Source organism: Delphinapterus leucas, chromosome X (assembly GCF_059928025.1).
Source record: "Delphinapterus leucas isolate spDelLeu-1000000601 "Yukka" chromosome X, BTC_Dleu_Yukka2, whole genome shotgun sequence".
Classification (NCBI taxonomy): Eukaryota; Metazoa; Chordata; class Mammalia; order Artiodactyla; family Monodontidae; genus Delphinapterus; species Delphinapterus leucas.
Window position 1 is genome coordinate 42904405 of NC_143150.1, and position 72089 is coordinate 42976493.

General features: G+C 38.3%; 2 protein-coding genes across 2 annotated transcripts in view; one reads left to right on the forward strand and one right to left on the reverse strand.

Moving 5' to 3' along the window:
• Nucleotides 1-21237: 21237 nt before the first annotated feature.
• Nucleotides 21238-49707, reverse strand: FAM199X (family with sequence similarity 199, X-linked). Its single transcript, XM_022563873.3, has 6 exons — nt 49180-49707; nt 41177-41396; nt 31113-31262; nt 30568-30729; nt 29212-29478; nt 21238-27932 (listed from the first exon to the last, which is right to left on the reverse strand). The coding sequence occupies exons 1-6, from the start codon at nt 49374-49376 to the stop codon at nt 27762-27764; spliced, it is 1167 nt and encodes a 388-aa protein (XP_022419581.1). The 5' UTR covers nt 49377-49707; the 3' UTR covers nt 21238-27761.
• Nucleotides 49708-62808: 13101 nt separating this feature from the next.
• Nucleotides 62809-72089, forward strand: part of LOC111169545 (uncharacterized) — a 20423-nt gene continuing 11142 nt past the window's right edge. Inside the window, exon 1 of the mRNA XM_022563860.2 lies at nt 62809-63017. Coding sequence (XP_022419568.2) covers nt 62875-63017 — 143 coding nt within the window. The 5' untranslated portion in view covers nt 62809-62874. The remainder of the gene's footprint in view (nt 63018-72089) is intronic.

The window sequence follows — 72089 nt, forward strand, 5'->3', positions numbered from 1 at the left end:
TATTTCACAAGCTCTCTTTTCTTTCCCATCCCTGTCATCAAATTTAGCATCTAGAAATTTTTTGCAATAGAAAACTTTCTTTGGAGAGAGTTGATCACAAGTTCTGGGGGGTGGGAGTGGGTGGGAGAAGCAGCTAATAGAAATAGATCTTGAGAACAAAATAGTAACTTTATTATGCCCTATTGACATCCTCTACTGTCAGCACAAGTCTTAGAATGAATATTGGCCTTGGAAGGACACTTAACAGATCATCTGGTTCAATCTCCTTTTTTCAGACAGGAAAACTGAGATCCCAGTGATTCGAGGCTTGCCTTTCTTCTTCCCTCCTGTCCTCCCTCCTGCTAGCCTTCACTTGCCTCTGAGCCAGCCTAGACTCTAAGGTTAGTCATTTAAGTCATTTTATGTCTAGAACGCAGGAACCCCTGACCCTTTTGACCTGCTTTGTCAGTCTCCAAAACTGGGGAACCCCATTGGTTGCATTTACTGAATCCTTGACTCACTCTCTGGGACTTGCATCAACCTACTGCCAAATCTAATGATTCTACTTCAGCATTATTTTCCATGTCAACCCATGCCTTCCTAATTCTTAATGCCAACAATCAAGTTCAGGGGCTTTGTGCTTTCCCCTGAATTATTGGTACAGCCTCCTAACTGTTTCCTATCACCAGTTTCTTCGTCTCCAACCTCTCCACGGCCACCCTCAATATAGCTGGAAGGCTAACATTCCTAAAACCAAGTCATCTTATGACAACTTTGCTTGAAACCTGTCTGTGGCTCCCTGTAATGGACAACACAAAGTCCCAACTTCATGGCCTGATATTTGAGTCCTGCTAAGAATTGATCCTCATTTATCCAGCCTCATCTTCTATTCTCCTTGCTGTACCATGTGTCCCAAACTAGACTACTAGCCTTTTCCCAAATGTACCCATGTTTCCTCTTATCCTCACCTTCACTATTAATCTTTCTAAGGACCAATTTAAATGTTCCCCCTGCCGCATGACATGCTAGAAAGTCTCTCTTCTTTCTCTTTCATAGCACTTAATTATAATACAATTTTAAGAAAAATTTTGATTCTTTTATCCTTCCTACTCAAATTATAAGCTTCTTGACAGTGTGAACCATCTGCTTAATCTCTAATTCAAGCAAAAGTTGTGGTTTTAGCATGCAGCCACTGGAGCAGATCTGTGCAATGAAAATATAATGTGAGCCACATGTGATTTAAAATTCTCTAGTAGCCATATTAAAAAAGTTAAAAGACATAGATAAATTTAATTGTGCTCATATATTTAAATTCATATCAAAATATTAACATTGCAATATGTAATAATATAAAAATATCATTGAGATATTTTATATTCTTTCATACTACATCTTTGAAACCTGGTGTGTATTTTTAAAGTTTATTTTTATTGAGGTAATATTGGTGTATAACATTATGTAAGTTTCATGTGTACAACATTATATTTCTACTTCTGTATACACTACAGCATGCTTATGGCCCCCCAAAATTTAGTTTCCATCTGTCACCATACCCATTTCACCCTCCCCACCACCACCCCTTCCCCTCTGGTAACCACTACTCTGTTCTCTGTATCTACATATTTGTTTCTGCTTTTTCATTTATTTTGTTTTTGTTTGTTTGCTTTTATATTACACATATGAGTAAAATCATACAGTATTTGTATTTCTCTGTCTGACTTTTTTCACTTAAGATAATACCTCAAGGTTGATCCATGTTGTCACAAAAGGTAAGATTTCATCTTTTTTATGGCTGAGTAGTATCCATTGTGTATATATATATATATATATATATATATATATACCACATATATATATACCACATCTTTATCCATTCATCCATCAATGGTCACTTAGTTTGTTTCCCTATCTTGGCTATTGTAAAGAATGCTGCAATGAACATAGGGGTGCATATATCTTTTTGAATTAGGGTTTTTGTATTCTTTAGATAAATACCCAGAAATGGAATAGCTGGATCACATGGTAGTTCTATTCTTAATTTTTTGAGGAATTCTCCTACTATTTTCTATAGTGGCTGCACCAATTTGCATTCCCACCAACAGTGTATGAGGCTTCCCTTTTCTCCACATCCTCACCAACACTTGTTATGTCTTGCCTTTTTGATAATAGTCACTCTGATAGGCGTGAGGTGATATCTCACTGTGGTTTTGACTTGCATTTCCCTGAAAATTAATGTTAAACATTTTTTATGTGTCTATTGGTCATCCATATATCTTCTTTGGAAAAATGTCTATTCAGGTCCTCTGCCCATTTTTTAATTGGGTTGTTTGTTTTTGTTGTTGTTGAGTTATATGGGTTCTTTATATATTATGGATATTAACCCCTTATCAGGTATATGATTTGCAAATATCTTCTCCCATTCAGTAGATTGTCTTTTTGGTTTGTTGATGGTTTCCTTTGTTGTGCATAAGCTTTTTAGTTTGATGTAGTCCTATTTGTTGATTTTTGCTTTGCTTTTCTTGTCTGAGGAGGTATATCCAGAAAGATTGCTAAGACCAATATCAAAGAGTATGCTGCCTATGTTTTCTTCTAGAAGTTTTATGGTTTCAAGTTTTACATTCAAGTTTTTAATCCATTTGGGTTGATTTTTGTGTATGGTGTAACACAGCTGTCTAGTTTCATTTTTTTGCACGTGGCTGTTCAGTTTTCCCAACACCTTTAATTGAAGAGACTGTCTTTTCTCCATTGTATGCTCTTTGCTTTTTTGTCATAAATTAGTTGTCCATATATGTAAGGGTTTATTTCTTTTTTTTAAATAAATGTAAATATTCTCTCTTATTTAAAAAAAATATTCATTTATTTACTTGGTTGCACAAGGTCTTAGTTGCAGCATGCAGGATCTTTGTTGCCACATGTGGGATCTTCGTTGAGGCATGCGGGATCTGTAGTTGCAGCATGCAAGATCTTTCAGTTGTGGAATGTGGGATTTAGTTCCCTGACCAGGGATCAAACCTGGGCCCCCTGCATTAGGAGCATGGAGTCTTAACCACTGGACCACCAGGGAAGTCCCTTAAGGGTCTATTTCTGATCTCTCAACCTATGTAACTGTTTTTCTGCCAGTACCATGCTGTTTAGATTAGTACAGCTTTGTAATATAGTTTCAAATCAAGGTATGAGATACCTCCAGCTTTGTTCTTTCTTCCCAGGATTGCTTTTGCTACTCAGGGTCTTTTGTGATTCTACATAAATTTTAGAATTTTTGGTTCTATTTCTGTGAAAAAAATGTCCTTGGAAATTTGAAATGGATTGCATTGAATCTGTAGGTTGCTTTTAGGTAATGTGGACATTTTAACAATGTTAATTCTTCCAATTCAGGAGCATGGAATATCTTCCCATTTATTTATGTCTTCTTCAGTTTCTTTCAACAATGTCTTATAGTTTTCAGTGTACAGGTCTTTCACCTCCTTGGTTAAATTACCAGGTGTATATTTTAAATTTACAGCATGTCTCAATTTGAACTAGTTATATTTCAAGTGCTCAATAGTCCCTTGTGGCTAGTGGCTATCAAATTGGACAGTGAAGCTCAGGAGTCTTGCTGCCACAGTTCAAATCCTGGCTCTGTAACTTATAGCTGTGTGATCTGGACTAATTGCTTAACGCCTATGTGCCTCAATGTGAGTATCTATAAAATGGGAACAATAATAGTACCTACCTCTGCAGTGAAGATAAATGACAAAATGTGAGTAGAGTGCTTTAGTATCATCATCTTTGTAGTTACTGCAGGGTCCAGAGAACATCCATGATTGCCAACAATGAAGGCTTATTGAGTTGAACTGAATTCTGCTGAGTTCCTCAAATAGTGGAAGGATTAAAAAGTAATGCTTTGGAGTGAGAGGGTCATAGGTTCAAACTCTAGTCCTGCCCCTTCTTAGCTCCATCTCTGACTCCACTTCTCTCACCCCAGCACCCCTCTTGTCTTTTCTGCTCTGTAACACCACTTTAATAGCTATACCTACTCAGGTAGGTGCCTATGCTCCTTTATATCTGGACAGGAAAAGCCCCTCTGAGATCGATAACCATCTCCACTCTCCACATCTCCCCCTTACTGCGCATGTGCAGTTGGTCAGTGGCAGCCGTTTTGTCTCACTTTCCTCCCCGTCCCCCGCCCTGACATGACTTTCTGAACTCTTCCTCAAACATGGTTGCTAAGTTGTTAGAAATCATTGCTCTGACCAGCAAGCACCTAGGTAGTGTATTTTGTTATAAATGATTTATCCTTATTCCAGGCTTTGTAGCAACATCAGCCCAAATGCACAAACTCAGGGGTAAAACCTCAGTCGCAACTGCCCTCCAGTCATCTCTATGACCTTAAATCAGTAATTCTCAGTGTGGTATGGGGAAGACAAGAATCAGAGTCACTTGGAAGAAAGTGTTAAAATATAGATTCCCAGGTCCCACCTAGATCTGCTGGATCAGAATCCCTAGGCATAGAGCCTGGGGATCTGACTTATTTTTTTTTCTTTTTCTAAGCAACTCTCAATTGCAAATCCACATGAGGATGGAAGGAAGGGTAATGAGAGCATGGAGGATTGTATAGAAAAAGAGGGTGGTAGTGTCAAAGAAAAACTTTGCTCATCTCACGCTTTTTCATTTTTTACTCTTCTGTTCCCCCTCACCCACGAAGGGCAGAGCGTAGGCAGTGGCAGAACTATTGCTGGTTGTTCTGACTCTGCATCCAGAACTTACTGGGAAGCCTGCTCCTGTGTCCAGGTTGTATATACACTTAGGACAATTTGCCTAATCAGGTTATAGAAGTATGTTAAAAGGAAGTAATGGTATGGCATGTTCCCCTTCCTAGGGCTGTAAACTTTTTAACAGGATTCTAGGAAATAAATCTTAAATGACCTATGATAGAATTTCAACCCTGCAGCAGATCGGTGGAAAAGAGAGGGAGCTACTGAGAGGTGGAGACCCAGAGAGAGGAGATTAAGGAGAATTGCAGCAATTCTTTTTTTTTAAATATGTATTTATTTATTTGGCTGCATCAGGTCTTAGTTGCTGCACGCGGGATCTTTCATTGCGGCTTGTGGACCCTGTTCTGAGGCTTGTGGGCTTCTCTCTAGTTGTGGCATGCGGGCTCCAGAGCACTCAGGCTCAGTTGCTGTGGAGCACACGGGCTTAGTTGTCTCGCAGCATGTGGGATCTTAGTTCCCTGACCACGGATGGATCCCGCATCCCCTGCATTGGAAGGCGGATTCTTAACCACTGGGCCACCAGGGAAGTCCCCGAGAATTGTAGCAATTCTGCTGATATATTGTGCTGGCAATTAACCCATAAAGGGACTCATTTTCTATGTTGCTCCCTGGAAACAACCCTCTTAGGGAATCACTGGGTGCTGCCAGGTAGCATTCTTGTTTAGCCTGAACCCTGGCCTAAAAAGCATCTCGTTCCTAGGAAGTGTATGCCCCTGTAAAGTGCACTGTGCATATGATGGTGGCTCCAGGAGTCCAGCTGGACCTTGGCAAGACCACAAGGCTTGGTTAGCAAATCCAATGGAAGTGGATGGTGGCTGGCCAGATCTATTTGGTGACCTTAGTTGTTCTCCCTTCTCTCGTCTGTGTGGGTATTGAGTTAGGTCTAGTGTTATCAATTACAGTGTTTGTATGGGAATGAATTTTTTAAAAATCATGAACCATTTTGCCTAAAGAAAGAGTCATCACATTTTAATTAGAAAAGCCATGGTAATAGGCAGCCATCCTTATGTGTTCAACAGGAATCTGCAAATCGCCTATTTGGTATGCAGTACTGTGCTCTGTGCTGTCTCTTTGTCCTAGTGGGTCCCTTTGCCAAGAATGCATGACTGCTTCCTAATCTTGTCTTTTAAGACAAAGCTTAAATTTATCCTCCTCAGTCTTCCCAAGTCTTAAGTGACTCACTTGCCAGTCACTCTCCATCACATCACCTGATTTTATCTTCTTCATAGTGCTTTTGTGTACCTGAATTTATCATTTCCTTTTCCCCTCTCTCTCTCCTTCACTTTCTCCCTCTCTCCCTTTCTCTCTCCTTCCCTCACTTCCTCCTTTTCTCTCTCTTCCCCTCTCTTCCCCCCCAACCTCTAGAATGTAAGCTCCAGGAAAGAAAGCACGTCTTGTCTCTCAGTTCAATATTCCCAGTGAGTAGCCACTCAAAAAATATTTGTTGAGTACATGAGTGAGACACTTGGAAGATAGGAGTCTTCAGCCAGGTCTTAAAGGGCTTGTCCATGGATCAGAAGGGAAACTAGCTTTCCAGGTGAAGAGACTAGAATAGAAGGATCAATGACCTGAGTATGTTGGGGGTTGGAGGGGGATCAGAGGGGAGCAGCCAGCTCATGGCCCAGGGGCCAGGCTAGGAAGCACTGAATGCTGTCATTGGAGGAATGGGAAGGTATGGAGGGAACAGGAAGAGCACGTAGGATGCAAAACCACAGATGCTAGGGTGAGGATGTACATGATTTAAAGAGCAGTGAGGGAAAAAATCATTTGGTTATTGAATAGGAAGAAATAATGAAAACAGGGTTTAACAGAGTTTATCCTAAAAGAACAAACTAGAGCAAAATCCAGTCAGGTTCTACAAGTGCACTTGTTCCTTAAGTAAATCCTTGTGGGTGAACACAGCCTAGAACAGATAACTGCCTCACCTCTCTCATGCTTCTTTTGTCCTTTCCATAAAACAGGAACTTAAGCAATGTCATCAACAATAATGATACAATAGCAATTCTATTGTCAGGCGCTAATCCATACAACAGTCTTATTAAATAAGTGCTATCATTAGCCCCATTTTAGAGATCAAGAGATTTGGCGAGATTACATAATTAGCCCAAATTCAAACCCAGATCTGGTCCAGAGTTCTATTGACCACTATCTGTAACTTGGAGGCTTCAAAGATAAAAATCCCATTTGGAAACTTACTGCAAAAAGATACCACCTTGAAAGAAGCAAAATAAAGTTAGAATAGGAACTTTCTGACCACCAAACCCTGAAATGAAAATGTTGTATTTGTATGCTGCTTTGACAGGAAGCAAATCTAAATGTATTATGAAGTACTATGTACTCTAAATGTATTATGAGGTACACCATAAATGTATTGTGATGGTGTTAAGAGCAAGGGCTTTAAGAATTTGGGAAACCTGAATTTGAATCACAGATCAACTACTTCCTGGGGGTGTGATCTAGGTTAGTGAACAACTCTGAGCCTCAGCTGCCTCATCTATAAAATGAGGATGATACTAGTACTGAGGTCATAAAGATGTAGTGAAGATTAAGTAGACTAACACAGGTAACTTGTCACTGTAGAGGACAGAAGCACCAGCTTTAGAATCAGGGTTCAGACCTAGTTCAACAATCTAGTAGCTGTGTGACCTTAGGCTGGATACTTTACCTTTGTGAGTACTGGTTTTCATATGTGTAAAATGGGAAAGATAATATTTGCAACTCATTCTACCGACAAATATGTATTAAATGCCTGTGGTGCCAGGCATTCCACTCAGTTTGAGGGTAAAAAGATGAATAATCTTTATCTGCAAGGAATTTACAATTTTGTAGTAGGAGACACAACCAACACATAAGACTATTACAAGGATTATGATACAGTAAGGGACCAAAGAAAGGAGTCTACAACTCTATGTGGAGGAGTTAGGAAGGGCTTCACAGAGGAGGTGAGGAAGTTGTGAGAGCCAAATTGGATATATTCTAGAGTGTCAAATGAACAGTGAGTGAAAGTAGCTTGGAATTGGAGAATGAGATAGAGAGATTTAATTTTTTAATAAATTTATTTATTTTATTTATTTATTTTTGGCTGCATTGGGTCTTTGCTGCTGCACATGGGCTTTCTCTAGTTGTGGTGAGCGGGGGCTGCTCTTCATTGCAGTGCACGGGCTTCTCATTGCCGTGTCTTCTCTTGTTGCAGAGCACGGGCTCTAGGTGCACAGGCTTCAGTAACTGTGGCACACAGGCTCAGTAGTTGTGGCATGCAGGCTCAGTAGTTGTGGCGCACAGGCTTAGTTGCTCCGTGGCATGTGGGATCTTCCCGGACCAGGGCTCGAACCTGTGTCCCCTGCATTGGCAGGCGGATTCTTAACCACTGAGCCACCAGGGAAGCCCAATATTTAATTTTTTATTGTAAAGTATAACACATACAGGAAAGTGCATAGGAAATAAATGTACAACTCCGTATATTGTCACAAAGTCACTACAAATTTGTAACCAGCACCCAGATGCTCCCCCCATTGCCCTCTCCCTATTACTACTTATTTCTTCTTCTCCAAAGGCAACCATCACTCTCACTTATAACAGCAGAGACTAGCTTTTCCTGTTTTTGACCTTCATATAATTGGAACCATACAATAGGTTCTCTTTTTGTGTCTGGATTGTTATTTTCCACATTGTAACTGTGATATTCATCCATACAGTTTTGTGTACACTATATTATATAGTATGCTATTGTCTGAAGACAGCACATTTAAAATTTTTCCGTTCTTTTGTTAATGGAGATTTAGACTGCTTTCAATTGGGGTTGTTGCAAGTAATGTGGCTATGAATATTCTTGGTGTACATATGCATGCATATCTGTTGTATATATACCCAGGGATAAAGCTGCTTTGTCAAAGGGCATGTATATGTTCAAGCTTAGTAGATAATGCCAAGTTCTTTTCTAAAGTGGTTGCACCAAAATACACTTTCACAAGCAGTGAAGTCTGGGAGTTCCTATTGCTCCATATCCTTCACCAACACTTGGTATTGTCAGCCTTTTTAATTTCAGTTATTTGGAGGAGTATGTAGTGGTATCTCATTGGTTTAACTTGTATTTTCCTAATTACAAAAGAGGTTGAGCACCATTTCATATGTTCATTGGCCATTTGGAGATGTTTTGTGAAGTACCTAAGAAGTCTCTTGCCCAGTTTTTAGTCTTTTTCCTGAATTGTCAATCTTGCCTTTTATCTTCTTTACCATATTAAGGATAGTTATTTTAAAGTCTGTGTCTGATAACTCCATTATATGGAGTACTTGTGAGCTTGTTTCTATTATCTGTTGTTTTTCTTGGGTTTTGTTCACAACATTTTGTTCACTTTTATACATAGTTATTTTTGAATGAGTGATGAACACTGCATATGAACAATTGCAAAAGATAATTTGAAGCCTAGAATGAAATTGCCTTACCCAGAGAGCTTTCTTGCAAGTGACTAGAATCCCAAGCAATCTGGTATTATCTTAATCCAATTTCAAGGATTGAGATTATTGGAAGCTGGGCTTTTGTTCCTGCAAGGATTGGTCTATTTCTATTTTCCCATTATTCCTAGGATGTAGCCTTTTGAAGTCCAACTAAAAGCTTTGGGCAGAGTTGTCAGGCCCTTCTCTCCTTGGTGAGCTCTGGACTGCAGCTTTTTTATCTCCTTGCCCCTTGAAGCTGTCAAGGTACTGCTTGGCTTCTCAGTCATAGAACAGTGTCTTCTGGAATCAACAGAGGCCTTATAGGAAAAGTTGCTGCAAATGTCAGACTCACCTCTCTGAGTTTCTGCCTTTTCTTGGCCCTCTAGATCTTGGCCTCCAAATTTCTTTATTGCTTTGAAGTAATGTATGTGTATGTGTGTGTGTGTGCATGTGTGTGAATGCATGCACGTACACATACACATACACTTTTCATGGTATCCCTCAATGGGAGCTTTGTGCAAATTCCTAGTCCACCATTACCAGAGTGGAAATCCTGCTTGAAACATTTATTTTAAAATATTACCTCACATAAGCCTCACAATAATCCAAATTATTCTCTCAGCATCACATAGCTAAAAAGTGGGAGACACAGCAATGGTAAGCTAGTCTCTCTGATTCCAAAGTATAAGTAATAAAACAAAGGGCAATGTAGCAGCTTGCGTGGTATATGATTAGAGCTGGCTAATTAGTTTCATTAGTTTCATTCCATCTCTAACATTTAATGCTAATTCAAGTATTATAGGAAAAGGAAAAATCTAAGTGAGTTATACATTCAAGAAAGAAATATATCAAGATAAGAATGGCTAATATATATATTTATGTGTGTATGTATATATATATATATATATATAAATATCAGAATAAAATAAGTTGAGGCAAGTGGCTTCTACAAAATGAGGAATGCATTTGTCCCCCCTTTCCATCCTCATTACCATTGCCTTAGTTGAGACTCTAATCGTCTCTCACCTGGCTTTCTCTCTGTAAGTTCTATTCTGCAAAAGAAGATAAGGATGATCAGACTTCCTAAGGCACTAATAGGGTCACCACCCTGCTTAAAAGCCTTCAAACTAGCTCTAGTATTTCCCTTGATGCCACATCTCCCTCCAACTACCCCTCATTTCCCTTTTCCCTTTCATAGTAAAGTGCTTCAAAACAGTTGTCTCTACACTGGCTATCTTCATTTCCTTACTTCCCTTTTTTTTCTTATACCCACTTCATTCTAGCTTCTGCTCCTGAACATTAAAAAAAAAAAACAAACCTGCTTACTTTTTAGGTCACCAATGACCCCCATGTTGCCAAATGCAATGGACCATTTTCGTACCTCATCTTAGTCTCAGTAGCATTCCACACAGTTGTTCACTGCCTCTTTCCAGAAACACTACACGAGCTCCTCTTCTGACTTTTCTTCTCCCTAACAGCTTAATGTTGTTGTCTCAAGTCTTGGTCGTAAGAAACACCTCTCTATCTATATTCTCTTGATACATGATTCCATCTAGGCCTAAGTTGAAATACTACCTATCTGCTGTCTCCCAAATTTACATCATCATTCAGACCACTTTTGAACTTTAGCCTCGTTTATCTAACTTTTTATTTGGTATTTCTACTTGGATACCTCAAATTCAACATGTCAAAACAAAACGTTGATTCTCACACTACTCAATCCCTCTCCCAGTTTTCCTCATCTCAGAAAATGTCGTCTTTCCCTTTCTGCCACTATCATCCTAGTCCAAACTCCCATCATTTCTTGCCTAGACTATACCAATTGCTTCCTGACAGATATTCCTGCTTTCATCTTTGTCTTCCTATAATACAGTCTCCACAGAGCAGCCAGAATAAACCTTTAAAAGCCTAAATCAGAATATAGAACTGCCCTTCTCAAATCCCTGCTTCTTCCAAAGTGGTTACATGTAGTATGAAGAATAGAATTTGTAAGATAGCCCTAGAATCATATGTATTTGTGCGTATGTCTAACTCTTCCTAAAAGAAAGCTAACATATAACTTCATAGACTCCACAGTGCCTTGCATATTTCTAAATATATACTAAGTCAGGGGTCTGCAAACTTTTTCTGTAAAGGGTGAGTTTTTAGACTTCATAAGCAATATAGCCTCTATATTTTGACTACTTATCTCAGCCACTGTAACATGAAAGCAGCCATGGACAAGAAATAAAGGAATAGGTGTGGCTATGTTCCAATAAAATTTTATTTACAAACCAGGTAGCAGGCTGGATTTGGCCCACAGGCCATACTTTGCTGAGCCCTGTACTGTGTCCTGAGTCTCATCTTGACAACATCAAAGAAAAATGAATACTGTGGTAGCCATGAAGGTGCCCCAGTCAGAGACAATCAGCCTCCAAGAATGCAATCATCCAACAGCTTCTATATGCAGGTTCCTTTCGGGCCTGCTGTTTTTAAGTTGAGACCATGTGCTTCTCAGGCAGCTCTCAGCCTATGACTGAGCATGGTAGTGGTACAAAGCCTTGCCATTTCTGGCCAGCACAGGATGATCTTTGCACATGAGTAATCGTTGCAGAGCGCCCCATTCAGCTGGCAGAGATTTTTTAGAGCTGTGCTGCAATCTGAGGCTTTTCTTCCCCAATTCTCCTTTCTTCTCTCTCTGTTTTCACATGTGTCAGACTTGCATCACAGTCTAAAGGCAAGTAGTGTGACGACAGCTTAGACCTCAGTGGTAGCACTGCTAGTGGTGAGAAGTGTTCAAATTCTGGACAAATTTTGCAGATAGAGCCAACAGGCTTTGCTGATAGATTGAGTGTAGATTGTGAGTTAAAGAAAGGATTCAAGGATGATGTCAAAGATGATTCTGTAGAGTGCAGCTTTGTTTTCTAGTTCATTTCTGCTATTTTTATTATTACTTGCCTTCTGTTCTCTGTAGTTTTACTTGGTTGTCCTGTCTCTGAATTCTTAACTTGTACACTTAATGAATTAATTTTAAGCCTTTCTTCTTTTTTTAATATAAACATTTAAGGCTATAAATTTCCCACGAATAATATTTAGCTGCATACCATGAGTTTTGATGCATAATATTCTTCTCCATTCAGTTGTATTTTTTAATTTCAGAATTTCTTCATGGACACGAGCTGCTTAGAAGTGCATTTTCATACTTCCAAAAATATGGGTTTTTCCTAGTCATCTTTTAAAAATTTCTAATTTATCTGCATTGTGGTCAGAGGAAGTGGTCTGAAGAAGATTTTTTAAAACTTTGCTCAGATGCTGTGTCAGCTTGCTGAAAATTCTGTAATAATTTGGCATAGTCTTCTATATATTCCATTAGGTTAAGCCTGGTAATTGTGTTGTTCAAATCTATATCTTTATTGAATTTTTATCTGCCTGGTCTAAAAAATACAGAGAGAAAATTGTTCAAAACTCCCACTATGATATGGATTTGTCAATATCTCCTGTAGTTCTGTAAATTTTGCCTTGTATATTTTGAATCCCTAGGTTGTTAGGCACATTCAAGTTTAGAATTTTTGTATTCTTATGGTAACTTGAAACATCATTACTTGTGATCACCTTCTCTGTAGTAATGATATTTGCCCTCAGGTCTATTTTGTTTGATATTAATACAGCTAAACCACCTTTCTTTTGATTAATATTTGCCTGATATATGTCTCCCCACTGTTATGGGTCTTCATGTCATAGACATGTCTCTTTTTTAGTATAATTGACGCACAGTGAAATGCACAGATCTTAAGTGTAATCATCCTTCCTTCTTGAATATCAGACCTCCTTCTCGGATTATTTTTTTCTTTTTCCTGAATCACATATTTAGAAACATATTTAGAGAGTCTGTTGGCGATAATCTCTGCTTTTGATTTTTAAAATGACTTTATATTGCCCTCATACTTTTGAACTTTTAATTATTAAAATATTCAAACATATTTAAAAAATGATATAATTAACCTCCATGTACCTCCTGCCCAGCTTCAACAATTATCCAATCATACCAACGTTCTTTCGTCTTTACCCCACATACTTTACCCACACCTGAATTATTTTGAAGGAAATTCCAGACATCATACGAATTCATCCATAAATATGCCAGTATAGATCCCTAAAATAAAAACTGTTAAAAATTAAAGATAACTACAAAATCATTATCACACTAGGAAAAATTAATGATTATTCTTTAATATTTGAGCTTATTGAATATCCAGTCAGTGTTTTTGGCTGCGTTGGGTCTTTGTTGCTGCACGCAGGCTTTCTCTAGTTGCAGCAAGCAGGGGCTACTCTACGTTGCGCTGTAAGGGATTCTCATTGGGGTGGCTTCTCTTGTTGTGAATCACGGGCTCTAGGCACGCAGGCTTCAGTAGTTGCGGCTCGTGGGCTCTAGAGCGCAGGCTCAGTAGTTGTGGTGCACGGGCTTAGTTGCTCGGCAGCATGTGGGATCTTCCCGGACCAGGGCTCGAACCCATGTCCCCTGCATTGGCAGGCGGATTCTTAACCACTGCACCACCATGAAAGTCCCTCTCATATCTCTTTTAATTGCTAGGATTCCCCCTCCATCTTCTTGTTTTCCCTGCAAGTTTTTGTTCAGGAAATTCGGTTGTTTGCTCTGTTGTGTTTCCTAGAGTATGGATTTTGCAAATTGTATCCTTTTGGTTTCATTTTGGTTCATTCGAACTCAAACCAACTAGCTATGCACAATCCTGAATCAAAGAACACACATATAAACCAGGCCATCAAAATTTACACTTAATTTCTTCCAGAGGTATGCAAACAAGGATGGCATCATTTCCATCCAATGTGAAGTGCTAGGTAATCAGGCATCCTCCATGTTTACTTCCTATTCCTTTATAGTGTTTTACATGTATACCAAATGGTGACTTAAAACAACTAACAAAATTTAACAAAAAGATCAGATATCAGATAGAACTGGTCGACAATTTAATTTAAAAAGTGAGGAAAACATCAACTACTTGAAGAAATGTATGTGGTAACGTGGGGAAAGGTAGATGGAGAATTTGAAATTTTTAACTTAAAAACATATTTCTTTCAAAAATCAAGGAAAATGAGAACCTACTGTATAGCACAGGGAACTCTACTTGGTGCTCTGTGGTGACCTAAATGGGAAGGAAATCCAAAGAAGAGGGGATATATGTATACATATGGCTGATTTACTTTGCTGTACAGCAGAAACTGACACAGCAGTGTAAAGCAACTATTCTCCAATAAAAGAAGTAAATAAAAATATACAGTTAAGACAAAAAAAATCAAGGAAAAGCTAGGTGTCAAACTCCTCTGCTACAAATGATGGTGTTTTAAATTATATAGTAAAGTATTTACTTAATCTGAATTCTTTGGGGAGGTTTTAAATGGTCACACTCTCAATGGAAATAAATCTTTTAATAACTGTCTTATTTAGATATAGTCCTCTGGTGACAAGGCAATTTTCTGACTGCACATGAGATAAATGGAGTTAATACCATTAAGCAAACATGAAACTTTTGTTGTACTGTGATCATAGATGAGTCACTAAGTAAAATGATTAATCACAAATCAGTGTTGCTAGGCTCACTGAGTGACTATCCTTCCCTTGCAAGGCAGTGAGAAACTCTAAATTTATAAGCTAATGAGTTAATTCTAGCTATAAACAGACACAAGCATCAGAGTATTCAGGAAATTTGTACACAATTAACCTAAAATGATGACTATCTTAAAATATATTTTGGCATATTTCTATCATACATGGTATTATACAAATATATAAAATGAAATCAAATACCTACAGATAAATTTTGAATAATAGAATACTAAGGGAACTATTTTAATGGAAGAAAATTTTAAAATAAGAGAATTTCAATACATGTCACTACAACATTAAAGAATCATAAATTATCTTCATTTCATCAGCCTATAAATGGCTGTACTTCATGTTGCAATGACTAGAACTTGTAACCTTAATAAGTAGCATTATCATGACCTAAATCATGTTGAAAGGAACAGGGCTTTACAAAGAGACAAACAGTATTCGTGCTTTCAATAAATATCCTCTTTCAAAAACAGGAGAAAATGAAGAACATCATTGTTTGGATTTTGTAAAGAACTCTATTTGATTTTAAATCTTCATTAATCTCAGATTAACAAAGCTATTATTAAATTAGCAAAGTTATTTGCACATGTGCAAGGAAGGAACCATGGGGATGTAAAAATGAAAATGAGGGCTAGTGGGGAAGACAAATAAATCCTGCTAATTGTAAGAAAGAATGGCATACAGGCTAAAGCTCCTTTAGATTACTTCCTTCCTACTTTCTCGGCATTAAAAAATAGCTTTCCTTTAATGAAATGCATCTTGGTTCCATCTTTTGTGAAACTCTGAAAACCAAAGCAAAATAATGTAAGCTGTGTGAGGGCAGAGACTGTGTCTGCTTATTTACCACTTATCTCCTAGTGTTTACCACAGTGCCTACTACATAATAAGCATCCTATTGCTGAATACATAGATGAGGAAGCAGCAGCTGAGTTTTCCTTTGCAGGATAACAAGGATGCAACAGGAAGTCATTTCATTGTATATTTAGTAAATAATGTATTAGTTATCTATTGCTGCATAACCAATTACCCCAAAATTTAACAGCTTAAAACAACACACATTTATTATCTCACAGTTTCTGTGGGTCAGGAATCTGGACATGACTTAGATGGGTGCTTGAGCTTAGGATCTCTCACAAGGCTGCAGTCATTCCAAGGCTCCACTGGGAAGGATCTGCTTCCTAGCTCACTCACGATTGTTGGCAGGATTCAGTTCCTCATGGGCTGAACAGGCCTTGGTAGAACTACCAAGGCCTCAGTCCCTTGGTTTCTTGTCATGAGGGCCTCTTCACTGAGCATGTCACAGCATGGCAGGTTGCTTCATCAGAGTGAGCAACCAAGGAGACAAGAGAGAGTACAAGCAAAACAGAAGTCACAGTCTTTTGTAACCTAATCACAGAAGTGACATCCCATCCATTTTGCTGTATTCTGTCGGTTAGAAGCAAGTCACTAGGTCCAGCCCACACCTAAGGGAAGGGGATTACACAAAGGAGTGAATTATATGAACTTTGGGGGCCACATCAGAAGGTGAATACTATAAATGCTGAGTAGACTGATTGATTTGAGTGTAGGGTAAATGAAGAAATGCATAGATGATGAAGCTGGAAAGTAGACTGGAGTCAGGCCGACTGTGGAGGCTCTTGAGATGTCCTAAGCTGTCTGAACGTTGTTCTGATGCTTGCTACTCAAAATGCAGTTCATGGATCAGCAGCACTCATATCACCTAAATACTTGCTAGAAAGACAGAATCTTGGGCTCCTACCACAGACCCATTTAATCAGTCTGCCATTTTAACAAGATCCTATGAACATTAAAGTCTCTAAAATGCCACTCCTGTTGCTGAGAAGGAGAAAACAGCTTCTGTGAAAAGATTGAACATGGAAGGAAAAGGAGGAGAAATGAATCAAAGATGACTATGTTTTTTGAAAATACAACATCAGATTTGGTCTGATCATGGCATTAGGAGATTTACAGAAGAATATGGTTGACTCTCAATATCATTGGTTCCCATACTTAATTCTGCACTAGAATCATCTGAGGAGCTTTTCAAAAGCTCCTTGGAGAAATTCTGATTCTAGGGCTGGAGCATCATGTAGTGCCAAAAAAAAAGCACTAAAAATACAAAAGAATAGGGGTAGGTCAAAGGGACACTGGAGCCAACCTTTAAGATGGGGGGGGAGGGAGGTCCAAATGGGAGGGGATATAGGTATACATATAGCTGATTCACTTCACTGTACAGCAGAAACTAACACAACATTGTAAAGCAATTATACTCCAATAAAAGAGTTCCCGACATCCAAAGTTGGAAAAATTAAGCAACAAAATAAATAACATAGTATTAGGTTATAACCCAAAGTATAAAATAAATATCCATGAATCCATACTGATATAAATGACTGAATAAATAAATAAATGGAGAGGCAAATCTCCAGGAGGTAGAATGTATTTCCTCTCACCACTGAGTATGGACTTGCTTCTGAAGAACAGACTATGAAAAGGAAAACATAGCTTTGCAATGGCCAGGTGACCAAAGTTAGCATGACTAGTGTCAAAGTCACGTTGATAGGATGCACCCTTCAGGATGATGTGATGAGAATGGTACTTCACCTCCCCAAATCTCAAAACCCCAGTTTAACCATGAGAAAAACTTCAGACAAACCCAAACTGAGGATGACACTCCACAAATTACCTGACCAATTCACCTTATATTTGTCAAGATCATGAAAAACAAGTGAAGACAGAAACTGTCACGGACTGGGGGAAGCTAAGGAGATGTGATGATTAAATGCAATGAGGGATCCTGGATTGGATTCTGGAATAGAAAAAGGATATTAGTGGGAAAACTAGTGAAATCAAATCATGAATGAAGAAATAACTCTGAATAAATCTGTAGTTTAGTTAATAGTAATGTACCAATGTTGATTTCTTAGTTTTGACAAATGTACCATAGTTATAAGATGTTAACATTAGGGCACTGGGTAACAGATATACAGGAATTCTCTGTGCTATCTTTATAACTTTTCAGTAAACCTAAAATTATTCCAAAATAAAATGCTCATTACAAAACAATAGATGTCCAGGCCTCACTTCCTGAGATTCCGGTTTAATTTGCCTGGGTGAGTGAGGGGGTTGGGTGGTTAAGCACGATTATTTTTTAAAAATTCCCCAGAGGATTCTGGTGTTCAGCCAGAGTAGAGAATTATTACTCTATATTAGTGGTTCTCAAACTCAGGTATGCGTCAGAATTCTCAGCAGGGTGGGGGTGGAGCGTGTTAAAACACAGATTGATAGGCCCTCATCCCCTGAGTTTGTGATTTGATAGGTCTGGGGTGGAGCCTGAGAATTTGCACCTCTTAAAAGTTCTCAGGTAATGCTGATTGTGCTGGTGTGGGGTCCACACTTTAACTACTGCTCTATACCAAAATCTTATAGTGATTTCTCTCAAAACAGTGTGAAAAGTAACAGCATGATACAAAGCAGTGTTATACAGTGCAAAGAGCACTAGTCTATAGCTCAAGAGACTTGGATTCTAGTCCTTAATTTGTCATCATTCAGCTATAGGACGTGGATGAAGCACTTCATCTCTCTTAGCCTCAAGCTCCTCATCTACAAAACAGAGAGACTGGTTTAATGACCATTAAATCAAAAAATCTATACCTCTTTCAACTTTTCAGATTACCATCTAGTTCTGTTATCTCAGACTTGATAAACAATTCCATGAAATCTAACCCAATATTTCTAAAACATTAGTGGAAGATTTTTCTCTAGAATACATGCTATGATTATGAAGTAATGAAGGCTACTTTAATCAATAAGCCAGAGCTAATATATTCAAATTAATAAGATCCATATTTCATGTCATCACCAAACACCTAGTCCAATGACGTTGTCATTGCCCAAAATACGTTTTGGAACTCTTTTTAAAGTATACATCAAAGCCAGTTTTTAGGCCATACAAGAAAGACAGTCTTTTAAAATCACACCTCATTGACCAAACGTAGCCAGCTTTCTCATCGGCACGTAACCACCAGACAGCCCTCCAAATGACCCTTAGTTATTTCTAAAAGCCAAAATTGCCCTAAAAGAACAGAGTCTTAGCCATTAGGGGAAAGAAAACTCGTTTGAGAACTTGATGAAAGATACACAGCCCTCCCCAGAAAAGTACATCAGCATGCAAAACATTTTTGCTGACAATTTTAATCCCTAGACTCTAACTCAGAAACTCCCAGTCTGGGGAAATAAAGATGTACTACTACTAAGAAAATCTAAATGTTCTGAAAAGACTCAGAAGGAATCCTTTGGAGGCACCTTCTCTGAAGGAAACAAATGCACAATACGAAAAGCATTGGGCTTGGGGTGTGAACAAGGCACCTCAGGATTTGGATGATTTGGCTGTGTCATTAACCAGTTTGGAGCGAAGAAGTCACTTTCCTCTGAGTGTCAATTTCCTCATTTGCAAAGTGGAAGAGGAAAAGGGATTGAACTACATCAGTGGTCCTCCATGTGTTCATTGGACCAGCATGAGCTATACCAATGGTTCTCCATGTGTTCATTGGACCAGCATCAGCATCACCTAGGAACTCATTAAAAATGCCTACTGAATCAAAACTCTGGGAGTGGGGCCTGCCCATCTGTGTTTTAACAAGCCCTCCACGGGACTCTGATGTACACTCAAGTTTGAGAACCACCAAGCTAAATGATCTCTAAAGTCTCTTCAAGCTCTCAAATTCTACAATTTATTTGGAAAGTATAAACTTCATTAAGTTAAAATAGAAAACCAGAACCAATAGTCCCGGTCACATCTGTTGAAAAAGATTTTCTAAAATTAATTTCTGAGGGATAAAAGCATAAGAATCTCTATTTTTACCTTATGTCCCCTATAGTACCCATGCATAACTCTTTACAAATACTAGACATTCATATCTTTACCATGTGGTCCAATTTGGCTGAAAAAGGAAATTTTTCAACCCAGAGGTAGGTGAGACAGAAAATACCCGGTTCAGCTTATCTTGAACAGTTATTTCCCTCCCTATTGCCTGCTATCCAAATTATTCCATGGCTTTATTAACAAAGAAGTATGGAAAAAAACTGGACTTTGTTTTTATCTAAAAGCAACACGTATCTCGTTTTCACTGAAAATGTGCTCAAGACACACCATCAGGACTTATCAAGCAATAATAAAAATTACTATTCAACCTTAGTGCTAACAAAAGCAGAATGATTTTGAAATTAAGACTAATGGTTATGGTTTTGATTTCAAACAAGTAAACCAGATATTTGATATTAATTATTTTTAATGAGATATGATGATATATGAAGTATGCTACCTGTGAGCTTTAGTATCATCAGTGTTAAGGTGAGTGGGTAGAGAGGAAAAAGAAAACTAGATTGGCCATGAGAGAAGAGCTCAAATATGGGTATGTGGGGATTCATTTTACTGTCCTACTTCAAGATTTCTATAAGACAAAGCAGAAAATGTACCAATTCAATTATCTGCTGTTCTTAAGAAAAAAAAAAAAAGCATATAATGGTATCCTGGCAACCAAATGAATAAACTGGAATGTTAAAAATATTAATGTTATTCACCCATTACAAAGGGAAGTAACATTTTACCTAAATCTAGTATCTATCAAGCTATTACTAACAAACACAGATAATGTAATATAAACATCCCACTTATCATGAGATTCAAACTGATAGTGAGGGAGAAGGTAGAGATTGTCAGACCTAAGTAACAGTGATTCTATTAAGGTTCTCACATCACAAGAATAAAGAAACACTCTGAGGGATGATTCTGAAATTTATACTTCTACGTATCTGTAAGCACAGTTTTAAAAAAATGGATTATTTAAAAATTTATGTCCCGGTATTGTCACTTAAAATTGATTTTGCATCAGAGAAGGATAAACTCATAAAAAGCTCCATGGTATCACTCTTTGCAACAATCAAAACAGAAACTGGCACCCAATTTCCACATTATTCAAACATTAAATTGTATTCATAGTCAAATGAAATAGTCAATATTTGATAAATTTCTCCATTAAACCACCAAGTTCCCAACATAGATAGTGGCTTTAATGAAGTAGAAAATGAAATACAGCTCACTCTTCCTCTCACACCAATCACTAATAAATGATTAGTGGGCAGCAGTTCTGAGTCACTGATTACTGTTTATTGGTAAAATGACGACAGTGGTCGCTGCATAAAACATCAAATATCTAGATCAGTACTATCCAACAGAACTTTCTGTGATGATGGAAATGTTCTGTATTTTTTCCAATATAGTAGCCTCTCACCGTCTGTGGCTACTGCGCACTTGAAGTGGTGCTAATGGGACGAAGGAACTAAATTTTAACTTTAATTTTAATTCATTTAAATAGCTACACGTGGCTGGGGCTACCATAATGAACAGCATATACAGCTCTAGACTACCTAAGAAACACACAGACACAGACACTTCACTTAATATCTAACTCATTTATTAAAAATTGAAGATTACAGAAAAGCATGAATAATATTGGCTTTATTAAAGAAGCTCAATTAACTTACCTTTGACTAACAAATCAAAGCATTTAATATCACAAAAGAAATTTTGAGCATGAGGCCGATTCCAACCTCTGAAATTAAAAACAAAAGAAAAGCAGCTAAGACATTTTCCGAAGGAGAGAGCAACCACAGACCTCCCTCTAGTGGCAGGAGATAAAGTTGCTGCTGAAAAGCTGAACTGCTTCTGTACCTATACATAAAACTGCTCACAGACATTTATATAATTATAACTTAAAAAGACTCTAGAACAATATATAAGGAAAATAGATCTGGTTTTTTGTAAACAATGTTAGACCTAATTTTCACTTACTATGAATGCTAATCTCTCTAGAAATCTGATCTTTCCAGGAAAAAAAATGATTTGCCAATGACATTTGAGAAATTGGAGCTTTCACAAAACACAAGTTTATGGAGCCTTAACCAAACCATGAGCAAAAGAAAAGAGAGAAATTCTTCTCTGTTGATAAATGTTCTGGGATGAGACAAGAAAAGGAGTAGAATCAGAAGTATAAAGTAGTAAGCAGCAGTGGGTTTGTAAGAATTCATGGTACATCAAAAGAGACAGTTTAAAATATTACAAGAGTTCTTAATAACCAAAACACTTTTCATTCTGATAATCAGTTTCAAAAGACAGCTCTGCCACATTGCCATTTTAATTACAACCATATATACTCATTTAGATTTAACTACTGAACAACTACTTTCAAGTACAAGAAGAAACTCAAAATAGAAATGACTTGTATTACAGCTATTGCTTTTCCCTCACAGCTTCAGGAAAAACAGCTTTTATATACATTGTAGTAAGTACAGAATGTACAGAAGACAGTTATATATACAAAAGTGCATTAATATAGTAATACATTTAGCAGAAATACAGGAAAAAAATCCTGGTTAACAACCTGATACATTACAGTATTTAAGACTACTTGAAGATTCTCCAAACCAGCCAACTTCCTACTTGCTTTGGTTATGATATTGATGCTACATAACTAACCTTTGAAACTAAAACAAAAAATTGAAAATTTTAACCGTCTGTGATATGTTTTACATACACTTGTGTTTATCCTTAATAGCTTTTGAAAACAGTTCTATAAAACTCCCAACACAAAGATTTAGAATGGATAATACCTATATCTAAATTAGAGTACTCAAAGGAGAAATGAAATTGATCCACTATAGGAACAGACATGGTCTGCTCCATTCCTAAAAGCCTCAGCTTGATAACCTAACCCCAAAGTCTCAACTTAAATCCAATTGGTCAGCTACTATTAAAGAGCAAGCAGCTCCACAAAACAAGCCATGGCTTCAGGCCACTGTTCCTTAGAACAATTCAGAATAAGTAAGTGTTAACTTGTCATTTATACATATTAATTCTACATCTACCTTTATATAGTCAAAATGCATATGTATAATTAGAACAACTCTCCTCTTTTCTACCCCCATCCCTCACCACAAAAAAAATAACACATATTTCCACAGGTTCCATTGACCACAAAGATGTAACAAAGAAATTTAACAATAAAAAGTATTACATATTGAAATCAGAGAAGACCAAATCAGTTCCTCCAAGTTCAGTATGAATATTTAATTAAAAATTAATTTACCATTATGTGATCTAGGTTACAACATTAATAACCTTAATTTAAAATATAATTGTGAAGGTGGGCTGAAAACAAATAATTTTAATATTAGAAAAAATATGAAAATAAAATTTTAGTGAGTCAACTCAGCTATACCATGCAACCTCCTTACTCTTTTTTATCCTTAAAAAAAAATTTTATCTAAGTATAGTTGACTTCTTACTCTTAATAGCCAGTTAACCTAGACGAATTTTCATAGTTCCTTCTAAGCCTTTTGGAATAAGTAAATAAGTAAGTTATTTTCCAAAGAAATAAGAATTAAGCATTTCTAAGGAGCTACGTTCCAGATACTGACAGGGATGCCTAGGTCTAAATATCTCTCAGATACTTCCTGCCACTTAGCATAATTTCATTGTAAAGATAAAACTTATCTTACTTTGTCAGACTTAAAATGAATCCAAAATTACCACAGTACATGTGTATACAAATACTTATTTTCTACCTAATAGTCCTTTTAAGGATTAAATTTACCTCTAAGTTTAGACATGTTGAATGTCAGTGTAATCAACATCACTACTATTATTTGAATGTAACTGGAAATTTTCCTATCAACCATCTCATACTATATACTGACTTTAAGTAACCCCCTCCCAATTTGAAGCAAACGTTTTTTCTTCTAGATAGAAGTGCTAAAAGGTAATTTGTTAAAGGGAAAAGGAATGTTCAGCTATTACATGAATGAATACAAAGAATCCCTAAAGTTAACAAGAGAATCAACTTGCCATATAATCTCTGTTCTTGAAAGTATTTTTGCCTTGAAAATTATCTTTCCAGAGTTATCTGGTTTTAAAAAGTATTCTCGGGAATTCCCTGGCAGTCCGGCGGTTAGGACTCTGTGCTTACACTGCCGAGGGCCCGGGTTCAATCCCTGGTCGGGAAACTAAGATCCCGCAAGCCACACAGCGTAGCCAAAAAAAAAAAAAAGTATTCTGGTTTATGACTTTTTTCAGGGGAAAAAATAAAAGAATACATTAAGCTATACTTTAGTTGACTTCAATGTTCTACCATGATCTAGCTGGGCCAAAAATCAAGTTATGCAAATGAAACTTCAGATCTGAAGGTTTTTGTTTTGTTATACACTCTTATCATTGATTATGTAGCTCGACTTAATGCCTTTGCTTACTGATATCCAACAGCATGGGCATTTTATAAAACGAATTAAAACATTTAGATTACTTTTGAGTTTGGAAAAGCCTGATATTGACGAAAAGTACAGAGTTCACCTTTAAGGCACATGAGGCTATATAGAGTAAGCCACAAACAAAAAATTCTGCTAGAGAATCCTGGGAACAAGACTTCTATATTTGTCATGTACTAACATTTTTGGCTTAAATATGAAGACATTTGATCAATTTCACAATTTTTAAAGCTCATCAGAATCTGGATACCTTTATAACTATAGTTTCTTGAAATTTTTCCTTCATGAGGGGTTTTAGCACTTTTAAGAGCTAGATAAAATGAAATGTCCACCCAATTCATGGAGTCATCAAATTACAAGTCAGTTTCTGGGATTAATTCAGCAATATCTAGTTAACCCAAAGGACTGACGAAATGGACAAAACTGCCAACACACCTAACTAAAAATGAGACAAGTCTCAAGAAAAAAAAAAGTTATTTTACTCTAAGTTCTTCTTGGGATAGAATGAATTAGCCCTTTATACTCCACTACATATTATACTACATTGTCTTACTTTAACTCCATTGCAAAACTGTGGAAAAAGACATGCCATTTTGTTTAAACTCAAGGTTCACACTTTTAAAAGCTCTGGTAGGGACTGACAGACTTCTACGAAATCTTTTTCTTTTCCAGTTTTGTTGAGATATAATTGACATACATACAAGATCTCTAATAAAATGTTTCTGGATAAATCTGATGTGACTTTATCATGCCCTTAGTTAACAAGGCTTATTTTTTATCATGCCCTCAGTTAAGAAGGCTTATTTTTAAAAGGAAAGACTTATTTGCTCCAACATCAACTCTCTACAGATGAGAACTGACACTGGAGCAAATAAATCTCACATTTTTATTAATTGGTTAGTTGCGGTTTATATTTAAAAAGAAATAAATATTGAGTTGGATTTGTTTTAAATTGAACTCAGAAAGACACCAGACTGAATTTATTACTTATTCCAAGAAAGAAATAATTCAAACTTGAATTACCTACAAGAGGCAATAAAACCGAAAAAAAAGGAAAGCGCATTAACAAAGACGAGAATTTTTTGTCTTTTTCTGCTGTTTATTTGAGGGCGGGTTAGGTAGAGAAAAACTTTGTAATCTCCCTCTTCGATCATAAGCAAATCCAAGTTGCTTAATTTCTTTTCTTTTCATTCTTTCAATCTCTTCCAAGCCAACTTAATGAGCTATCTCTAATTTATGGTACCGTAAAAACAGCACATCCAGTTTACACAAAATTTCATGGCGCACTTTACTATAAACACTCAAACCTTTATAAACTTTAAAAATTGGCTCTGTGGTGCTTTGGTAAACTTGTTTAATAGTGACGTAAGTTAAATCTAGGGTAATAAGACTATGTGACTGTTGGGAGAGTAGAGGAATTGGTCTTATTAGGATTTCCTTTTACTGGTCACTGTCAAGTAAACTGTTTCCAAGTATTTAATAGATAAATGCTGCTCTATGATTTCCAAAAGTAGCCTGTTTTCCTTGAAGAGTAGGTAAAGAAAACAGGCAATCCTTCCCTGGAATTTTGCTTTTGCTAAAAGCAGGTAGAGAATTCACCTGTATTTGCTCTTCTCTCCATTTACTCTTCATATATTTGGAAGGGAAAACAACGAGGTGGACCCTTTCTGTCTTCCTCAGAATATTCTGGGATCTATCCCCAAGCTCTCTTTGGGCCCTTTAAGCTAGTTAGAAGCACAAAGAGGGGGTAGGAGGAAAGTCAGAAGGACTACTCGAACTGATAACCATATATACGTATATACTTTTATTTTAGTAAAAATTTAAAGTATGAATTTAGTAGTCTTCGAAATGTTACAACCATACCACAGTCCTCTCAGCAAAGCTGCAATATATCAATTTTTTTCCTCAGTTTCAATTCTTTAACCTTTGAGGAACCAAAATAAAATCAAAATTTCAAAACACATGACTGTAAGAAAAGGTTAAGCCTTTCTATCAACTGAGAATTAAGAATCTAAGTTGTTAATCTTTTTAACAGGTTACTTGATATGATACAATGTAAAAAAAAAAAGTAGGAATCTATCAACTGCTGACTCTAGAGTTTAAAAAAGTATTGATTAGGGATTCCCTGGTGGCGCAGTGGTTGAGAGTCTGCCTGCTGATGCAGGGGATGCGGGTTCGTGCCCCAGTCTGGGAAGATCCCACATGCCGCGGAGCGGCTGGGCCCGTGGGCCACGGCCGCTGGGCCTGCGCGTCCAGAGCCTGTGCTCCGCGACGGGAGAGGCCACAACAGTGAGAGGCCCGCGTACCGCAAAAAAAAAAAAAAAAAAAAAAAAAAAAAAAGTATTGATTACAACTCCTCCTACAAAATTATGATTACCTCCCAAGTTTCCACAACAAAAAGAAAATTATGAAAGTCAGAAAGCAGCTTGATTGTCAGTAGTATCAGTTTCCTTTTTTTTTAACCCATGTGAATGTTTAAATATGTGTGGAAAAATAAAAGGAATCACACTATTTCTAATGTTCATAACAAACTCTCCATGAAAACATTTAAAGGGACTCCATGATTTCACATTTAAAATTAGAGTTCTATTAGTAGCCAAGAAGCTAAGTTTTTTTTATATCTCACTGCTCAGTGTATTTCTAGCGATTTATAGAGTTTAGCAGAACTGTAAGGGTTTTCTTTAGTTAATTTTGAACATTAACCTGTTCACATGCCAGAAGCTGTTACACCAAATATTTAAAAATTAGAGCTGTGCTGAAAATAAAAAGACCTACAAAAGAACTTGATAGAGATATTTTCTGCCTTTAAGGCAGTTTCACAGCCTAAAATTTCAAAAAGCAGTGGAAAAGTAGAATTGGTTGTTTTGCTTAATTGATTTCTCCTTTTGAATATTAATCAACATAGCATCATGTCTAAAATTCGCCACTAGTAATATTATTTTCTCAGTAGTCATCGCTTGCAGAAAGGATTCTGAATTTACATAAAGTGAAAAACAAAAACAAACCTAACGAAAGATATCAGGGCCTGTTTTTACACCTTTGAGTTAATAATTAATGAAAACAGATAGAACTAAACCTAATGAAGGCACTATTGTAAACAGCAATCCACACCCTGCCCCAACCTGGAAAAAAGATGTCCACTAGGAATTGAGAATTATGCTATGGCCCTTTAGAAAAACTAAACTAAGAAATCATAACATTAAGAAGGAAACTGAATTATGATCTCTACATATGTATACTGACATAATAAACTATTTGTCAGCAGTACCTTAAAGTCTTCTAAACTGTAAAAGTACTAGTCTATGAAAAAGCCCACTTAACCACCCTGAAGTTTAAATAGTCAAAACATTTACTAAATCAGTGGTTCTTAAAACTAGAGGGTGTGGCAGAATAACCTGGTGCCTGTTAAAACACAATGCTAGGCCCCTCCCACAGCATTTCTGATTCACTAGGTCTGGGGTGGGGCCCAAGAGTATGCATTTCTAATAACTTCTCAGCTGATGCTGAAGCTGCTGGTCTGAGGACCACCTGCTGAGAAGCACAGACCTAAATTATGAATAGTACATCAGCACAGCCCTAACCAACAAAAGTTTGGTCAAGATGCATGTAAACAAATAAGGATAGAATAATGCTTAGAAAGAATGCTGATAAATTCACCCTTATTACATCAAAACATCTACATCTGCTTCGTGGTCTTCCTCAGTCACTTTCAAGGACAGCACTTCTTCATTAAGGAATAGCCCACTGAGCCTCTCCTTCCGAGCCTGCCTCTGCTCTTTCAGCTGCCTCTTGCGTAAGGCCTTCTGCTGTAACTTCCGCTGCTTGGATCGCTTCTGTCAAAATAAAAATTTCTAAATCAGTAAGGTTCAGTTCTGGCCTATCTACCCCAGAGTATTTTATGGATCAAATTCTATATTTTCTGATTAGAGATGTTCAAATTCCTCTGCAGTACAATCCTGGTTCCAGTAAGTGAGCCATTAGCTTAGACATGAAAACGATTCTTCAGGATTCTATTTCAATGGTATTTGACTAGTGAATCTTCTTATAAGGAAGGGTTGAAACATCATTTGACTAGTTATGGACAACCAATCATTTCTAAGACTTTTTTATATCAAATTAAGGCACACTGGTGTCAGTGCAGAGGAAACATGTAGTGAAAAATACTGAATACAAATATAGAGAACATTGTCAAAATCTCTAATGCTTATGCTTTTAAGGTGCCTTTCATCCAAAAGCACTAGCAATTTTACAATGGCTGGGAAAGAACCATGTCTTTTTCATATTAAGCAAATACCATCTTAAAAGTCCATTAGAAACGAGGTGGGTGCTCTATTCCTTGTCACTGGTAAACTGATGCCAAAAAGGAATGACCACATATCCAAAGGAAACACATGGCAACCAACAAAGCTGGCTATGTTTCTGCTACTTTGGTAAGAATCAGGGAAGAAATCACTGTGTATCCTTGTCACCACTGGGTTCCCAAAGAGTTATAGAGAAACCCTTATCATCCATAAGTTGGCTCCACACTGTCGCCACTGCAAGGAACCGAACTCCCCTGCTAAGCATCACAGAACCATTCTGTACACATTTAAACTTCTTATTTATGTGCCCAATAATATTATACAGAATTTTTTCAACTGTCAGAAGAGTAGACAGAAATTAGAGAAAGCATTATTACATTTTAAAAAGAGCTAAGAAGAAACATTCAAGATTAAAACATTAAGAAAACATTTAACACACACAAAAAACATACAGAACATTTTTAGGAGCTAATAGACAGCAACATCAGCAACATAGTAAGATCCGCTTAGTAGTAAGCTGCAGTCAGTATTGCAATCTTGAGACTCACTCATTTCCATCAATTTATCTTACTTAAAACAGACATAAAATCAGATAAAATTGAAGGTAATATGGCTGTGGGTCAAAACAGCATTTCAAAGCACTCAGCCTAGAGGGCTTTGATCAATAGGAGAGAATCCTGCTTGTTCAATTAAAACCAAAACCCACAGGCATCTATACAGCAGGATAATTATAACTCTTCAAGAAATTCATATGAAGGAATACTAATGTTAATATTGAAAGGTAAAGTTTTGTATTGATTAGACGTTTTACTTTTGAATCCCGAATCCGCTCTGCTGCACTTGCAGACAAGTTGCTGTCACTGTGTGCTCGACTCATGTTGGCACTGGAGTTTGAAGCAGAGTTTCCAACACTGGACCCACTGCTGCTTGCAGAACTGACCATGCTGGCACTGCTGCTGCTGGCACTGGCACTGGCACCGCTCACTCCACTGGTGCTTGCGCAACTAAAGTTGCTTCTCTTCCAGGCCTCTCTTGCAGGCCGTAGGCGAGGGCTATGCTCCTTGATATAGTTTCTGACCTTGGAACAGACAGACAAAAATTGGTTACTGCTGTTCCTTGACATTCTGCCTTCAGAATAATGGAGAAAAGAAGAATATTGTACTTAAAATTGTCAAATGTGCTACAGATGCACATAGGTAGAATATAAAGACAAAAAAAATCTCTAAATGTAGAAACAAGTACCAGAAAAATTGACAATGTTCAAAATTCTAGAATACATATTATGAAGTTAGATTTTTAAAAGCATATAAAATATAATCAGTAAATGGAAGGCTACTAGCCTATAGAATTTAGGATTATAAGAAAACAACACTCAGAAATAGAAACTAACAATAAGATAAAATGCATAAGAGTAGGCATTTTTTAAAGGTTGCACCTTAAGATGATTTAAGTAAGCTGCTGATTATATCTAAGATTAGAGTGTTTCCTAGATCTTAGCTAGGGGCCCACAGTACCTGTCTTCAAATGCAAGGCATCAATTTACCATACTAATGAAAAATGGGCTGGAATGTAGAAAATTATAGTATGTCTGTTGAGAGAAATACTGAGAGAAATTTTTCATAAATCATGATAAATGCAAAAAAATAAAAAGTAGAACATAAGTACTCATTCAGCTATGTATCAGAGAAAGAGAAGTAAAGCCTATATTTAGAAGATACCAGAAATGTGTACCTCAGAATAGCAGAAGGAAAATTCATTGTTTTACCCTAGCCAGGCTCAATTACTGCATAAGACTATTCAAATCCCCCAGCTCAGATGTTCACTCAAGTACAGCTCTCAATAATCAATATTTTGATTCTGTCAATTGGTCTTCTGTAAACTGAGTTAGAATAAATCTATAATTTAGCCTAACCACCCCTTAAATTGTGAAATTAGGTTTCAAAACCTGCATAACTAAAAAGCAGGTTCTAGATCCACATGGTCCCAGAAAGGTACAGCCAGGTAAGATGTACATAAAACCTCTTAAAACCACATGTTCTAATATTACATTTCACAGCAGTGATTTTGACCTTAATTATTTATGTATTTACATATGACTATTCAAGTATACATATTATAAAACAATGGTATTTTCAATAGCTGTACAATCTGTATTTTCTTTACATACCTGCTTCAGTTTTTCATCTGTGAGACAGTTAAGTTCAATAATAAACTCACTGTCTGTAGGGGATATTTGAGCGGAAGGATCAATTATCTTAATAATATCAAGTTGCTCCCGAAGACCCATCTCAGTACTGACTTTACGACTCAGATACTCAATATATTCCACCTATATGATGAAAAATTACAATAAACAAGATCAATGCCAAAACCTCTGATCTTTTAGTGTGTAATTTTTAATGTTTTAAATCAGAAGCACTTAATATTATATTTGTTCCCTGCAAAGCAATTAGTTAGAGCTCAAATTCATATTTACTAAGCAATCCACATTTATCCAGTAGCTTTAAATAGGCAATAAATCAAGCTTCACATATATGTGTTTTGTTTGTTTTTTTTTTTTTGGCCATACCAGGCAGCATGTGGGATCTCTTAGTTCCCCGGCCAGGGATCAAACCCACATACCCTGCATTGGAAGCACGGAGTCTTAACCACTGGACCACCAGGGAAGTCCCCCACATATATGCTTTTAATTAAGAATGTTGAGATCGCTACCTGTTCATCATTTGTCATTGCACTCCAAGGAAGTTCATCTAAATTCAGATGCTTGTTTTTCTTTTTAGGAAGCAGGCAAGGTGAACTTGGAATACTGGGTATGACATCAGAAAGTACATCACTCCCACTGGCAATGTCACTGCCTGGTAACTTTATAAAAATAAGGAGAAGGGGGCAGGGAAAGAAAAATTTTTTTAAATTTAAATGCCACATGTTTTGTATTGATCAAAAATGACTTTAATAAAAGACTAATGACAAATACAGAATCAGAAGACATTAACTCTGATCCACTCCTATTTTAGACAAAGCAGCAACATCAACATACTCTTTGTATGTACAGTCACTTATTCAATGAGAGATATTTTCCAAAAGCTTAAAGTCACAATCAAGGCTTGTTAAAATGCTAACTTGAGAGTCAATCATCATTAAGGTTTTAAATTCATAATGTGAATGTAGGCTAGGACCCACACAGCATAATGAATAAGGAGCAGTAGCCTCCATCTCAAGAGACCTGAGTGATCTGCCACCACCTGGCTCTTTGCCAGACACTGTGCTAGACATACTGCCAATATAAAGACAAATCATGGCCCTTGTCCTCATGTCTGTATTCATAACCTCGAGACAATTAAACTAATTTAAAATATGTTGTTAATATAAAGAAAAATACTTTAAAGACCAGAAGTATTATAAAAGAAAAATTGGAAAAAAATGGCAAGAGACAACATGTAGACAAAGGAGAAAGCAAGAAGCCTAACACACAGAAAATCAAATCAGCAAAAATATGTGCTATAATTTTATACTGCCTATTAAAAATCAGTTTAATTTTTTAAGATTTAATCTTTTAACAGCTTTGTTGAGCTATAACTGATATACAAAGAACTGTACATATTTCATATATACAATTTGATGACTTTGGACATATGCATACACCCATGAAAGCATCATCACAATCAAGGTAATAAACATATCCATCACCTCCAAAAGTCAGAATGGATTTAATTTTAAATAAATGTGTTTAAGTCATTTTTCAGAAAGATAAAATATTTTCTTCTACAATGAGTACATAACAATCTTCAAAAATAATGTTTTCAGGCTTCCCTGGTGGTGCAGTGGTTGAGAGTCCGCCTGCCGATGCAGGCGACACGGGTTCGTGCCCCGGTCTGGGAAGATCCCACATGCCGCAGAGCCGCTAGGCCCGTGAGCCGTGGCTGCTGAGCCTGCGTGTCCGGAGCCTGTGCTCCGCAACGGGAGAGGCCACAACAGTGAGAGGCCCGCGTACCACAAAAAAATAAAAATTAAAAAAAAAAGTTTTCATTTTTACAATGTACAAAACAGCACCTTTTTGTTGTTTTGGTTCTACAGACTTTGCAATTATATCTGAACTCTAGGTGATTACTAGGCTTTTGAAGTTACCAAAAAGAAAAGCCACTTTATCCATGCAGATTACTGCAATCACATGTGTTTGGCCTCCTATTGTACCCACAGCACTGTAACAGGCACAGGGAATCCAAAAGAGCCTAAGTCATGGTCCTTACATAAGAACTTTATATTCTAATTGAAAAGATAATACAATAGGACAAACATATAATTTTGTGCTATAATATAAATATAGCAAATAACAAACACATGTCTGAGATGACAAGTCATCAATGGAAATACCTAGCGTGAGTTGAAGCTACAAGATTAAAGCTTAGAGAACTACAAGGGGGCAGGCACTGGGGAGTCAATTGCATAGAAGAGATGAGTGAAGCCACAAAAAGGGGGTTGATCACTACGCAAGGTGACCATGATGTTTAGAATGAAGTTATCCAAGTTAGCTATTACTCTTAAAAACCACATTTTCACTCTGACTGTCATTGATGAATCTAAGCATATAAGTGACATCCAACAATCTGTATGACTTCCTTTAAAATCTCATTAACTAACACTTCTTGTTCACCCTTAGCTCAAATGTTATCTAGTCAGTGTAATGAAAGAATGATTGCTGAATGCACACATGAAGGCCATCTCTTTTTCAGCCTTTAAGGTCAGTAAAACATTTTGCTATTTTCCCTTTGAAAAACTTCAAATCACAACATTACTATGTTAAAGGTCCCCCTGGGGTTCCTAAAACAAAATGAGATGCTCCTTGTCAGATAAAAGGCCTCCCCTACTTCAAGCTCCTTTGATAAATTAGGTAGAGAAAGGAACTCTAAAAGTATCTATACTCTCAAAACTTAAGAAAAGAATTCATCTGTAGCCTATATCTGCTAAGTGCCAGACTGTATGTTAAGCATTTTAATTTGTGCCTTTTTTTTTTTTTTTTTTTTGCGGTACACGGGCCTCTCACTGTTGCGGCCTCTTCCGTTGCGGAGCACAGGCTCCGGACGCGCAGGCTCAGCGGCCATGGCTCATGGGCCCAGCCGCTCCACGGCATGTGGGATCCTCCCGGACCGGGGCACGAACCCGTGTCCCCTGCATCAGCAGGCGGACTCTCAACCACTGCGCCACCAGGGAAGCCCCCTAATTTGTGCCTTTAATTATGTTTACATGTTTGTTGGGGGGGGGGTGGAAAAAGATAAGCAATTAATGGTTCTTTGGCCATTTTTTTCTGGGGAGAGGTTAAAAGACCCCAAACAGAGTTCAAATCAAATCCCAGCCCCACTGCTCACTAGTCATGTGATCTTGTGTAGGTTAGTTTCCTTCTTTGAGCTTCAGAGTCTTCAGTAAGTTATGGTTACTGTCATCCATCTCAAAGGACTGTTGAGAGATTTACAAAAGGTAACATGTCTGGCACATGGGTGATACTCAATAAATCGCAGTATGTCCCTTTTTCTATACCTTGCCATGGTTTTAAACCCTTTTTAAAAAGGAGCATAAACCCTCAGAGAATACCTCATGTTGCTAAAGTGGCTGGGTTAAATTTCACAAGGTAGTCTCTTGGAATGACAGCATGGGGAAAAGGAAAAGGTATTCAGGTAAGGAGAATAAGTTAATAAAACCATAGGTGGAAGAAAAAAACACAGGATGAGGTTAAGGAGACCAATATAATTAAAACAGAAAATCAGTGCTAGGGATTTGAAAGTTTAACAAACGAACTAGAGCTGTTATATGATATGAAGAAGTAGACCAATAACATTTCTAAGTAGAAGTAGTAATGATGAAATTGGTCTTGAGGGAAGATGAGTTAAAAAGCAGTATGGGGACAAAATAGAGGAAAGACTGGAATTAGGAAGCTCTTTTCTTGTGATCTGGGCCTGGACTAAGATAAGCAAAAATGGAAAGAAAAATGGGAGCAGATAGGGAAATTTTCAAATGAAATACAATTTATAAGACTATTTGATAACTGAATGGATAAGGATAATGGTCAAATGGCCATATGTGAGACCAGAAGAAAACTGGCAACATTTCACGGTCATACAACCCACCCTGGTTAACATACAACCCTTAAAGACCTCATTTTTTATGGCAAGAGACCTGAAGTAATGTTATATAGATCTTCTAGTCCTACACCTCATTGTACAAATAAGGGGAAAATGATATCCAGGGAGGGTCATACGGTTAGTGGCACCATCCAAAGAAGGACACAAGTCCAGTGCTTTCGACTGTGTCAGGTTGTCCTGCCCTGCAGGTAGTTTGGAATGAGAGAAGAATGCAATTTGGGATATGGAGAGTTTGCAGTGATAATGAGAAAAGCAAGTACAAGTGTCCTTTGAAATGACAATAATCATTTTACAATACACTGTAAGACATGTCACAAAGCAGAGTCTTTTTTTTTCCCCCATGGAAACACTGTAATTGGAAGTTGCATTACTGATCAAGGACTCAGCATCAGATAATGGGCTAGCATTAAATAATAAGGTCATTCAACTGGAAATGTCAAGTAGTCAATTGGAGATAGGGGATTAGAGCTGCAGATATACAGGAGAATTAACTGTATGTGCTCCTGTGTATATATTAGACCAGCAATTTTCCATTTTATAACTGATAATATATTTCAGGATAAAAATGCTTAATAATTCTCATCTCGTATTTTTGATGGACAACAATATTTGGTATATCTATATTAGAATCAGTAATTGTGACAAGTAAGGAGAATTAAATCAAACCTCTGCCATATTTTCTGCAGTATGCAGCAAAATTTTATGAGTAAGCTCATTTCTTTAACAGCTGATGTGCAATTTCAAATTGTACCTCTAGGTTTCAAGCATGACAGCTGAATTACTCACTCTTTAAATTTTCTATGCTTTCCTGCTCAACAATAAAATAATTTCTCAAGTTCTAAGACTAGTCAAATATATCTTTAATAGTAAAAGGACTGCAAGCAAAGAAAACTATCAACAAGGCAAGATGCTTTCATGCGACTTCAAATGCTAAAATGCTACTTCATTCTAAGGTTAAAATCCTGCCTTGCCAAGCAGTTAGCATTTCTCTTCCCAGAGAATCTATGAATCATTTATATTTACTTTAGTAGTAACTGAAACATCTGTCTAAAAGAAAGATTTAAACAGATGCAGATTTTAATCACAACAGAGGTAATACGAATTTTTAAACTACAGTCAACGATTTTTAGCCTACATTAATCCTAATACATAATTTGTAATTATCTTCTGGGGTAATTTACTGTTCATGATTATGAGATCCCACAAAGACAAGAGAGCATTTTAAACCTTTCAGCATATTTAAACAGCAAATATCCATGGTAACAGAGTACCTACACTCCAATTTCAGAAGTGGAAAACACATTACTAAGGCAGGCCTTATTTTTGTTTCAGTGTTGTCAGTCACGTGCATTAACAGTGAGTGGTCGGGGATAGTTTTCCACTCTACTCATAAAATGAGTGAAGAAGTCAGCAATTAAAATTAAAAAGTGCCTGCCATTTTGCAACATTATGGATGATAACTCTAAATTAGGTCACATGAAATAAGCAGAAAAAATATTTATCAGAATTATCAGAACTCCATTTGCTTATACTGTGTTAAGAATCCTTGTGGTCTTATTTTCAATACAAAGTGTGCACTTTAAAAAAATGAGGCACTGGGAAGTAGGGAAGGAAAGGAATGGGAGCTTGGGATTAGCAGATGCAAACTATTATATATAGGATGGATAAACAACAAGGTCCTACTGTATAGCACAGGGAACTATATTCAATATCCTGTAATAAACCATAATGGAAAAGAATATGGAAAAGAATATGAAAAAGAATATATATATATATATGTATGTATAACCAAGTCACTTTGCTGTACATAAGACATTAATACAACATTGTAAATCAACTATACTTCAATAAATTTTTTTAAAAATGAGGCACTGAAAAATAAAAAAGTACCCACACAAAGATGCTCACTGCTGTGTTATCTATAATAGAAAAAAAAACTGAAACAGATGTAAATAGTGGAATGGTTTCATAAGTTCTGGCATACTAGAGTACCAGGACTATTATGTAGTCACTAAGTGAATAATTTGCAGATCATGAAGAAGTTTATATGTTAAATGAGAATTTTATTATAGTATCTTATCCAGAAGAAAAGAGAACACTGCCCAACTCATTCTATGAGGCCAAGGTGATACAAAGACATCACAAGAAAGGAAAACTACAGACCAATAACCGTTATGAAAACCGATGCAAAAGTCCTCAACAAAATACTAGCAAACCAAATCCAGCAGCAAATTAAAAGGATTATATACCATGACCAATTAGGATTACTTCTAGGAATGCAAGGGTGAGTCATCATACAAAAATCAATGTAGGGGCTTCCCTGGTGGCGCAGTGGTTGACAGTCCTGCCAGTGCAGGGGACGTGGGTTCGTGCCCCGGTCTGGGAGGATCCCGCATGCCGCAGAGCGGCTGGGCCCGTGAGCCATGGCCGCTGAGCCTGCGCGTCTGGAGCCGGTGCTCCACAATGGGAGAGGCCACAGCAGTGAGAGGCCCGCGTACAGCAAAACAAAAACAAAACAAAACCAAAAACAAAAAAACAAACAAAAAAAATCTAACACCCTTTCAGATAAAAACACTGAACAAACTAGGAATAAAAGGGAAATGCTTCAATATGGTAATAAAGGACATTTGTGAAAAACCTACAGCTAACATACTCAAAGGTGAAAGACTGAAAGCTTCTCCCCTAAGATCAGGAAAAAAAACAAGGATGCCTGCTTTTGCCACTTCTATTCAACACTGTACTGGAGATCTAGCCAGGGCAATTAAGCAAGAAAAAAAAAACTATCCAGATTGGAAATGAAGAAGGAAAACCATCTCTATTCACAGATGACATGATCTTAAATATAGAAAACCCTAGAGAATCCACACAGAAAAAGAGAACTATTAAAACTAATACATAAGTACAGCAAAGTTGCAGGTACAAAATCAATATACGAAACTCAACTGTATTCCTATACACTAGCAATGAATAATCCAAACAATGAAATTAAGAAAACAATTTCATTTACAACTGTATCAAAAGAATAAAATGTTTAGGAATAAACCGAACCAAGGAACTATAAGACTTAAACACAGAAAACTATAAAACATCATTGAAAGAAATTAAAGAAGGCTTAAATACATTCCAGCCCATGTTCATGGACTGAAATATTTAATAATACTGTTAAGACAGTAACATTCCCCAAATTGATCTACAGATTCAATGAAATCCCTATCAAAATTCCAACTTCCCTTTTTGCAGAAATGGACAACCTGATCCTAAACTTTGATAAAGAAGAACAAAGTGGGAGAACTCACACTTCTTGATTTCAAACCTTATTACAAGGTTAGAGTAATCAAAACATAAGGATAAGGATATCCTGGCATAAGGATAGATATATGTATCAATGGAATAGAATCAAGAGTCCAGAACTAAACCTATAAACATCTATGACCAATTCATTTCCACAGGGGTACCAAGACCATTAGATAAGGAAAAAATTAGTCTTTTCAACAACTGGTGCTGGGACAACTGGATATCTACATGCAAAAGAATGAACTTGGAAGTCCTACCTTATGCCATATATAAAAAGTAACTCAAAAGGATCAAAGATCTAAATGTAGGAACTAAAGCTCTAAAATTCTAAGAAGGAAAAGATGAAAAATCTGCATGACCTTGGAATAAGCAATGGTTTTTAAAATATGACATCAGAAGAACAGAACTTTAAGAAAAAATAAATTAGACTTCTATAAAATTTAAACTTTTGTGTATTAAAGGACACTATATCAAATGAAAAGACAACCTACAGAATGGGAAATATTTTTGCAAATCATGTATATAAGAGCCTAGTAGCCATCACATATAAAGTACTCTTACAATTCAACAATAAAAGACAATGCAATTTAAAAATGGGCAAAGGATCTGAATAGACATTTTCCCCGAAGAAGATATACAAATGGCCAATAAGACATGAAAAGATGCTCTTCATCATTAGCCATTAGGGAAATGCAAATCAAAACCACGATGAGATACCACTTTACACACAGTAGGATGGCTATAATAAAAAAGACAGACGATACCAAGTGTTAGAAAGGATGTGGAGAAACTGGAACTTTCATGTATTGCTAGTGAAAATGTAAAATGGTACAGCCACTTTGGAAAATATTTTGGCAGTTCTCCAAAAAGTTAAACATAAAGTTATCACATGACCCAGCAACTTCCAGTGTATACCCAAGAGAATTAAAAATATACATCCATATAAAAACTTATACCTGAATGATCATAGCAGTATTATTTATAACAGCCCCAAAGTGGAAACAATCCATCAGTTGATGAATGAATAAACAAAATGTTATGTATCCATAAAATGGAATATTCAGCCATAAAAAGGAACTGTTATGGACTAAATGTTTGTCACCCCCCAAATCCATATCTTGAAGTCCTAATCCCCAACATGATGATATTTGGAGGTGGGGCTTTGGGAGGTAATTAGGTTTATACGAGGTCATGAGGGTGGAGCCTGTGTGATGGGATTGGTGACCTTATAAGAGGACCAAGAGACCAGAGCTATCTCTCTCTTCCACCTCTATGTGAGGATACAGCAAAAGGCAATCATCTGCAAACCAGGAAGAGGGTGCTCACCAGAACCTGTCCATGACGGCATTCTGATCTTGGACTTTTAGGCTCCAGAACTGTGAGAAATAAGTGTTTGTTGTTTAAGCCACCCAGTCTATGGTATTTGTTACAGCAGCTCTAGCTGACTTAAGACAGGAATGAAATACTATATGCTATAACATGGATGAACCTTGAAAACATTATGCTAAGTGAAAGACCCCAGACACAAAAGGCCACATATTATATGAGTACATTTATATTAAATATCCAGATAGGCAAATCCATAGAGAAAGTAGATTAGTGGTTGCCAGGTGATGGGGGCAGGGGGAAATTGGGACTATCTACTAACAGGCATTGGTTTCTTTTGGAGTGATAGAAATGTCCTGGAATTAGATAGTGGTGATGGCTGCACAACACTGTGAATATATTAAAAATCTCTGAATTATACATGTTAGAATTATTAAAATGGTATATTTTATCTCAAATTTAAAAAATTTTTATCCAAATCATATTTACAACTGTATATGAAATAGAAGCATTTGAAAAAAAATAAAATTTAAAAACAGAGGGGCTGTGGATTATATTTTCCTCTTTAAAAACCTCTTAATTTTCAGTATAGCATTGTTTATAACAAGAAAAAACTGAAACCAACCTAAACATTCATCATTAGGGAACTGATTAAATTATGATGCAGTTATCAAAAAGAATGAGATATAGTACAGGTAGTTGAAAAAAGCAGAGGGGCAAACAGTGGCTGAAGTATGATCCCATTTTTGTGTGTCTTTTTTTTTTTTTTTTGGTGGGGGGTGCCCTCACCGAGCAGTATGCGGGATCTTATTTCCCCAAACAGGGATCGAACCTGTGGCCCCTGCAGTGAAAGCGCAGAGTCTTAACCTCTGGACCGCCAGGGAAGTCCCTCTGTGTGTTTTTAACGCTGTGCAAGCACACTTGTATCTGCACAAGCTCTTATCAGTGGTAACCACAGAAGAGCGGGACTTGGAGACTTATTTTTAATTTTATGCTATTTGGTATTATTTGATATTTTAATAAAAATTGTTTGAAATAGGGCTTCCCTGGTGGCGCAGTGGTTGAGAGTCCGCCTGCCGATGCAGGGGACACGCGTTTGTGCCCCGGTCCGGGAAGATCCCACGTGCTGAGGAGCGGCTAGGCCCATGAGCCATGGCTACTGAGCCTGTGCGTCCGGAGCCTGTGCTCCGCAACTGTTGTGGAGAGGCCACAACAGTGAGAGGCCCGCGTACCGCAAAAAAATAAATAAATAAAAAATTAAAAAAAATATTTTTGAAATAAAATGTTTGATTCATCTTTTGGAAAACAACTTCAAGTATTTAGATGGCTTTCAAACATAGTAGATATTCAAGTATTTGTTGAATATAACAGTTGCTGTATGCAAGGAAAGCTTCTTCAAACGTTATTGTGTTTTACAATCAGAAAATGGATGTTGCCATAACATGATCTACATTTTCTGAAAGACTGTTTGGAAATGCTGCCTTATGATGAGTACAATTTGCCACAAAGCCATTTTATGTGGTATATGTGCCACAGAAGAAAAAACATTGTTAGGTGAAAAACAACTCTACATATGAAGAGAATACAAAATGAGAAATTATATTCCTAATAACAATGAAAAATTATGTATTATGCAGTGGTTTGTGATCTTAGATATATAACGTGACCTTGATGTAAAGGTATTGTGCCTATAAGGACATGAAGGCCATTTATCAGTAAAGAGAAAATTTGCTTGGGTTAATGCACAGAAAGGTACTAATGATATATAATAATAGGAACATTATACAAGTATTAAATTACATGAAAATGTACAAAAGGTATCTGTAGCGTGAGACACCTAAAAGGTACATTAGCAAAAATAAAGGATACATATTTCTTCTAATTCTTAATGCTGTCAGAGAATCTCCAGGACTGAATAAACATTGGAGAAATTTACTTTGAGGTAGAGATGAAAATACCAAAACAGAAATTCATACTTCTACTTATGGAGTAATGATGGCAATATAAGAAAAAAAATCCTACCTGCCATTCAAATTCGCTATCTGACCAATCCCAGTATGTGCTAATAGAAGAAGAGACATCACTGCAGACACTCCCCTCAGGGAATAAATCAAAAGACGTGAAGTCCTGATCATCTAATAGGGAATAGCAATCATCTTGATCTCCAACAGAAACTGATGAAAACAGCTCCTCACTGCATTCTGAGCTGGCCACACTTGTTCCACAGGAAGTTAAGTTCCACCTTAAAAACAACACAAAAGAAATCACAACAGAAACTACAGAATCCACACAATTTTAAGATACAAATAGGATACGATTATTACATTTATGAGGAATATGAGCATATTTTTAGATACGATAATGATATTGTGATTATTTTCAAAAGAGCTCTTATCTTTTAAAGATAGATACTAAAATATTTATGAATGAATATGTCTGGTATTTGTCTCAAAATTATAAGGAAGGGGTTGAGGAATGAGTAGGGGTATAGATAAAGCACACTGCCATATGTAATTGTTGAAGCTGCATGATGGGTATATGGGGTTCATTACACTATTCTCTACTTTCCTATCGGTCTGACTGGAGCCGGACTGAGTTCAAATTCTTGCTCTGTCACTTGCCTGCTGTTTGATCTGAAGCGAAACAAATCCTCCCCAAGCCTGGGTCATCATCTTTAAAATGCGGTTACTATTTACATTATATGAGAATGCATACAGAGCACTCAGCAGACATAAAATGTGCTCAATACATGGCAGCTATTATTATTAAAGGAAGAGAGTAGCCAGTGCAGGGCCAAGAAAAGCACCAACAAAGTACACAGGTAGAAGCTCAAAGTGTTTCTTATATTTAAATAACTTTTACATATCAATGATATACAGGATCATTGCAAAGATGCTGGAACAAGAAAGGAGTGATGAATAAGACTAAAATGACCAATAATTCCACTAACTAACAATAAATGATCCATAATGTTTTGGCACTTTTTTCTACATGAATATGTACATTTTTACAGAATCAGCATTGTGTGTGTGTGCGTGTGTAGATAGATATTAGTGTCCTACTTTTATTCACTTAACATTATATACTGAACATTTACCCAACTATATTACTTGAAAACATTTTAATGCCTATATAATATTCCACTGATTCAATGTATCATAATTTATTTAACATTATTCCTTCAATAATAGGTACTTAGGCTGTTTCCAATTCTTTTTTTGGTATTACAAATAATACTGAGATGAAACCGTTTTGTTTATAATTATTTATATAAATATATATAATCTCTCAACATAGATTATTTGAAAGGAAATTACTGAGTCAAAGAATATGAACACTTCTAAGGGTGACAGTATACTTAGCCAAGTGCCTTTTCCGAAAAGGCTGCACTAATTTGCCCTCCCCAAAGCAGTCCATAAAAGTGCTCATTTCACCACAACCTTAACAGCACCGAAATTTTCATTTTTAAAAATTTTACCTAGCTGTTAGGAGGAAAACATTTTTATATCAATTTTTATTTCTTTGATTACTGGCAAGAGCAAAATTAAAAATAATTATTAGCTATTTTGCTACAGCATTTTACTAGGTGTTACTATTTTCCTTGTTGATTTTGTTAGAGTTCTTTATATGTTAAGGATATTAACATTTGTCTGTATTATTTGTTGCAGGGTTATATATTTTTTAAATTTTTTTATCTTGAAATCTACAAATCTGTTTTCTTTTATAAATTTCCACTAGCTTTATATTATTAATGAGATAATCTTCATTGCTTTGGCAGTAGCCTAGGGAAATTAACCCTTAAGACATGATTTAGTATATCTGATACTAATAAGGTACTAAAATAATGACTTCCTGAATAAAAGCTTGTTATTACCTATCATTAGGTTGTTTCTCACCTTTCATTAAATCCAGTTTTTTCCTGAATCGTGTGTTCATTTTTTAAACTTCCCCTCTTATTTTATATAGCTAATCTTAATTCCAAAGTTCTTGATTTACAAAATTTGGGCATCCTGACAATTTTATGGCACCTTTTCCTTTGTACTAAAGGTAAAGTATTTTAAAGTACTGAAACACACACACACTCTAAACTATTATAGTTCAGTAATATAAAAGCAGAAGTCAACAAACTTTTATAAATAGGCAAAAACCTAAAACTCACCTAAGAATCCTAGAATACCTTGTAACATTACCTAGTTTCATCACGTGATTGCTAGGTAAGCAGTATCCTCATTTTTTAAAAATCAACAAACCTGGTAGAATTAACCAAATTGCCTCAGTCATGCAATAAGGCAATAGAAAGCTGTGAATGACAATTACAGTGAAAGTTCTGTCCTTTCACACACTCAACAAACATTTAGTCAGCATCTTCAGTGCCAAAGCACTGTGTCATGTGTACTAGGAGAAGCTGTTAGATAATTGTTTTTAATGAGAATTTCTTTTTAGCTTCGAAAACTTAGTAGAAATGTGTTTCCCTTCATGAGTAATAATGACTCTTTTTTAAAAACTAAGCCATATTTAATAACCTAATCATTACATCACTGACAAGGGAGTCAGGAATTTGCTTGGTTTTGTGCTCTTACCTTAGGGCAAAATCAGGATGTTCCTCAGTTTTCCAGATCTATAACTTTATAACAGATACTGCAAGGTTCTGGGTATTCTTAGAAGCCTTAGCTCCTTGTTCTTTTCTTTTTTTTTTTTTAAATTAACAGTGGCAAGGAAATTGGTCTCATACTTGAAACAATCATTTACAAAATAGAAAACTAGTACTTTGAGTTTTTTAAAAATTCTATTATCTTCTAATATGCAAATATTCTTATTATTTTAAGACAAGGTAGATAAAAACCAAGTAGGAAGTACTTTCATCCACTGCTGGTGGGAATGTTAAATTGGCACTGGCATAATCTTTCTGAAAAGCAATTTGGTAGTGTATATACAAACAGCTTTAAAAAGGTTCATTCCTTTGGACTCAGTAATTGCCTTGCTAAGAATCTATCCCTTTCCCCAAATAGAATTTTGGAAAAAATATGTATATACAAACATGTCCAAACAATATTATAATAGCAAAAAAAAAGAAAAACAAACGCCCCCAAAACACTGGGAATAATTAAATGATATATCTATATCTGAATAATGGTGTTTTAAAAATCATTAAAAATCATATTTTCAGGCTATTTATTGAAAAAGAAAATAAAATGTAACTGCAAATAACCTAGTCACAAATTATATATATAGCCGGATCCTGATTTTTAAAATTATTTATGTACAAAGAAATAACATTAAAAGTAACAACAGGGAATTCCCTGGCGGTCCAGTAGTTAGGACTCGGTGCTTCCACTCCGGGGTGGGGGTTTAATCCCTGGTCAGGGAACTAAGATCCTGCTAGCGATGTGGCACAGCCAAAAAACAAAAACAAAAACGGTAACAACATCAAAATGTTGACAGCTGTTATCTTTAGTGAAAAGGATCATAAGTGGTCTTTATAGTTTCGTATATGCCGACAATTTTCTATAATGAACTTTTATAATAGAAATTTAAGAGATGCTTTTAGACTGTTCTGTTGGTTTCAAATGTGTAATGGAAGAGCACTGTGTACGTGTGCTCAGCACTGAACTCTTCAAATTTACAAAGCCCTTACATCTTATTCCACTAAGAGAAAACTACCTAACACTAAGATCCTAGCTATAACCATGCAATTATTCACAAAGGAGACTTTCTCCATATTTTAAAAGAAATGTTGAAAAGAATCCATGAAATGGGGTTTAACTCAACAACTAGGCTTGCTGCCCAAATTTTAATTAAAAATAAAAAGCCAAGAACATTTATCTGCAAGGCTTTTCAGCAAGAATACACAGATGAAGGGCTTTCAGTGGTATTTTTCTAAAATTAAGAAAAGCATGTGCACCACATACATTCTTCTGCAGTCCTTTCACTCTCAGGTAGACCTATTACCTCTCAGGATAAGAATCCAGGCAATGAGCACTGTGGAATACAGTCCTACTCTCAAGTTGATGAAAGCCATTCCAAATCCATGCCATTTATTCTCAGTTAACAGTCCTCTTTGTATTCATCACTGACTCCCTGCCAGAATCCCCATACAGCCACCCTGACTTCTGCTACTCCTCTGGAGCCCAACAAGACATCAAGGTCCCAAGTTAGAGCAGATGACACAACCCCCCTACTTACTCATTCAAATTTCCAACTCTCCTCCCAGCGACCTCCATTGTCTTGGGATCCTTACCCATCCCTCCTACCCCCTCTACAGTCTGGGAAGTAAACAACATTCCATGTCATTTCTAAGGCTAATTTTTCCATTTGGCCTTCTGAGTTAATCCCATCCATCTCCTGTCATCCCACCTGATCTTGTATTTTCAATTTCTCTCTTTCCTGTGGGCTGCTCCTAAGGAGCTAAAACATCTGTTCTTGGAAAATAAATAAATAAACAAGGCAAAAAAACAAATGAAGAAACCTTCACTTTTTTTTTCAAATTACCACATCTCTCCTTCCTTTCCCTGTTAAATTTATTGAAAAGTGTCTTCTATTCTCTCAGCCTCTGTAACCCCACAGTTCCACTCCTATCACACTACTGGAATCTCTGTTCTAGAAATCGATATTTCTAGCCTAAATAGTTCTCCAAAGCCTGATCCCCATTCTCAATTTGTCACAACAAGCCCCCAAACCAAATTCCTCCTGCCTCTGTAATATATCTCACTTCATGAAACGTGATTCTCCCACCTGTACTCACAACTCTTCTGCACCTCTAATTCTCTAACAAGACAGGAAAACTGTGGGTAGAACAAAAGGCACACGGTAGTCTTGGGCTTTTTCTAGTTAATGGTGATTGAAAATGGGGCTCTGAAATCACAGAACTGAGTAACTGCTTTATACAATATGTAGTTCATTTTGTATCCTGCCAATAGGGTATACAAAAGTGAGGCACTGTCCTCCCACATGCTTTTCACAATTGTTCAATGTCAAAGTACTGATGCACTCCTGAAAGAGGAAGAGAATAACACACTGATTAGTTCATATTAACCTCCTTCATCTCGCAACTTAATTACAGGACCTACCAATATCATTATATTTTTTTCAATTTGCTAAATGATATCCTTTTTTGATGACAGTGGAAGTTACCATGGACAAATGCTAAGAGAAAACCCACAATTACACCAGAAAAATCCTGTCCCCCAAACTAAAAAAAAAAGCCTTAAAACTATATATATATTCCATACTGATATTTCAATTAAAAATGAAATAAGTTTTAAGTTTTTTTGGCTTACTGACGTTTATTTTATTCCCCCCAAATTCTAGACAAACCCAACTTGGTCATAAAATCCTAAAAGATACTCCTAGAAAAGTGAATTCTCAGGAAACTGGCTATGTTCATGTAATTTATTTTCCACTGAACCTAGACCAGTGACACACCAATCTAAGTCACAGGTGACTCTAAACGCAACAAACATTCGAACTTAGGAATCATAAGTAATAGTGCCTTGACTCTCTTGATTAACGAAGACTGCATAGATACCCCAGAGTCCAGTAAATGAGCAGACACAAAATCATCATCGTCATAAGGCCCTTATCAACAGCATTATTTAAACAATCTCCATAGTTTTGTTATCCGGTAACAAGGAAGAAGCAAAATAAAGGTAAATCAAGTACCTACCCACTGACAAGCTTTCTATTTTCAATGAAACTTGTTTTATAATGATTAAACCCAAGGCACGATATCAGAACTCAACTATTCAGATCTGATTTCTGTTTTGGATTGTTGCTTGAATTGGTGAATGTGCTGTGACCCATACAACTCCAAAATAAAAGAACTCCCTAAACTAAACTTTGCCCACATACATGATTTAGCTGTTTTCTTCTCCCTGAAAAGAAATGACTGGAAGCATATGGTCCTCTCAAACGCCATCCTGAGGAGCGGGTAAGAAGGCAGAACGTTCCAGAAGGAGAAAAGATTTAAAAAGCAAGGTAGCCTAGGGCAGAAACATCACCTGCTGTAAGAATTGCTAATTCTGCTTCCCCTTATCTCCGCTGAGGAGGGTACAGAGCAAGATACACTAGACCTGCTACCATTCCAAGCCTTGTGAAAAGTAGGGTAGGAGAGGGGGGTTTAAAAAAGCAGGCAGTAACTAGAAAAAATGCTTGACTTGGGAAAACTGGGGCTGAACAAGAACCTCCCCCTCTACCTTCACCACCTCATGCTGGAAAACAACCTTGACCCTACCAAGGTCTGTAAGACAAGGGGTAGAAAAACACAAGGATAAAATTGGGAGGAGGAGAAAGAACAGAACAAGCTGTAAGAAATGTATTATTCACCATGCTTCACTCCCCATCACCCCCACACATTTTGGCAGCACTTACCCTCAGCCTCTGTCCCCACTCCCTTGCCCTCACCATCAGAGCAGGCTAATTCTGAGATCATTTAACTTTCCTGTGTATATGATTTATTCCAGTGCTGCAAAACTTAAAACATCAAATATGTGCACAAGTATTCTTTTACCTTATTTTCCAATGCAAACAATTCTAAGCACACTTGATTTCATAAATATTTTACATTCATGCTATCGTCACATCATGGGTTTCTGTGAGTTAGTCTAAGAAACCATAACAACCATTTATAACACTAGAGCCATTAGCTCTGTTCCAAGTTTCATCACTGGCTCCGAAGGAGTAATCCTGGCTTTGCCTGACTCGGTTTTATTAACTTGGGCACAGTCTTTTCTCTCTGGGCCTCAGTTTCCTCATTTTTGCAATGAGGATTTGGAACAGCTGTAACAAGTTTACTACCATTTTCTTTTCACACGTGTTATAGCGATGTTCTGTATGATTATTTAATCGTAACACCTTGTTTCCAGACTATAACTTTCTTTTAGGTAAGAATCATATTTTATATATTCCTTGTACTTGGTAGAAGGTTAGTAACTCTGTAGATTGATTTAAGGGGTTGGGGGGGAGCATGCAAAAGTCATTAAAATGTGGAACGATTTGTTCGTGTTCATATTGTAAAGTGGACCAGAAATCAGAACTAGACTCCTTAATTCAACTCCAGTATTTTCCATAGCTGAATCCCTCTCTCTCTCCCTCCTCCCTTGTTCTCCACCCCCCCAGGCCTCTGTGTGTGTGTGTGTGTGTGTATACACACATATACATATAATATGCACCTATGTTATAGGTTGGGGTATGTGTAAAACATCTTCAAATCCCCCACATTTGATATAACACAAATGCCTGCATGAGAGAATTCTCCAGAACATTCTACCTTCCAATAAATCCAGTTAGGGGATGCACCCTCTGAATAAATTTGTATAAGCAAGCCCATCCTAAGCTTCGCTGCATCCTTCCACTGGGGGAGCAAACCAAAGGATGTGCTTCAGGAAGGAATCTTCCAGATTTAAGCTTATACATTTTGGCAGGGCCTAAAGCGCTAGGGCAAAGAGTTCATAGAGCAAAGAAAAAAAAAAGAATCGCCTGGTCTCCTAGAGCTTCACTAAAAAAATGGGGGGTTGGGGGGTGAAAATAGAGCTATGAGACAGGTTAAAAATTGGGAAAAGGAAGATTCTAGCTTTTAAAGTGCCACCTTTCAAAAAGATCGACTTTTGATTTTGAGCCATCCGAAATCCTCTCTATGGAGGATTGGATTGTACCGGAAATGGAAGGGGTTAAACTTTTGAGGGTGAATGAAAACAGGGAAGCATCTAAGAATCAAGGGTTGGGGTTTGCGATTCGCAGGGTACAGATGGGGCGGGAGGGGGAAGGGAGGAGTCGCTGGGTCAGAAGATGAATGGGGGAAAAGAGAGAGAGTAAAATGCCGGCCAAAAGGAAAATCGGAGGACAGGGGTGAAATGGGGAGGGGAAGAGGGAAGGAGCCCGGGAATGAGCGCTGGGCGGAGGAAGGTGGGGGAGGGGGCGACTGGAAACGCAGACCCGAGGCGGAGGGCCAGAATGGGGGGAACCCGGCGTTCTCCGGCTGGAAGCAGGGGTGTGGGCAGTCTGCCCCTGCCCTCAGCGGAGGTTTGTACCTGTTGGTGTGGAAGCGGTGGAGCGGATCCGTGCGATGGCAAGACGAGAGCTGGCAGCCGAAGTCGCTGATGTCCAGGCAGCCCGGCTCCTCGCTCGGGCAGGTGCCCACCCCGCGAGGGGGTCCCAGAAGCGGGAAGGGCTCCTCAGGGGTCAGAAACTTCTCGTACGAAGTGGTGGCTGACGCTTCGTCGGACATGGTTGGAGATGGCCTGGCTCGGGCTCCCTCTACGGCCCCCAGCTGCTCCCGCGACCGTCCCTGCCCCCACTCTAACCTGTCCGCTGTCGCCGCCGCCGGGGTGTGCCCGCCGCAGCTCCCTGGCAGGCTGCGCACCGCGGCCCACCGCTGCCCGGGGACTGCCGGGCGGCACGAAGGGGCTGCCTGAAGCTACAGGCGCCTGCCGGCCACTCAGTCAGCGCCTCAGTGGCCTCTGCAAGCACCTCAGCCGTCGCTGCCGCTGCCGCTGCTGCTGCTGCCCGGCCCAACCCAGTCAGTGCAGCGCCGCCACCGCCACCCGGCCCGCCCACTGCGCTCGCCGCTCGCAACTGCAGCAGTCTGCCCGACACCCGCAGGGAGGGGGAAAGGCGGCGGGAAGCCGCTCCCTTTGCCCCCTGCTGGCGCGGAGGAGGAACTGAATCTCCGCCCGCCGCAGCCCGCGCCTCCGGCTCCGCCCCGCCCCGCCCTGCCCTTCACGCGTCGAATCAGGGATTCCAGACGCTGGAAAGGCCAGGCGCTTCAGGCCAACCTCCTCCTCCGCTTTCTCACCCTCGGCTGATTACTAAGCAGCAAGCTGCAGTCCTGAGAAAAGGGACTTGGCCAAGGTCACACTGCGGTGCGTGAGAAAGAATCCGGAGGCTCTGGTTCCCAGCACACTCGATCACCCTGTCCCAATTCAACAAGTAATTATTGAGCTCCTGAAGTGTGTGTGCCCAGCACTGTGCAATGACCTGCAGGGGAAGTGGGCCAAGTAGGAAGAAATAGTCCCTGCTTCACCCTTGATCACCTAACCCCAGAACTGCACAACAACCACCAGGCTACTTAGAGTTGCTGGACACGTAGTGTTCTTTTGTGCTTTGTGCTCTTGCACGCATTATGCATTCTGCTTGGAATGCCCTGCTGTTTCTCCACTGCTAATCCTTAAAGCCCAGCTCAAATGTTACCTCCTCTGTGAAGCCTTCCCTGACTCCCAAATGAGACTTAGGTATTTCTGCCAATGCTCCCGTAGAAGATATATTATGGCGCTAAACTTGTTCAACTTAAATCAACTTACATGCTTTTCTTTCTTCCTACCTGTTTCCCTTTTCTCTGTTTTCTAGACAGTGGTTCCAGATCTTGGACGCGTAAAATTTTAAAAAATAGTCGGAGGAAAACACAACATTGCCAGTTACTTATTTTGCCAAACAAAGACAATTTTTAAAACTACCTACTACTATTTCATAAAAGGAAGAACATTTTAATATAAAATGATAAGGACATAATCTCTCAATAAAAATATATTTAGCTTCACGGGAAAACATCACAATGAACTTTGAGGGAAGCATAGAACTAAAGTAGGTGGAAAGAAGAGGAACAGTGAAAGAATGCAGGAGGAAGGGAAGGAGAAAGGGGGTTGGAGAAGTGGGGAGTTTTCACCCGAGCCCCAAACAGTCTTAAACTCGGTGCCTTGTCCTACCAATGCAACTTATAATGAAAACAACTCCTCAAGCACTCCTTAAAATTTATGTCTTGCTTCAGTTATTTGTTTACCCAACTGTTGAGTATGTGTGTCTTCTTTAACTTAATTTAGAGATTGTAGAAGTGAGAGTGATGATGGTTTGACCTGTGGTCCCAATGCACCCATTCTCAGGGGCCTGGGACTAGTGAGATAGAATGGCCCATAGCTTAGTCCCCACAAACAAGAGACTTGATTGTCCAAATGAAGCAAGAGTCAAGTGCTGCATTATAATGTAGGTACTCAGGTAATAGCACCAGAAACTCTTAATAAGAAGCTAACAAAATAGCCTAACTTAAACATATATTTTGTACACATACTTTAATAGGACAGTGTTTTTCAAACTGGAATCCAATGACAGTCTGAGTTTTTCTACAAGTATGTCTTACTTTTACATCCAGTTTCAAGCATATTCTGGAGTACCTGGATGACTGAATGATAACAGCTGCCACATAATTTGGACATGTATTTGAGTCTGTTTTTAAAATCAAGTTGGCACAAGGTAATACTACTTTGTCATAAGCTAGTGAGAAAATAAGTGAGGTGAACCTCCTACTTCATGGCTTACTGTACAAATGAAGATTTTCCAGTAGTTTGCGAGAGGAAAGTGATGGGAAAGGAGAGTCCTCACAAGACATACAAGCATGCTGAAGGTCAAGAGCACACACTGGCCAGTCAGTAGTATGTTCAGGTTTCTAAGGGCAGTTTTGTCTCAGCAAACATCATGTATCACATTAAATGAACATTATTTTTTATTTGTGCATAGTTTGTAAATTTACTTTGGTGTTGAATTTGTATAATAGCTTTATGAACAGCAGAGTTCATATTTAGTTTTGTTTGTTTATATTTAAGAAATAGTAGTATAAAAAGAATTTACATAAATGATTGGGTCTGAGAGAATGTTTTTCTTTTAAGAGTTCCCTTGAATATAATTTTCAGCTGAGAAACAGTGATATAATGACAGTACATAGAGTATGTGCACTATGTGTGTAATGTTTACTTAAATACGTGGTAATTATGTACTAATACATCTTTACTATGCTCTTAGCCACTAGGAGTTGATAACTGTTGTGCATCCTCCCTTCTTGCCCCACTTCAATTTGTTTGGTTTGTCCCTTGGGTGTACCTAGTCTGAATGCATTTACCCAATTCGTCCCTCCCTTCCATTATAATGGAATGGAATAATTCTAATATGTATGTATTAGTTCCCTACCTTCTTTGAGGGTCTGGGCCTGGACGGAAACTCTGGAGTGATCTACCTTCCTCAGATGCATAACTTAGTACCCAGATAGTTGATGAACTGCAAGAGGGTTGTGAGAGACTGCACAGGATTGAGAATTGCCAACCAATCTTTATCGTTGTAGTTACTATTGGATAGAAAAATATTGAACTTGACCCAATGATCTATGATCTAACCCTTATAATTCTTTCATGTGATTGATGGATGCAACGTATGAGTGTGTATGTATTTACATCTATATCTACATCTATATATATTAAATAATATATATATATTATATATATATATAATCAGCTCCCCAAATATCACCAACACAACCTGAAAAACAAAGCTTGAGGATATTACTTATCACAGCAAGGGAGAACATCTACTCCACAAATATTTGGCAGTGTCTCAGAGGGAAGAGGTAAGGATAGAATTCATTAAAATTGGAAGTTTGGTTTAAAGTAGAGATTTCAGTGTGGAGACTCAATTAGGATTCAGAATCATGATACAACAGTCCAAGAGTGGTGGAAGCAGCAAGGCAAGAATTGAGGTAAGAAATTCAGAGAAACTTAGGGTGCAAACTTTGTTGATGCTTTCCAGTGAAGAATTGGTGAGTCTTTTGGGAAATTCTTATGAAGGGTATACGGTCTGTGTCTAGACTAAATTTTTTGCATGTGGATGTCCAGTTGTTCCAGCACTATTTGTTGAAAAGGGTATCTTTTCTCCATTGTACTGCCTTTACACCTTTGTTAAAGATTATTTTATGTGGGTCTAAACTGGGACTCTTTGTGCTGTTCCACTGATCTATTTGTCTAGTCTTTTGCCAATACCGCACTGTTTTGATTACTGTAGATTTTATAGTAGGTTTTCAGGTCAGGTAGTGTCAGTTCTCTGACTTTGTTCTTCTTCTTCAACATTGCGTTGGCTATTCTGGGTCTTTTGCTTTTCCATATAAACTTTAGAATCAGTTTGTTGATATCCACAAAATAATTTGTTGGGATTTTGATTGGGATTGCATTGAATCTATAGGTCAATTTGGAAAGAACTGACATCTTGACAATATTGAGTCTTCCTGTCCATGAATGTGAAACATCTCTCCATTTATTCAGTTCATGTTTGATTTCTTTCATTAGAATTTTAGTTTTCCTTATATAGATCTTATATATATCTTGTTAGATTTACACCTAAGTATTTCATTTTGGGGGTGCTAATGTAAATAGTACTGTGGGGTTTTTTTTGTTTTTGTTTTGGGTTTTTTTTTGCGGTACGTGGACCTCTCACTGCCGTGGCCTCTCCCGCTGCGGAGCACAGGCTCTGGACGTGCAGGCCCAGCGGCCATGGCCCATGGGCCCAGCCGCTCCACGGCATGTGGGATCCTCCCGGACCGGGGCACGAACCCGTGTCCCCTGCATCGGCAGGCGGACTCCCAACCACCGCGCCACCAGGGAAGCCCCAGTACTGTGTTTTTAATTTCAAATTCCACTTGTTCATTGCTGGTATACAGGAAAGTGACACTTTTGTATATTAACCTTGTATCCTGGGGAAGTTCTTGGGATGAGCAATCAAACCATTTGCCTGGGCAGGACAGTCCTGAAAATAAAGAGATGCTCATGAAGACAGAGGAAGAGCAAAGTTATATTAATATAGACAGTAAAGCATAGTTTTGATTCTCAGAGTCCAGGCTGAGTGTGGGGCTAGTTTGGGCTCTCAGTTTTTCCTTAAATACATCATTAATGTCTAAGGCGTGATCATTCTGGATTTTCACTGTTGCTTGAGGTGTCACAGTCACATGTCAAGTTTCTGTCTATGGTTGTTCCAGTCTCCAAGTTTCCCACAGTGGTTTATATCTCTGTATCAGGTTTTTCTGCTCTTTCTGCTATATAATCATTTGCTCAATTGTTTGATGGAACAACAGCTGTGATGGAGATCATCAATCTGAAACTGCAAAACAAACAATACTAAACACTAAAAGAAGGATTATGATCAGATTTTGTATGTTTGATTATGATCAGAGTTTGTGGTACACTTCTCAGCCAGGAGCCAAGAGTGCCTGTATTAAACCAAGGGAATATATCCCATGCCTGATCTGAAGAGTCTGCTGAACCAGCTATGAGGTCATTCTCCAGATTACCCAAATTCTGATTTCTTGGTTTACTTCCTGGATTTTTAGTAGTATCACAGATCTCAGAGAAGTCTGCGGGGATGTAAGCACAACATTCTACTGTTAAAGTAGCTCACATTCTCCCTCAAGAAGCCAATCATATCTAAGACAGTTCAATTCTGAACCATGGCCTGCTCAATTTTATGAACTTCTGAGGCAAGAAGTTCTATCATCTTAGTGGCTGTATTAGTTTCTTAAGGCTGTTATAACAAATTGCCACAAATTTGGTGGCTTAAAACAACAGAAATTTATTCTTGCACAGTTGTGAAGGCTAGAAATCTGAAATCTGGCAGGACCACACTCACTCTGGAGGCCCTAGGGGAGAAGTGGTTCCCTGCTTCTTTCAGCTTCTTGTAGCTGCCCTGGCTACATTTCTTCAACATCTGCCTTCATCACCCTGCCTTCTTTGTGTGTCTGTCAAATCTTCCTCTGCCTCACTTTTATAAAGACACTTGTCTTTGGATGTAGGGCCCACCTGGATAATCTACGATAAGGTCTCCTCTCAAAATCCTTAAATTTATCATTTTTTTTGCTTACCATATATTGTAATATTCAAAGATTTCATGGATTAGGAAGTGGAAATATGTTTCAGGGGGTTACCATTCAGCCCACTGCAGTGGCATTGTCTAAATCGCTTGATAGTCCCTGAACCACAGCATGTAGGATTTGCTCTACTTTCTGGGCCTCTTATAAAGCATGAAATTAAGAGGTCTGAGGAGAGGAAAAAGAAATCCAGAATTCCCCAAAAGTAGTTAGGGCTTCAGTTCTCTAGTCAGAGTCCCCCTCCCTTTTTTTCTTTCTTGAATTAAATTATCTGCTTATCCTTTTTCCTAGAAGACAAACCAATGGGTCAAAATGTATGATATAAGAGACAATCCCAATAATAAAGCCAATTCCCAAAGTTTTAGACAAAATATCTGTAAGGATAATGATTGAGCTTATTTTCATCAGACAGTAAATGTTACATCTGATTTACAAAAAGAGATGAACATAGTTTTTTTAGAGGAAAGAACTGTAAGAAAAGTAATAATAGAGATATAATGTACATTCTATACCATGAACATACCAAACATACAGGAAGAATATATATTGACAGGATATCAAGAATACCAACTAAAGAGATTCAGTAAATCTGGAGCAGTTACCAAAAAAACTTTATTTTAATGGAAATCCATAGGTTAAGTCTGATGCACATCCTCATTTAAAAACCACTGGCCTTGAAGATGCTAGATTCAAATTAATAAGAAGGTTGTGGCCAAGAAGCGGTTTAAAATAGTAACTGAAATTATAACTGATCATGCTATACTGCTATTGCCTAATATTCTCAGGCAAAGAATCACCAGGACTCTGACAAATAGAAACAACATGGAGACCAAGGGCCTTGAGAAATCTCTAGGTACTTCCCATTTAGCATACAATTTTGAAATTTTTATGTTAATAATATTTTGCCCATACAAATTTAACCTGGAGAAGGCTGAGCATCTCTTCTGATTAGATAACTCTTCCCATGCATCTCATCAATAGTAATATTGAATAAACATAATAGTTTCTAGCATCTTTTTCTAAGGTGAAAGAACAAGTTTTTGATTGTCCAGGGGCCTGGTAGAAAATATATCCTCAAAGTTATTTTATTTCATTTTACATTTAGGAGTCAATCTTAGGAAGGAAACAAAATCAAAAGTCAGGGGATTTGGATACTTAAAATAGGAGAGTTGGTGAAAAGAAACAATATTTGGCTATTCATATGAAAGGAACAATAAAGCATTTAAAAATAAACAGAAGTAATATGACTATCAAGAACATTAGCTCTTTCATAAGTGAGGAAACTTTGTTTTCTTAAATAATCAAGGACATGATAAAGTCAATACAAAGCACGGAAAATTATTCTGGTAAAACATGAAATCTTTTTATCTAGGCAGATTACATAGAATAACCCTTCATATTGTAGGTGAAGGAAATAAACAGTGAACAGTGTCTTGCACTATGCTAGGCCCTGGAAATACAAAATAAATATGACATACTCTAAACCATCCAAGATTTTACAATCTAGGTAAGGAAACATATATGATTTTTTAAAAAGTGAAAAAAATGTGACAGAGACTGCTAGTTGTCTATCACATACCTTTCTCCCCATTCTTTCTAAGTGATAAAATGTGGTTTTGTTGGGGGGTGGCTATGTACCCAAATGGGAAATAATGTAATTTCTCAGCCTTCCATTCAGATAGGGGTGCCCATGTGACTAAATATAGGTCAATGGTACATAGGTGGAAGTTGTTGGGTGGGGCTTCCTAGAAAGCTTCATAATTTTGTCCATGTGTATGTGTGTGTGCACATACATGCACTGGGGTAGGGGAGGAGGAGTGATGATGCTTATGAAGTTGCTAAGCTGGGAGGCATTACCTTTTTACTCATTCTTGCCTAGGACACGGGTGTGATGGCTGGAACTACAGCAACCATATTGTTACACTGAGGAAACTTTGAGTTAGGAAGACAGAGCTTGAGCTTGGAAAACATAGCAAGAAGATCAAAGGAGCTGCTGTAACAATATTGAACGGCCTACCTTCAGATTTCTTTTATGTGATAGAAAAATAATGGGTTTCTTAATGACAGGCAAACACAATTGCTAATTGATACAACATATAATTATAATATAGTAAGATGTAAGGTCTAAAAGAGGTATGTATAAAGACCTATGAGTGCACATTTAAGGAAAGGATGAATTCTGCATAGGAAAAAGGAGACTGGGAAGGTCTTCACAGAGGGAGTGACACTTAGCCTGGGATTTTAGAATATGAGTATCTGTCAACTAGGCCAGGAAAGATGGGCATTTTGGATCAAACAGTGACACTGAAATTTCATATAATTTTTGTGGTGAAACTGATGAATGTTGAAAGATGAAGGACTTAGCAAATGTTTTTTATTAGAAATGGATGATGTGATATTAATCATATACAATCATGGAAACCCTTAAGGGTTGGTGGCCAGAAAATGTTTGAGAAATACCAACAGAGGGTACTATTGTAATAAAATGTACATATCTGCCCTCATATAATTTTCTTATTATTTCTGAAAAGGAAATAAGATATATTATTCCCCTGTATAATTCTATCCATTCCAATGTTTTAGCACTTTAAAATTTTTAATGAGTAATTCTCCATTCTTCAATTGCTCTTACCAAGACTTCATTTAACCATTATTACAAGTAAGTTAGGAAAGTCATCTCTCCTCTTCAGTATACCTGTGTTATGCAAGTTAAAATAGTATTCTTTCCTATGCTATACTGAAAACCTTGTACAGAACTAAAATAATACATAAGACCTATAAACATTGAGATTTATTTGGCTAATGTAGAAAGGGCTTTTCAGAAACAACCAATATTTCTCAGATTAGTATAAATTTTTTAATAATGATATTTTATTCTTATGAAATAGGAAATGCTTATTTCAGTTACCAAATCAAAAACAACCACCTAAAAGACCCGCCATAATCTGACTTTTTTCAAGGGAGGATACAATCAATATATTTTGCTAAATAACAAATAAAAAGGAATTGAAATAAATAATAACATAACATACAAATAAATACATGTAAATAAATAAAAATAATAAAAAAGGGAATTAATGATGAGAGGTCACACTAAAAGGAATATATTCAAATATACAGAAATAAGTTTTCAGATATGTTTAGGTCTTAATTTAGACGGAAGTTAATTGAGAGGATTATCCCAGTGAAAAGAATTGCCTTGGCTCTTTTATTTTAAGCCAGAAGAGTGATATTTAGTTAACTGTTTTGGTATGGGTGGCTTTACAAAGGATATATAATAGGATTTATGTGTTGGAGGAAAAAAACTGAATGTGATGCCAGAAGTTAAGGACTTTGTATGTCTGCAAATGTAATTTTAAAAATCTGGTCATTTTCAACCTAAACCCTTTTTCAACCTGAACCCTACTCAACCAATACCTATATACTTCTACAATATTATGATCAAGGTTTATAATAATGACCCCAATATGTCTTCTGAGTCATAGCAGAATTATTAAATTAGGATATATTTTTATTATTTGCAAACTGGTAATCTGGCCTGTTTTTTTTTTAACACTTCTAGATTAATAAGAGCATCCTTATCGGGTATCCAACCTTGGGCTTGTTCTTTGGCCGTCTTCGGTAACGGTTTACAGTTAACAGAAATGAAACAACCAACAACTGATAAATTTAAGATGTGTGTTATTAGAGCAAGAATATCTATCACAAAATAATTACAATCTAACCAAATTTTTAAGGAGTGTCACATAGCTTTTTCTAACAATTATAAGATTTTTTTCAGATTCTGTATTGAAAAAGAACTACAATGAAGCATGAAAGAATTTACTTTTATTTCTAATTTCAGTGAATGTAGTCTGTTAATGTCAGCAAGACAAGAGATGTTACGAATAGGCTGAGCCTCATTTTCATTTGTTAGGTCATATATCCAAGTTTAATTTGAGGGTCCCTATCTAGTTGCACCTTAACTCACCCCTGGCTTCCCCAGAGATGGTTATGACTGTTCTGCCTACAATGGGGGGCCTACAGAGGGCCTTGCTTGCTTAGTCCTCTGATAAACATGAGATAAAATAAAGTCTTAGGAAAGGAAACCCTCCTACACTGTTGGTAGGAATGTAAATTGGTACAGCCACTATGGAAAACAGTATAGAGGTTCCTCAAAAAACTAAAAATAGAGTTGCCATATGATCCAGCAATCCCACTCCTGGGCACATATGCAGAGAAAACTCTAATTTGAAAAGATACATGCACCCCAATGTTCATACCAGCACTACTTAACAATAGCCAAGACATGGAAGCAACCTAAATGTCCATTGACAGATGAATGGATAAAGATGTGGTGTATATATACACAATGGACTACTACTCAGCCATAAAAAAGAATGAAATAATGCCATTTGCAGCAACATGGATGGAACTAGAGATTATCATACTAAGTGAAGTAAGTCAGACAGAGAAAGACAAATACCATATGATACCACTTGTATGTGGAATCTAAAATATGACACAAATGAACTTATCTACAAAACAGAAACAGATTCAGAGACATAGAGAACAGACTTGTGATTGCCAAGGGGGAGGGGAGGGAAGGATTGGGAGTTTGGGATTAGCAGATGGAAACTATTATATATAAAATGGATAAACAATAAGGTCCTACTGTATAGCACAGGGGACTATATTCAATATTCTGTAATAAGCCATAATGGAAAATAATATGAAAATGAATATATATCTATATATATCTGAATCACTTTGCTGTATACCAAACACAACATTGTGAATCAACTATATTTCAGTTAAAAAAAAAGTCTTAGGGAGGGTTGCCTGAAGCAAAGCCTGAGACTGAGGTGCAGGGAGGGGGGTTCTTCATGTGATTTATCAGGGGAGTGCTCTCAAGTGCAGGGGAGTGAAGGAAGCAGGATACGGCAGGGAGAAAAAACTTAAGCCAGCTGGAAACCAGCTTCAACCTGACCCCACAAGGAGTGCTGGCATAGATTTTGCACCACAAAATTGGTCTACCTTGAGGCAAAGTCTGGCATTATGTACTCTCATCATCAGTCATCGACTGTAGGTTGCAGGGGTGTGTGGGGAGTAGAAGTCTTGTAGAGTACTGAAGCTCTTATTCTGCAGAGTACAATTATCCAGAAAAGGAAGCGGGTGTAGTTAGCTGCTAACACCCACAGCTTCTGGGGGTGCATCCATCTGCCTTGCAAAGGGGGCCTGAACTGGGCACCAACAGTGTGTGTACACTATAGAGACACTGTCATATGTGTATCAGGACCCCAGATCAGCCCTTAAGAAACATATAACTGAAAAATACCACAGAAAGTACTGCAGAACTTGAACACAAACTATGTATGACACTTTCTAAAATTATGTTATGAGAAAAACTGGGATGAGATGATGGGAACACATCTCCCTTTCTAACATTCGATTTAGGAATATCCTCTCCCCTTACCTACTCTCTTTGCTAAGCAATAGCAGCTGGTGGTGGCTTCTGTGATCAGGGCAAGATGCCCAGCAGTGAAAGAACAGGGTTGGTTGGGAGAATTTAAAGCAGATGAAGTCTCTGGAATGGGGATATGTGGTTTAGGGTGAAAGGAGCCGTAAGGGCAGGGTCTCTTGTTTGTGTCTGAGATCTGCACCCAACCTCTCTGCTTTGTTTATTTCTACTGGCCCTAGAGACACCCTTGTCTGCTTGTTTTCCCTCTGTCAACACTTTTGCTTTGCACCAGGCCTCTGGAACTGGACTTCTCTCAGCCTTACCCTTATGCTGACATTTTCTAATAGTTTGACACTAGAAATAATGGAGGAAATTAAGTTAAAAGCTTTCTCGTGCTATCTCTTTTTCTTTTTAAACTTAGCCACTTAAAAAAATTTATTGGAGTATAGTTGACCCACTTTAAGTAGAAAACCAAGCCCAGACACGTGTGCTATTGTTGGGTGTTGTGAAGAGAAAAAGGCAAGTTGATTCTTCTGCAATTCAAGCCCAGAGGCTTTCCTGGGTGTGCAGGGTAATGTGTTCTGAAGTGCCATAAAGGAGTAAAGGTCAGGGAGCTACAAAAGTGGTACAGGAGTGGGGACAAAGCAGTACTTGGTTTACCTTCAGCAAATTTAGGGACTTACCTTCTTCTCCTTCACCAGTCCCTTTATCATCACCAGTATTTCTCCTGAGAAAAACCATTGTGGACGGCCTGAGAATAAGTTGGGAGGTGGGAGTGGGTAGGTGTGGAGAAAGAGTAACAAGACCCTGGGTACTGTAGGCTCTGAGGGAAAGGAGGGTATTCCTTTTTTGTTTTTATCTGGGAAAGAGAAGATTTCCCTGTGCTCTTGGGCTGAGGTAGAAATACCTTATTCTACCTGCTGCTGATGTGGAAATTACTACCACTTTATCTGGAGTCAGAATAGTATATTAAAGAGTCTCTTGGTGATGTCTTAAAACAAGCAAAATCTTTTATAATATCCAAGTTTTAGAGGCTGATGGGGTGAGTTGCGGGTCCTGCACCTTTTATCTCCGGTGGCCCTGGGCAGTAATGGGGCCTGTGGGGCACAATAGGGCACAATAATTGAGCTCACTCTGACTTGCTATTTTAGTCATCTTTGCTGTCAGCCTTCAAAGGAGAGACCCTTGCTTTATCGCCTGCTGTCCCTTCTGTCTCTGAAGAGAACCTAGCCTTCCTGATCTGCATGGATATTGAGGCAACTCTTAGGGAAAAGAAGAACACTCAAAAACAATTTATGGCCATTTTCTCAGTGATATTTGAGAAGGGCCAAGACATCTCTGAGTTTAAGTCTCGGCTCTATTTGTTATTAGCTCTGTGACTGTGGGCAAGTTATTGAGTTATCTGCTATCTCACTGGCCTGAATTTTCTCTCTTGTTTTTTTTTAAGATATATGAACCCTTATGTTCCTTTTTAAAAAATTAATTAATTAATTTATTTATTTTTGGCTGTGTTGAGTCCTTGTTGCTGCACATGGGCTTTCTTTAGCTGCAGCAAGCGGGGGCTACTCTTCATTGCAGTGCACTGGCTTCTCATTGCAGTGGCTTCTCTTGTTGTGGAGCACGGGCTCTAGGTGCACGGGCTTCAGTAGTTGTGGCACACGGGCTCAGTAGGTGCGGCACGCAGGCTCTGTAGTTGTGGCGCACGGGCTTAGTTACTCCGTGGCATGTGGGATCTTCCCGGACCAGGGCTCGAAACCGTGTCCCCTGCATTGGCAGGTGGATTCTTAACCACTGCGTCACCAGGGAAGCTCCTGGCCTGAATTTTCTTAGCTGCTTAGAAAAACAAAGAGGAGAGAGAAGGATAGTACTTACAACTACCGCCAATGATCATGAGGATTAAACAACAACAACAAAAATGGGTGTAAAGCACTTAACATAGTACCTGGTCCACAGACGCTCAAACGTTAACCATGATTGCTGTTTATTATTTATCAGCGAGAAGGTCTTAGCTGAGAAGACATATCCATTAGCGTCAATAATTATAATTTCTATTTCAATATACCGCTCAACTCTGTGCTAGGCAATGTTTTAGGTGCTGCTTGCATGTGACTTTTAAAATTCTCACTACAACCTACTATCATATCCATTCTACAGATGAGGAAGCCAAGGAATAGCGTGCTTAAATCCCTTGCCCAAGATTCCACGGTTGCATAGTGGTAGAATGGAGATTCAAACCCAGAAAGTCAGGTTTACAAAGCCTGTGCCCTTAACCATTGAGGTATGCAGTTAAATAATCAGTCAAGAACCAAAAAGAGATGGGGAATGGAGGGTAGAAAAGGCACAGGTTCAAGGTGAACAGTTAGAAACAGGAAATTGAGAGTTTCGGTAGGTCCGGAAGCTTAAACGCATCATTATAAACCGTTCATGTTGTCAACAAGTTAAGCTCCTATTTAAAAATGAGTTAGTAAGTTTACAAGTCAACTTACAAGCAAGTTGAGAAAATCTTCAATAGATAACTATAACTAAGGGACAGGCCCAGTCTTTTATGTATTTTACCAATTAAGTGTCCGGGATCTCCACGAAGCAATCTGCGTGCCAGGGGGCGTCGATGGGCCAATGAACATAGACGTGAAGGGGTTAATACAGGAGTTTGGGGGTGGACCGAGCGGAGGCGAAGAGGATTGTGGGAGCTCCGTTGTACGTCGCCCCAGGGCGCCTGGGAAATATCCAGTGCGCGTCTCTATTATGACCGACCCTAGGTAAGGGCCATCGGCAGGCTGGGTCTGGCCACTGCCGGCGCAGCTCCTCTCAGAGGCCGTCGGCCGCCACCGGGAGGGCAGACGAGGCGGAGGTTTGTAGTACTTGTTTTGGGCTGAAGGCGTAGGCATGTCCTGCCTCCAGCCGCGCTGGGACAGGGGAACGGAAGTGAGAGGGGGTGAGGAGACGGGGGAACTGACAGAGTGACGGACACAGCGGCGAAAATTGAGGGCGTGGATGTCGGAAGGGGGCGTGTAAATATGTTACGTAGGTGATGAGTTGTGTGAATCTTTTGGGATGGGAGAGGTGGCAAATAGACGAATGGAGGGTAAAATCAGCAGGGTGAAAACGTGTTGTTGGCGGGACACCAGCACATATGAATCGTACCTATATGGGATGATTTTGGAGTGATTTTATTGGGCTCCTGGTTTCAGATTCTACTTTTGATGGCTTGACTCCCTTTAACAAATTACCAAGTACTTGCTCTGTGCTGGGTACTGTACTAGAAGTTCTGTATGAGGAAAGGAATTAGCCTTTATCCTCGACACTTACAGCCTGTCAGTTACTATATGCATTTGGAGACAGGCAATTACAATACAAGGAGATAGAGATACCCCAAGTGTTTTGATAACCTACTGGGTGCCACAGACTCTCCTGAGGTTGCCATCTGGGATGATCTTTGATGTGGTGATTTGACATACATTTTAAAGATAAAATAAGCAGGGCAAAACTATGTGCAATTTCTCCAAGCGTGTTCCCTCCTTGTTTAGCTCAGGTGCAGCTACCTGGAGGACTGAGTAGCACTTAAGGCCCAAACTCGTTTATTCCTGGTGAGAGCATTTGTCCATCACAGTGGCACTTCCAGGACCCCTGCTGGAGAGTCACTCTTAACTTGAGATCAAGGCCTCCCCTTGCACGCATAGCCTGCAAGCTCTGGGTAGGACCAGAGTGCAGAACTCAAGGGCTCTCTGCCTTAACCATATGAAACACTTCTGTGCCAGCTCTTTGGTTTTCTAGCATACTCAGTTCATAGCAGGGAATTGTGAATTTACCTGGAATCCTAAGCAATCTTTTTAAAAGTTTGAATCATCAAACCTGCTGCTTTGTTTACCAGAGAAAAAACAGTATAGCAGACAGCCTAAGTCAATGGTTCTCAAACTTTCCTGTGCATCAGAATCAGCTGGGGGGCTTGTTAAAACACAGATTACTGGATTCCACCACAGAGTTGCTGATTCAGTGGGTCTGGGGTAGGCCCCCAAATTTACATTTCTAGCAAGTTCCCAGGAGATGCTGATACTGCTGGTTCCAGGACCACACTTGGAGAAGTACTGGTCTCAACAGAACTGAGATTAGTAAACCAGAAAGGACATCTCTAGGGAAGACTGGGCACAGTTCTAAAGGTTAGACAAGTCTGAAATAAGTCATGGTAGATATGAAATAAAACGGATGTGTTTTTGTTGTTCATTTGTATGTTTTGAATGGAAGAGCAAAGATGAATCTTCCTGAACTAAACAAAGTAAGGTTTGCATCAGCTTTTTCTTCACTCATGGGGTTCAGAGTTCCTTAAATTGTTTAAAAAACAAAGTAGTTATTTCCTTTTCAGATCCCTTTCTGAGTTATATTCAAGTAGCTAGTTATTTACAGAACTCACACCCCTGCTTGTGTCATCACCCCCCCCCAAATGAGGTGTTCTAACTTCTGGTAATAAATTATGTTTGAAGTTAAAACATGAAAAGACAGTTGGGACAATCTAATCAACACAAAGATTTGTATAAGCAGCCAGAATTGAGATGGTGTGATAAGTAGTTTTATTTATTTTTCCACCCTCAATGAAACCCCTTCCTCTTCAGAAGAAATAATCAGTTTATTCACTGTAAAGCACAGAAGGGACCAGAATTCTTACTGTGCCAGAGATTAACTTGAAACCTTCCTTGAGGGACTGACCTAAACAGCCTACTGGAGGGTGGCAGTCCCCAGTTCTGCCTACCCTCCATACCCTCCCATGAGCCTGAAAAAGGCCAGGACAGATTTTTAGAAATGTCACTCATTCTAGACCTGTCAGTGTTAGATCCCAAATTTCCCCACAGGCCAGTTACAAAACCAAACCAAGCCCCAAAACCAAACATGCAGACCCACATAAAACACACAAAAAAGTCCAAATAAACTGGCCTTGGTCTATTGTGAGCCTTTTCAGGGGCCAGCAAGATGCTAGGATGACCAGTACCCTGGATGTTTCAGAAATCTAAGGGTCTGTCATATCCACATTGCAAGGGAGTCAGCAGGACACTGTAGGGGAAGAAAAAGTTTTCCTTGACTCTTTTAGGGTCCCTGGCTGGGTCTGAAGATTAAACTGACAAAGACAGATTAACAAGAGAGAAGCATACAAATGTATTTAATGTAAGTTTTCCATGACACAGGAGCCGGCATAGGGAAATGAAGACCCAGAGAATCAGAGCTGAGTATTTTATGCTAGGTTTGACGAAGATTGGGAAGTCATGGAGAAATATGACAAATTAAGGAGTATGAGGGAAGTGTAGTAAACTGGGGGAGACTTAACAAGTCCTGTTTGTTAGGATTTTTCTCTACATCCCTTTGTATTTGGAGATAAAGATTCTCCTTTCCTCTGGATATAGGGAGGGAACCTCTCACATGAGGGTTTTATGACCTGTCTCAGGGGAGAAGAGGGGCAAGAGGTCAAGTGTCCTTCTTGTTTCTGCCATTTACTCAAATTCCTGCAGCTTTAAAATATTCAGTGTGCTACGGTGCCATATTTTGGGGTAGCGTGTTCTGAATCTTGTTGGCAATCACACACACGACTCTTGAATATCAATTAAATTTCACTTATGGTTGGTGAGCCTTTCAGTTATACTTGTGCACTGACTCCTCCCCTCCTCACCAGTCCTCATCTCTGCCTAATTCGCACTTAGTCTTACAGTCTTACAGTATAATTTTCTATGAAATATGAGGAGATAAAAAGGAATAAAATAAACCTATTATTTTGAACTGTGTATCACTGTGTCCTAAGTGATTCCTAAGTAGGAATGATTTAATTTTGTTGCTTGAACACTCAATAGCTTATGGACCCTGTGAGCAGACAGATGGATGCTGAAGAGAATATGGGGCCATCTGTGTCAGAGCAGCAAACACATGATTACTCCAGAATTCAGATTCAGACAGGATTGTTTGCAGTCCTGAATCTGTTTCAGCAGATTCAGACTTCTTGCTTGTTACAGCTGATTCCCTAAACAACTTTGAATCAGTGTGTATCTCTCACCTGGAGTGGAGTGGGGTTTTAGGTCTGGCACTTAACCACAAGGCTATGGATGTCATTGTTTTGTTTGGAATGGTTTTTCTGAGGATGAGAGTTCTTACGTCAAGTGAGTGAGAACTATAAAGTAGAGGGGAGAAGGGTAATTATCATAATTAATATCATGTTTCTTTGCAATATAAGATTAGATAAAAGTGAAGAACTCACTAGGAGGAAGAAGAGGCAGAAGTATATTCTAGAATCTGGAATCTGCAACTGATGAGCCAGTTGCTGGGTGTATAACTTATTGCTTTTCCCACAATAGAGGCCTAAACACCCATGTGCCTGCAGCCAGGTTCCCCTTAGGTCCTGTGATCTGTTGGGGACAGGGTAGCTATTGCCGCTATTTATCATAACTTTTCTGCACTTGATAAGGCGATGAAGAAACCCTGATAACCTAATCTCGTATAAATATGTATTTTTTAAAACTATGGAAGAATTTTAATAGCCTCTGGAGATCCAAGGGATTCATATAATTGTCTTCCAAAACTGCATGTAAAAGAGCCAAATCCAAAGTCTTACTGAAAGCTGGAGTTCAGGAGATCAGAAATGGCCTTGCCAGAAATGTGTTTTCTAATTTCAAGGTCCTTAGAGGAGTTCCAGTGCCCTGCAGCCAAAGTCCACCAGGAACATATCTATGGTTTAACAAGTTGGGTTGATTAGTTAGTGAGTTGAGGGAGAATGCACACCACGGGGAACTGGTGAAACGTCTCAGAGGGTGTTAGAAAGGACTTATTATAGGATTTGGACTTGTGTTAGGTGATTTGGGGGAGGATTTAAAGAAGTGAGGCTTTGCTCTGGATTGGATTCTGTTAGGAAGTAACAGACTGTACATAGGGGTAATTCCATGATTGGGTATCTTTTTTTTTTTTTTTGCGGTACGCAGACCTCTCACTGTTGTGGCCTCGCCTGTTGTGGAGCACAGGCTCCGGACGCACAGGCACAGTGGCCATGGCTCATGGGCCCAGCCGCTCCGCGGCATGTGGGATCTTCCCAGACTGGGGCACGAACCCGTGTCCCCTGCATCGGCAGGCGGTCTCTCAACCACTGCACCACTAGGGAAGCCCCATGATTGGGTATCTTAATGAATCTTATCTAGGAGGATAGACTAGAAGGAGGCCAATTTGTAAAGTAGCAGCTATTAGCCAGGATAGGAGGACGTCTGCTTATTTTGTGGTTTGGTCAAAGTTCATGTTTTGTCTCTTTGCAGACATGACTATGCAGTAGTCTTGCTTTTGTCACAGAGTGGCCTTGTCTGATGTTGATGGTCTGTGAAATTGGTTACGCTCATCAGGAGAACAACAAGGCCTAGCTGTGAGGGCCAGGACAGCTCCCATATGTCAGTGGCTGCTTTTCTCCTCAGAGTGATCAGTGCCAGGTCCAGCAGCCTGTAGGAGACCAAATTCCCTTTCTGCCAGGAGCCATATATAGCAGAGAAATGGTTAGATGTGTTGAACAGGAAAGATTGAGGGCTGGGTGTGGATTAAAGCATCTGGTTACCCTCTAACAGAACTTAGGAGCCTCAGTGAGAAATAGCAGTCTCCTGAGATTGTTTCCTTTTAAAAAAATCATAAGAGTATACTTAAGCAAGGTAAGTGGATGGGAGAATATAGCAGATTATATTTTTCAAAGATGGCCAGAACAGTACCTCTCATCCCATGCTCTCTTCTATAATGTGAACTTGCCACCCTTCCATTGAGAAGTCGGGTTGACATCCCCTCTGCTTTGAATCTAGGCAGACTTTGATTGTCTAAATCAATAGAATAGGGAGAAATGAGACTCTGACTTCTGAGACTAGGCCGTAAGAGGCAGTGTGGCTTGTGCCTTATCTGCAGGGACATTGACCTTTAGAGTCCTGAGCTGCCATGTAAGAAGTCTTACTACCCTGAGACTGCCATGTTTTGAGAAAGCCCAAGTTCATGGTGAGGCCACCTACAGGTCCTCTGGTCAGCAGTCCCAGCTGATAGCAAACATCAACCAGGAGACGTGTTAATGAAGACACATCTAGATGATTAAAGCCCCCAGCTGTTAAGTCTTCCCAGCTGAGGCTCCAGCCATCACGGAGTAGAAGCAAGACATCCCTGCTGTATACTGAGTTCCTGAACAGATTCTGAGAACAAAATAAAATGATTGTTTTGCACCACTGAGTTTTGGATTGGTTTAGCCCAAAGCAATAGTAACCTAAACAGAGGTAGAAATGTTGGTTAACACAAAAGAAATGGAGTGAAAGGAGCAAGGAAGGCAAGTAATTGTACGAGGGAAAGCAGGCTAGGGACAAAGCATTTCGCTTTGCTGTTGCTCCTGCTGCTGCTGAGCTCTTTGATTCCAGAGTGGACAGAAGAGGGAAGAATGGAAAGGGAAGTTATCCAGTACACTAAATGAAACTTCTGTAGATAATTGCGCCTCCTTTTAAAATAAGAGCTGGAACTATTTAGTTATTTCTTTAATTGAACATCTTGATTAACAGAAGTATGTGGGGTTTTTTTTCCATAAGGAAACAAGTAGTGACCCTAATTAACAGTATTTAGTAACCAGAGGGTGAGGGACGATGCTCTCCTCTATATCATTGTATGAGGTTGGAGGAAATCACAGTGTTATTTCCAATGACATGTATAGAAGTTTTATTATTTTAATCTGGCAGAATATGGTTCACTTTTAAAGCCTCCATATGTGTCTATATTTTACACACATGAATAGCTCTTGCTGGGTAAGACATTCAATCTGTAAGTTAGAATAGAAGTCCTAGTACTATTATTGGAATTGTGTAATCGGTGAGCACTCAAAAGATATTGGTTATAAATGTTGAGTACAACCACCAACTGACCTCATGGTTATGGGCCAAGTACAGAATGTCTCAGTCTCTTGTTTCCTTGTAAAAATTCCTGTGAATTTGGTGTTTGGCTCTTTATGTGTTCCAGCCACACTGAACTCCCCCATTTGAACCTTGATCACCCCTCTCCTACTGCTGGTTCTTCTTATTCCCTCTACATTCTTCCTCGAAAAGTATTCCTGTCTGTTCACACATATCCTAATCTTTTCCAACACTCAAGGCCCAAAGTCAGTGAGCGCCACTTGTTTGGAAACCTAGATCTCATGTTCTCCTCTTCATAACCTTTCCTTGTTTCTCTTTTCTGCCACCTTCAGTTTGCATTATAGTTATCTGGGCATGTGTCTGGCCCTCCTACCAGTCTGTGAGCCCCTGGAAAACAGAATCTATATTAGATTGATTTGGGGGTTCCTCACAGCTCCAAGAGGGATGTTTTGTTCATCTTTAGGATCTGCAGAGAGGACACCTGAGCCTGGAGATGCTAATGAAGATCATATATCCAATCAGTGGCAGAGCTAGGGCCAGAACCCGGGTCTCCTAATTCACAGCTTGATGTTTTCCACTAGATGAAGGAGAAGAAGAGGAAGCGGGGGAGAGGAAAAGCAGGAGGAAGTAGTATGCTTCATGAGCGCAAACCTTTGGTATCTGTTTCATTCACTACTGCATTCCCCAGTGCCTAGAGCAGTGCCTGGCACATAGTAGGCACTCAGTAAATATTTACCGAAATAATAAGCAATTGGGGTAAATAAGCATTCATGTACAAGGATGATAACAATGACCTTAGGGGGCATGGGTATTTTTTACTTATCACAAGTTCTTATCTCATGCATTGCTTTGATGCATGAAAGGAGAAACACAAAGCCAGAAAACCCCAGCTTTTCCTGCGCTTGTATTTTTCCACTGCTCTCTTGCACCACTTATCTTTCCCTGGTAGCAATTCTGGGGAATCTGAGACAGCTCCCACTGAACTCTTGCATTAATGTTCTGATAAAAGAAAAATATGATGTGCTGGGCACAAAATGTCATTTTATGTAAAAACCTTGGGAAAGTTAGTATTTCTTTAAAAGAAAAAAAAAGCAGAGCTCATTACTAATGGCTGCCTTTTATTGGCCTTGCTGGGGGCATCACAGTGGGACAATGTGGCTGGAGTCTACGGTTGCCCAAGAGGTCCTGCTCTCTCAGTAGAGCTGACCCCAGGTAATGGAGGCCATAGGTGTGGCTGAAAAACAGGAAATAGGATGGATAAAACCATATACGTTTTAGCCCCTATACTTACTGGCCTGTGGTCATCATCCCGATAACTCCTACCTCAAATCTCACTAAGGAAAATCCCATATGCTCTCCCTTCCCAATCTGAATTCTTCCTCCTTTGGCATAGTGATCTTTTGTTTCCTTGCCTTTGCTTATTCGGTTCTGAAAAAGGTATCTTTTCCTTAGCTCTACTCCAATCTTTCTTCTTCCTGATTCCCACACCCAGGGCCAAAGTGATTTTGACTAAATTTATATAGGAAAAGTATCTCCTTATCTGTGGTACCTGAAGGTACAGTTTGTAAGATTTAAAATCTGGGGCAGTGGGAGTAGGAAATGCACTTTGGCCTCAGTCTAGTCCTAAGCCACATGGTTTATAAAAACCTCTCCACCTGAGGAGTTAAGGGAGCTTGCCCAGATGAAGAGCACAGACTCCGGAGGAAGACTGCCTGTGTTGCAGTTTGGGCTCCACACCCCATAGGCTTTGATGACTCAGGGCAAGGTATTAAACCTCTCTGTGTTGTAGTTTTCTTATCTGTAAAATAGAGAGTTGTTAGGGGGATTTGTAGAGTTAATATAGGTGAAGCACTTAGGATGGTGCCTGGCAAACAGTAAGTGCTGTTTATTTTATTATTTTTTTGTATTACAGTATAGTTGATTTACAATGTTGTGTTAGTTTCAGGTATACAGAAAAGTGATTCAGTTATACATATACATATAATCCATTCTTTTTCAGGTTCTTTTCCCATATAGGTTATTACAGTATATTGAGTAGAGCTCCCTGTGCTATACAGTAGGTCCTTGTTGATTATGTACTTTATATATAGTAGTGTGTATATGTTAATCCCAAACTCCTAATATATCCCTCCCCCACCTTTCCCCTTTGGTAACCGTAAGTTTGTTTTCGAAGTCTGTGAGTCTGTTTCTGTTTTGTTTTGGGTTGTTTGTTTGGTTGGTTTTGGCTGTGCAGCGTGGCATGCAGGATCTTAGTTCCCCAACCAGGAATCGAACCTGTGCCCCCTGCAGTGGAAGCACAGAGTCCTAACCACTGGACCACCAGGGAATTCCCTGTTTCTGTTTTGTAAATAAGTTCATTTGTATCATTTTTTTTAGATTCCACATATAAGTGATATATGATATTTGTCTTTCTCTGACTTCACTTAGTATGATAATGTCTAGATTCATCCATGTTTGAACAGTAAGTGCTGTTTAAATGTTAAGTGTTATATCTGTCATTATTATTATTATTAAAATTATTAAAACAGACCCTTGTGTGTATGTGCCATCAGAAGCCTAAGGGGAGACGTGAGTGGCACCCCACATATGTAATAAATAGGTGTTAGAGAAGCCAAACATGCTGAACAGACCCAAAGAATTAAGGAACTATATCTAAGAGAGTGTTTTCAGGAGTTTTATTTTGGTTGTTTTAATCTTTTACTAAAAACAAATCTCAGTTACAAGCCATCGCTTGTGCTTTTGGAATCATGTCTAAGACACAACTGCCTAATCTAAGATTGGGAAGATTGACACCTATGTTTTCCTCTAGTTTTATATTTTAATCTCTTACATTTAGGTCTTTGATCAATTTTGAGTTACTTTTTGCATATAACGTGAAGTAGGAGTCCAACTTCATTCTTTTGCCTGTTAATACCTAGTTGTTCCAGCACCATCTGTTGAAAAGACTATTCTTTC

Coding starts and splice junctions, on each gene's coding strand:
- FAM199X (XM_022563873.3), bottom strand. CDS start 49,376: ATGTCCGACGAAGCGTCAGCCACCACTTCGTACGAGAAGTTTCTGACC. Junction 41,397..49,179: donor CACCGCTTCCACACCAACAG/GTACAAACCTCC, acceptor GTTGTTTTTAAG/GTGGAACTTAACTTCCTGTG. Junction 31,263..41,176: donor ATAGCGAATTTGAATGGCAG/GTAGGATTTTTT, acceptor ATTTTTATAAAG/TTACCAGGCAGTGACATTGC.